Below are 72089 nucleotides of genomic sequence, written 5' to 3'. Positions count from 1 at the left end.
TTTCTGTTGTTTTGATTGTGATCTCTCCTCTTTCATTCTTGAGTTTATTTATTTGGGTCCTTTCCTTTTTCTTCTTGATCAAACTGGCTAATGGTTTATCAATTTCGTTAATTCTTTCAAAGAATCAGCTTCTGGTTTCATTGATCTATTCTACTGTTTTTTTGTTTTTTTTTTTTTTTGGCAGCATTAATTTCTGCTCTAATCTTTATTATTTCCTGTCTTCTGCTGGATTTGGATTTTATTTGCTATTCTTTTTCCAGCTCCTTAAGGTGTAAGGTTAGGTTGTGTATCTGTGATCTTTCTTCCTTCTTTAGGATGGCCTGGATTGCTAAATACTTTCCTCTTAGGACCGCCTTTGCTGTGAACCAGAGGTTTTGGGTTTTGGTGTTATCATTTTCATTGACTTCCATATACTTTTTAATTTCCTCTTTAACTGCTTGGTTAGCCAATTCATTCTTTAGTAGGATGTTCGTCAGTCTCCAAGTATTTGTTACCTTTCCAAATTTCTTGTGGTTGATTTTGAGTTTCATAGTGTTGTGGTCTGAAAATATGCACGGTATGATCTCCATGTTTTTGTACTTACTTAGGGCTGATTTGTGTCCTAGTATACTCTGGAGAACGTTGCATGTGCACTGGAGAAGAATGTATATTCTGTTGCTTTAGGATGAAATGTTCTAAATATATCTGCTAAGTCCATCTGGTCCAGTGTGTCATTCAAAGCCATTGTTTCCTTGTTGATTTTTTGATTAGATGACCTGTCCATTGCAGTGAGTGGGGTGTTGAAGTCTATGATGGTATTACTATTGATGAGTTTCTTTATGTTTGTGATTAATTGATTTATATATTTGGGTGCTCTCACATTTGGCACATAAATGCTTAGAATTGTTAAGTCTCCTTGATCTATAGACCCCTTGATTATGAAATAATGCCCTTCTGCATCTCTTGATACAGTCTTTACTTTAAAGTCTAAATTGTCTGATACAAGCATAGCTACTCTGGCTTTCTTTTGTTGACCAATGTTGATCTATCATTAGCATGATAGATGGTTCTCCATCCCCTTACTTTCAATCTGAAGGTGTCTTTAGGTCTAAATTGGGTCTCTTGTAAACAGCATATCGATGGATCTTGTTTTCTTATCCATTATGTTATCCTATGTCTTTCGATTGGAGCATTGAGTCCTTTGACATTTAGAGTACTGAAAGATATGAATTTATTGCCATTATGGTGCTTGTAGAGTTGGAGTTTCTGGTGGTGTTCTCTGGTCCTTTCTAATCTTTTGTTGCTTTTGGTATCTATCTATCTATCTGTCTATATATCTATATCTATATCTATATCTATATCTATATCTATATCATCTATCATCTACATATATATCTATTTATATCTATCTTCATCTTTTCTCCCCTCAGAAAGTCCCCTTAAAATTTCTTGTAGGGCTGGTTTAGTGGTCACAAACTCCTTTAATTTTTGTTTGTCTGGGAAACTTTTTATCTCTCCTTCTATTTTGTATGACAGCTTTGCTGGATAAACAATTCTTGGCTGCATATTTTTCTGATTCAGCACACTGAATATATCCTGCCACTCCTTTGTGGCCTGCCAAGTTTCTGTGGATAGGTCTGCTGCAAACCTGATCTGTCTTCCCTTGTATGTTAGGGGCTTTTTTTTTCCTTTGCTGCTTTCATGATTCTCTCCTTGCCTGAGTATTTTGTGAATTTGACTATGATATGCCTTGTTGATGGTCGGTTTTTGTTGAATCTAACGGGGGTCCTCTGTGCTTCCTGGATTTTGATGTCTGTGTCTTTCCCCAGGTAAGGAAAGTTTTCTCCTATGATTTGCTCACATAAGCCTTCTACTCCTATTTCTCTCTCTTCCTTCTCTGGGACCCCTATGATTCTGATGTTGTTCCTTTTTAATGAGTCACTGATTTCTTTAATTCTTAAATCGTGCTCTTTTGCCTTAATCTCCCTCTTTTTTTCTGCTTTGTTTTTCTCTGTAAGTTTGTCCTCTATATCGCTGATTCTCTGTTTTGCCTCATCCATCCTTGCCGCCGCTGCATCCATCTGTGATTGCAGCTCAGTTACAGCATTTTAAACTTCCTTCTGGCTATTTTTTACTTCTTTTATCTCTGCAGAAAGGGATTCTAATCTATTTTCAACTCCAGCTAGTATTCTTATTATCATGATTCTAAGTTCTGGTTCAGACCTCTTGCTTGTATCTGTGTTGGTTAAATCCCTGGCTATCATTTCTTCATGCTCTTTCTTTTGGGGTGAATTCCTTTGTTTTGTCATTTTGAAGGGAGAAAAGGAATTAATGAAGTAAAAAAATTGAAATAAAAAAATAACATTAAAAAATATTAAAATTAAAAATTAAACACACACACACACAAATCAAATAGATGATACTAGATTCTAGGTGTGTTTTGGTCTGTGTGTTGAATGTGTTTTGACAGATTAGAGGGAAAAAAGGGCGGAGAGAAAAGAAAAAAAAAGGAAATCGTTTAAGAATTTGAAAAAATGAATACACTGAAGTAGACTAAAATGTGATGATGGGGGTAAAATAGAGTTTGAAAAAATATACACGAAAGTAATGAATATAGTATAAAAATTAAAGAAAAATATTTTTAATAAACATTAAAAATAAATGATTTTTTTGTTTTCTGTATTTAAGAAAAAAATGAAAAGGAGAAAAAGTAAAAAAAAAGGAAAAAAGAAAAAAAGAAATCATTGGAAAATTTGAAAAAGTGAATACACTGTAGTAGACTAAAATAAAATGATGGGAGTAAGATAGAATTTGAAAAATTTACATAAAAGTAAAAAATATAGCAACAATAATTAAATAAAAATATTTTAAAAATAAATGGAAAGGAAAAATGAAGTTTTTCTCTTTCTGCATTCAAGAAAAGGAAAAGAAACAAAAAAGGAAAAAAAAGAAAAAAAGGAAATTGTTTGAAAATTTGAAAAGGTGATTACACTGAAGTAAACTAAAATAACATGTTGGAAGTAAAGTAGAAGTTGAAAAAATTTACACAAAAGTAAAACATTTGGAATAAAAATTAAAGACAGATATTTTTAATCAAAATTGAAAATACAAATGATTTTTTTCTCTTTCTGTATTCAAGAAAAAGAAAAGAATTGTAAAAGAGGAAAAGGAACAAGGAAAAAAAATGAAAAAAATTGAATAGATGAACCTGTTAACAGATTGAAGTAGGACTGAAATGGCCTCATTTTCCCCTAGAGGTCAGCCTATGTAGCTCTCTATAGTCCATAAATTAAGCCAGCGATGAGGCTTGTGTTCTTGAAGAGTGAAGTTGCCCCACTGGGTGGTGTTCAGTGTAACAGATCCGCTCTCCTCTAGATGGTGCTGCTAGCTTACTGGGGTGGATGGTTGCGTGCTTGTAGGTGCGTATGCTCATGCGTGGGAGCAGTGAAGACCCACCACCCAGGTACCCAGTCTGTTCTCCCAGATCAGCAATTGTGCACTGGTCCTCTATCTTCAGCTTTTGTCCGCTCCTTGCTTTTTCACTCTCCATGATCATGCTCCAGGCTGTACCTCTCTCCCAAGTTTTGTCTCAGATGCGGCTGTTTTCCCTGGCCCCTTACTTCCAAAGGACTGTGGCTTTGACCCGTTCTGCCCCTCTGCAGGAGGGTTTCACCGAGCAATGGCTGAATATCGGCTGCACCCAGGAATGCCCGCTGGACTCTGCTATTGCTGGTGCCCTGAGACTGTGGCCAGGCACCAGCCCACCCCAAAAAAGGATTGCGAGACAGGGTAGCCTCAGTGTTTCAGGGACCGTGGAAAATCACAACACACATCAGGCACCAGGCTTCACCTTTAACGACCTTGCCCCAGCACCAGCTAATGTGGCTGCTTTCTGGGGTCTTCTGTGACCAGGTGGCTTCAACAGTCTCTACCAAGTGTCCTTCCAGCAGTGGAACTGCTTTTCCCCGTGTGACCCGAGAAACTCCTGGACCTCGCTTTGTTCCTGGGGATTCGCCCTCCCCACCAGAGCAACACCAGGTGTCAAGCTGTGGAGTTGCAGCCTTTGTGCTCTCCTTGTTTACAGTCTTAATGGAATTTAAACCCTCTCATTTTTCCTTTCTCCCTTTTTAGTTTAGTCCCTGTGGCTGTTTTGAATTTTCTACTTTCTCTCCAGCTGCTTTTGGGGAGGGGTGCTTTTCCAATATGCCCCTCCTCTCCCCAGTCTCTATCCTCTCTCCACCTGTAAAAGGGGTTCCCTAACTTTCACAGCTTCTCACTCCCCAACTTCAGCTCTCTGCACCATCTACCTGCTGAATTCTATGGTACACGTTGTGCAGATTGTTGTGTTAATCCTCCAGTCAGTTTTCTAGGTGTGTAAGATGGTTTAGTGTTGGTCTGGCTGTATTTCATGGATGCAAGACACAAAAAAAGCTTCCATGTTGTTCTGCAATCTTGGCTCCTCTCTCATTCCCTCACTTTAAATCTTCAGGTGACTTTAGGTCCAAATAAGGCTTTGTAGGCAGCATCTAGATAAGTCTTGCTTTTTTGTTTGTTTGTTTCTTTTTTTTTTCTTTTGTCCATTCTGACACCCTACCCAATGTCTTTTGATTGGAGCATTTAGTCCATTTACATTAAGAGTAATTATTGATAGGTATATATTTAGTGTCATTTTACTAGTTGTTTTGCCATTGTTTCTTGATGTTTTCTCTGATCATTTGTTGTCTATATAACTTTTGGTCTTTCATTTCCACTAAATGGGTCCGATTTAAATACTCTTTTTTTTGACTGGTAGTGCATTTCTTTACTTATTTTTAATATTTCTTCTTTTTTAAATTTAAACCCAAGTTAGTTACCTTATAGTGGAATACAATTTCAGGAGTAGAATTTAGTGATCCAACAAGTACAAAGTATATCTAGTACTCATCCCAAGTGTCCCCCTAATGCCCAATACCCATTTAGCCCATACCCCTATTCAGTAATCCTCCAGGAACCCTGAGTTTGTTCTCTGTATTTAAGAGTCTTTTATCATTTGACTCCATGTTTGTATCTTATTTTTGCTTTCTTTTCACTATGTTCATGGGTTTTATTTCTTAAATTCCACAGATGAGAGAAATCATAGGATGTGTGTCTTTCTCTGACATATTTTGCTTAGCATAATAGAGTCTGGTTCCATCCATGTTATTGCAAATAGCAAGACTTCATTCTTTTTGATTGCCGAGTAATATTTCACTGTATGATTATACTACATCTTCTTTATCCGTTCATCAATCAATGGTCATTTGGGCTCTTTGCATAATTTAGCTGTTTTTGATAATGCTGCTGTAAACATTGGAGTGCATGTGGCACTTTGAGTCAGCATTTGTGTATCCTTTGGATAAATACCTTGTAGTGCAATTGCTGGGTCATTGTGTAGTTCTATTTTTAGTTTTTGTGATAAATCTCCATACTATTTTCCAGAGTGGCTACACCAGTTTGCATTCCCACCAGCATTGCAAAAGGGTTCCCTTTCTCTGCATCCTTGCCAATACCTGTCGTTTCCTGAGATGTTAATTTTAGCCATTCTGATAGGTGTGAGGGCGTATCTCATTGTGGTTTTGATTTGTATTTCAGTGCTGACAAGTGAGGTTGAGCAACTTTTCATGTGTGACCAATCTGGATGTCATCTTTGTTAAAGTGTCTTTTCACCTCTTTGCCCATTTCTTCACTGGATTATTTGCTTTTTGGGTGTTGAGTTTGATAAATTCTTTATAGATTTTGGATACTAACCATTTATTTGATATGTCACTTGCAAATATCTTCTCCCATTCCATTCAGCTGCCTTTTAGTTTTGCTGATTGTGTCCTCTGCTGTGCAGAAGCTTTTTATCTTGACGTCCCAATAGTTCATTTTTGTTTTTGTTTTCCATGCTTCTGGATACACAACAAGCAAGAAGTTGCTGTGGCCAGGATCAAACAGGTAGGTTTCCTGTTTTCTCTTTTAGGATTTTGATGGTTTCCTGTCTTACATTTAGATCTTTCATCCATTTTGAGGTTGTGTGTGTGTGTGTGTGGTTTTGAGGTTGTGTGTGTGTATGTATGGTTTCACAACATGGTCCAGGTTCATTCTTCTCACTGTACTTCTCTAGTACCATTTGCTGAAGAGATTCTTTTTTTCCATTGGATATTCTTTTCTGCTTTGTCAAAGAGTAGTCAGCCATATGTTTTAGGGTCCACTTCTGCATTCCCTATTCTGTTCCACTGATCTATATGTCTGTTTTTGTGCCCATACCATACTGTCTTGATGATTACAGCTTTGTAATACACAGTAAAGTCCAGAATTGTGATGTCTCCAGCTTTGTTTTTCTTTTTCAACATTACTTTGGCTATTTGGGGTCTTTTCTGGTTCCATACAAATTTTAGGATTGTTTGTTCTAGCTCTGTGAAGAATGCTGGTGTTATTTCATAGAGTTTGCATTTAATGTGTCACTTGCTTTGGGTAGTATTGACATTTTATCAATAGTTGTTCTTCCAATCCATGAGCATGGAATGTTTTTCCATTTCTTTGTGTCTTCTTCAATTTCTTTCATAGACATTTTGTTGTTTTTTCTTTTAATTTTTTAATGTTTGTTTTTGAGAGAGAGAGAGAGAGAGAGAGAGAGAGAATGAGAGAGAGAGAGAGAGAGAGAGAGAGAGAGAGCGAGCATAAGCAGGGGAGGGGCAGAGAGAGAGGGAGACACAGAATCTGAAACAGGCTCCAGGCTCCAAGCTGTCAGCACAGAGCCTGACATGGGGCTCGAACCCACAAACTGGGGAATCATCACCTGAGCCAAAGTTGCCGCTTAACCGACTGAGCCACCCAGGCACCCCTCTATTGTTTTCAGTGTACTAGTCTTTTACCTTTTTGGTTAGGTTTATCCCTAGGTATTTTATGGTTTTTAGTGCAATTGTAAATGAGATCAATTCCTTGATTTCTCTTTCTATTGGTTAATTATTGGAGTATAGAAATGCAATCAAATTCTGTATAGCGATTTTATATCCTGAGGCTTTCCTGAATTCCTTTACGAGTTCTAGCAGTTTTTTGGTGGAGTCTTTTGGATTTTCCACGGAGAGTATCATGTCTGCAAGGAGGGAAATTTGACTCCTCCTTGCCAATTTGGACACCTTGTATTGCTTTTTGTTGTCTGATTGCTGAGGCTGGGACTTCCAACAGTATGTTGAATAACAGTGGTGAGAGTGGTCATGCCTGTCATGTTCCTAACGTTAGGGGGAAAGCTCTCAGTTTTTCCCCATTGAAAATGATATTAGCTGTGGGACTTTGGTATCTGGACATTTTCATGTTGAGGCATGATCCTTCTATCCCTCCTTTCATGAGGGTTTTTTTTTTTCATCAAGAAAGGATGCTCTATTTTGTCAAATGCTTTTTCAGCATCTATTGAGAGGATCATGTGGTTCTTATCCTTTCTCTTATCAATGTGTTGTATCCCATTAGTTGATTTGCAGACATTGAATCAGTTGTGCCTCCCAGTAATAAATCCCACCTTATTGTGGGGATTCATTCTTTTTATGTATTGTTGGATCCAATTTGCTACTTTTTGTTGACAATTTTTGGATCCAGGTTCATAAGGGAAATTGGTCTGTAGTTTTCCGTCTTAATGGGTTCTTTGTCCAGTTTGGATTCAAGGCTATGCTGGACTCGTAGAATGCATTTGGAAGTGTTCCTTCCATTTCTGTGGCCATGATGTTATCTTTTTCTTTCATTTGGGATGCATTCCTCTTGTCTTGGAATTTTGGCTGAGTATTTGCCTTCTCTGTGTTATAAAAGCTCATGATGTTACCTGCCTGTGAGATGAATGGCTTTATGAAGAGGAGGTCATCTAGTGTCCAGGGACTGGCCCATCAGGGAGTGTCTGTGGTGTGTGTTGCATGCACTGTTTTGTGTTCTGGCTGCAATATCCTTCAGGCCAGTTGTACGGGCAATGTATAGTCCTTGGCCAGAATGTGGTGAGTCTTATCTAGTTCTGCTCTCATCTGCTTGTTAAATGAGACTTGAAACGACTGCCACTAGAAGTACAGCCCTGCACAACTGTCTGGACAAGAGAGGTGGTGTGGTCATGGGCTTCACCTGGTCTTCTGGGGAAGGGGCCAGCTCCATTGGGTCTGAGGCAACCTTGAATGACCTAGAAGGGCAGTCTCGCCAGAGCATAGGAAGGTGAGGTTGGTGTAAGCAGTGTAGGCAGCCTGGATGGCTTGGTTAAGTGTCTGAGTCTTGATCCTGGCTCAGATCATGACCTCGTGGTCATGGGATTCTCTCTTTCCCTCTTGTCCTACCCCTCCCTTGCCTGTGCTCTCTTTCTCTCTCTCTCTCTCTCAAAATAAATAAACTTAAAACAAATTTAGTGGCATGGAGTACCTTATTTAGGCAAGATTGCCTCCCTGAGGGGAATGGAAGAGGTCTATGAGTTAAATTTCTAACACTGACTAGGAAATTCTTTGCTGACTGGTTAAAGGTTACATTCCTGCATGAATGAAATTAGGTTTAGTGACATGGGGCCTTAACATAAGTAACTCCATGATGGGCCTGTGATTTTTCTTAACATTCCAAACACAAATTTCGACACATCCATTTTTTTATTAAAAATATAGCCCTAAATAATATTTTAGCTATCTACTGCTGGCCCGATGATCATATCATGTAAAACTGTGACCATCTCCTAATCATAGATGAAGATCAACTCTGTGGCTCTAAGATCTTTGTGGCTCTAAGTTACGTTGATGTATGTTACTAAGATCTTTGTGAGTCTAGGTTACTGCCGGCCTTTTGACGTTTTGACCCAGGGACCCCCAGCCAGGTTGCTGAGCCATCACTTAGGCACAGAAGCACCCTTTCCAAGTCAGCTCTCCCTAAAGCATTGTCTTTTCCTCTGGTACTTCTGAGTCTTACCCTTTTGCAAATCACATGCTATGATGGACATCCCCTCATGCAAACATGTCATAGTGGACCAGAGAAAGCTACGTGCCTGTGACTGCCACTTCATGGTCACATCTTTTCCTTCTGAAACCCCTTGAACTCCCTATCATTATTCTAGTCTTTGAATATCTCTTTGATTTGGAAATATTTGATACTCTTGTATTCCTGCCAAAAATATGCATGAAAATATTAAAGCAAGGATTCTTTGCAATAAGTGAGCTAGTCACAATGATTCATCTGGCCGTGTGTATATTTTTATTTTTGACAATGTTTAGGCATGATGTGAAGTACATCCTGAAAATCTGAGTATCATTCATTATCTAGGATAACCACCTTTATGGAAAGCCATTCAATGACATGCTCGTTCAAGATCACAAAAAATACTTAATTTACATACCACATAATACAGTGGTATATACATATGTTATTATCTTAAAATATGTAAAGTAGATGTTTCTATGAAGTGTGTATCATGCATTCAGTTTTCTGCACCATGAATGCTATTATTTAAATTAAACAATAGTAATAACAGTAAGAATAGGTACATATCCATCACTAGTAACTAATACTGGAACTAGTCATATAATATTATGTGTTGAAAATATAAAAACCATGATTACTAATAATCTTTTCATTCGTGATGGGTTTGTAGTTACCAGAAAAATTGGGAAGATACTATTGAGTCTCCACATACATCAGACTCTTTTCTGACTATTGATGTCGTATGAGTTGGTACATGATCACAATCAATATCCCAAAGAGATATGATAGTATTAACTAAAGTTTATATTTGTATTCAGATTGCTTCGGTTTTAACCTCTTCTGTCCCAGACTCATCCCAGCTGGCACATTACAGTCATCCTGTCTCCTTAGGCTCCACTTGGCCGTGACTGCTTTTAGATTTTCTATATTTTTCATAATCTGCAAAGTTTTGAGTGTATGTTTGTAGAATGTATTTTGTAGAATGATCCTTGGTTGGGATATGTCTAATGTTTGTTCAAATGCTTAGGCCAGAGTTACTGTGTTTTGGACCAGAAGATCCAGAGGCATAATGCCATTCATAATTATCACTTCACATAAAGGTTGTTTACTCAGAAGATTTGGGTCTTTTGTGATTCCGTACAAATTTTAGGACTGTTCTAGTTCTATGAAAAATGTTGTTGCTATTTTGATGGCAATTGCATTAATTGTGTCAGTTGCTTTGGGAAATATAGACATTTTAATGAAATTTGTACTTCTGATCCATGAGTATGGAATATCCTTCTATTTCTTTGTGTCACCTTGTATTTCTTTCATCACTGTTTTACAGTTTTCAGAGTATAAGTCGCTCACCACTTTGGTTAGATTTATTCATAGATACCTTATAATTTGGTGTACAACTGTAAATGGGACTGTTTTCTTAACTTCTCTTTCTACTGCTTCATTATTGTTGTCTAGAATTGCAACCGATTTCTGTACAATGATTTTGTATCCTGTGACATTGCTGAATTCATTTATCAGTTCTAGCAGTTATTGGGTGGACTCTTTAGGGTTTTCTATATATAGTGTCATGTAATCTGCAAAGTGTGAAAGTATCACTTCTTCCAGATTTGGATTTATTTTATTTTATTTCATTTCATTTTATTTTATTTTATTTTATTTTATTTTATTTTATTTTATTTTATTTTATTTTATTTTATTTTATTATTTTATTTTATTATTTTATTTTATTTTATTTTTTTATTTTATTTTATTTTATTTTATTTTATTTTATTTTATTTTATTTTATTTTATTTTATTTTACTTTACTTTAGTTTCTTTCTTTTTGTTTCATTTCGTTTATCTGCTGGCTGTGGCTTGGACTTCCAGTAAATTGTTTATTAACAGTGGTTAGAGTAAACATCCTTGTCTTCTTCCTGACCTTACAGGAAAAGCTCTCAGATTTTCCCCATTAAGGTTGAATATAGCTGAGGGGTTTTCATAGAAAACATTTATTACATTGATGTATGTTCCCTGTAAACCTATTTAGGGGGTTATAATCATGAATGGATGTTGTACTGTGTCAAATGCTTTTTTCTGCATGTATTTGAATGACAGTATGGTTCTTTTCTTTTAACGTTTATTAATTTTGAGAGAGACAGAGTGTGAGCAGGGGAGGGGCAGAGAGAGAGAGTGGGAGACACAGAATTTGATGGAGGCTCTTGGCTCTGAGCTTTGAGCACAGAGTCTGATGTGGGACTTGAACTTACCAATCATGGGGTCATGACCAGAGCTGATGTCGGACTGTTAAAGGATTGAGCCATCCAGGGGCCCCGATCATATGGTTCTTATCCTTTCTCCTGTTGATATATTGTATCACATTGATTGATTTGCAAATATTGAACCATCCTTGCAGCTTGGGAACAAATCCCACTTAATAGTGGGATATATTTACAGTTGTTATATCTTCTTTTTGGAATGTACCCTTTACTGTTATATAGTGTCTTCCTCTGTCTCTTGTTATGTACTTTTTTTTAAAGTGTATTTTTTCTGATACAAGTATTGCTACTCCAGCTTTTGTTTTTTCATTCATTCTTACACCCTACGTATCTAGATTGGAGCATTAATTTCATTTACCTTCAAAGAAATGATTGATGTGTATGTATTGCCATTTTATTACCTGTTTTCTTGTGGTTTCTAATGATTTTCTCCGATCCTTTGTTGTCTGTCTTTCCTGTTTTGCTTATTTTCTTTAGTGATATTTTTGATTTCTTTATCTTTTCTTAGCATATTTATGGCTAGTTTTAGTATATGGTTACTGTTAGGTGTTTATATAACCTCTTCTGCATTTAGCAGTTTGTATTAAGTTGATGGTCATTTACCTTGGAACCCATTATTATCTCCTCCCTAGGTTTTTGGTAGATGTTATTATATTTCAAATCCATTTCTCTGAGTTCCTTAACAGATTTTTTACAGAAATACTCATTTTTTTTAAATTTTTTTTTCAACGTTTATTTTGGGGACAGAGAGAGACAGAGCATGAACGGGGGAGGGGCAGAGAGAGAGGGAGACACAGAATCGGAAACAGGCTCCAGGCTCCGAGCCATCAGCCCAGAGCCTGACGCGGGGCTCGAACTCACGGACCGCGAGATCGTGACCTGGCTGAAGTCGGACGCTTAACCGACTGCGCCACCCAGGCGCCCCAGAAATACTCATTTTTTTACTTGATTTGTGTCTTCTACCTCTATACTGTCACTTTTAGTCTCTCCTTTCCACTCAAAGAGTCCCTTTTAATATATCTTGCAGGACTGGTTTAGTGGTACAAACACCTTTAGTTTTTGTTTGGGAAAGTCTGTGTCTCCTTCCATTTCGAATGGTAGCCTTTCTGTGTAGAGTATCTTGGCTGCTGATTTTTCCATTCAGCACTTTGAATATGTGATGTTACTCATTTCTGGCTTGCCAAGTTTTTGTTCAGAAATCTGGTAGCTAGCCTTATGGGTCTTCCTTTCTAAGTTAAGGTCTCTTTTGTCTTGCTGCTTTTAAGAGTTTTTCTTTATTGTCACTGTAATTTGCAAGTTTGCTTATAATATTTCTGGGTGTTGGCCTGATTTTGTTGATTTTGATGGGAGTTCTCTAGTCTCCTAGATGTGGATGTTTGTTTCCCTCCCCCCATAGGGAAGTTTTCAGCTATTATTTTCTCAAATAAGTTTTCTGCCCCTTTTCTCTTTATTCTGGGAATCCTACAATATGAATATTATTATGTTTGCTGTAGTCACTGAGTTCCCTTAGTCTCATCTCACGTTGAAGAATTCTGTTGTCTCTCTTTGGTTCAGTGTGATTAATTTCCATTACTCAGTGTTCGAGGTCACTGGTTTGTTCCTCTGCTTCTTCTATCCCTCTGTTCATTCCAGAAAGCATGTTTCTCCTTTATTGTGTCCTCAATGTGTACTGTGTTATTTCTTATCTCCCTCTTCTACTCATCTCGCAAATCCATTGAGTATCCTTATGATCCTTGCCTTAAATTCTGTATCAGGTATATTACTTATATCTCTGTGGCTTAGATCTCTGGCTGTGGCTTTGACTAGGTCTTTCATTGTGGATAAACATCTCTGTGTGTCCATTTTGTCTGTCTCTCTGGCTCTATTTCTCTGTGTTAAAAAGTCAGCTGTGCCTTCTGCTCTTGAAACTAATGCCATTATGAAGAATAGGTCCTGGAGACCTCAGCAGTGCACATCTCCATTTATAGGACCTGGACCTCCAGGAGAATATTGTATGGGTATTGCTCACTCCCTGATGTTGTGTCTGGTTTACCTTTCCTTTCAGTGCAGATGTCTGCACTGATTGTGTGCCTGTTTTGGGCTGTGCTTTCTCTCAGTCGTGTTAGTGGGACCCAGGCAGGCCAGCTGTGGGGTGGTATGCCCGCTGGGTAAGGTGGGGTCAGGGCAGGAGTATTAGCAAAATTTCACAGGACTACTAGTCCTATGTCAGATTTCCCGATGTCCTTTGGTGGCTGGGTACTGTGGACCAGCAGTGGAAGCTAGGGGTTTGAGGATATCCACAGACCTTGTCTGTGCCTGGGGACAAGTGGCTGGGTGAGACAGATGAGGGTGCCTGGATATGCACAGCTGGGTGAGGTTCAGATGTGCACAGCATGCTGTAGCATCTTGTCGAACAGGGTGCTCTTGTGGTTTTAAGAATGTTTGCACTGAGACCAGCAGGCTTGGTGTGGTGAGTCCCCCAGTGAGCCCTTGGGACTGGCACACTTCTAACAGGTTAGGTAGCAAGTGTCTGTGCAGCCTCACCCTCTGGTGGGTGCTTCTATGCTTATTCTGGGAGGCTGGGGGAGAAGAATGGTGACTGTGAGCTCCCTTATTGTTGGAGAAGTCCTCCAAATACTCAGGAATCAGCATGAATACATCTGTCTCCTATTGACTCGGCATTGTGTAAAATGCCATGTTTACGTTGCCTCTCTACACAGGCAAAGACCTGGCTATCACTCATCCTCCTGGATCACCAGCGCTGGGTCAGCTGACCTCCAATGCTCCAGGATGTAAACTCAAGGGAATTCAGCCCCTCTGGTTTTAATGCCAAATGTTATGGAGATTAGTCTTCCCTGTGTCAGCTCCCTGGTGTGAGGGCTCACTTTCTCTGCCCCTTCTGCAGACAGCCAGCCTCCACCTTTCTGGCCCTCCTAAACTTTCTGATGTAGCTTCTCTCTATTTAGGTGTGGAGTTTGTTCTGCCAGTCTTTGGATCGCTCTCTGGTTCATGGACTTGAATGTGGATGTTATGTAGTTGAAAACATGGGACAGGGTGAGCTCAGGGTCCTCATACTCTGTTATTATTAATTTTTTAAATGTCTTATCATTTTGGAGTTTTGAGACATGGACAGACAGACTCATATCACACATGCACTTCAGGATTAGAAAGGAACTTTCCCACATTTGCTTCTAGTATTTTATGTTTTGAAACTCTCTTTATTGAGGTATAATTTACATATGACAAATAGCCTCAAGTTAAAAGGTATAATTTGATGAGACATGAGGACACAGGACCATGGGTACAGCACCATGAAATCATATGGTTTCTCCCTAAACCTTCCATCATGATCCATTTGTGTCTAACGCTAATGTTGCTCTTGAAGTAAGGTCTACTTTTTTTTCACGTTTTCAGATATTGTCCAGGTGTCTGAAAGCCTGCATTGGGGTACCTCCTTTTCCAATAGTCTATATTTCCATAAGTATTGCATTCGGTCTACCTTTGGACTTTTTCTTTTCTTGTATCTCTCTGTATATTCACATACTTTTGTTGCACCACTTTAATGATGAGGCCTTCATCATTGCTTTACTTTTCACTAAATGGTATGAAGTTCCACTCATGACAGAAAGCACAGGCTTCCTGTGTTAGGTATTCAAGAGCAAGGCAGATATCCTGAGCACTTGAGCTGAGAATGTCACTCTGTCTTTTTGCCAGCCCTCTTCCCTTCCCTGAGAGACAAGAATCTCCTTTGGTTCACACAGAAATGTGGGTGAAGTCAGTAGAAAACATTCCCTCTCTCCTCTTCCTTTTATCTCTCAAACTCCTCTTTGCTACCCTCTGCCTTTCCCTTTCTCTGACTCAATCCCCCAAGGCACCTGCTCCACTCCAGCCATGATCAGGGTGTCCTCCAGCTGCTGGCCTCTGTCCTGTCCATCTCTCAGTGAGAAATCTGGAGTAGGATTATGCCGTTCACCAGGCTGATCAAGAAATCTGTGATCCTCAGAGCCCTCCTGCACAAGGTTGCTGTCTGTGGAAACCTGCCATCTTGGGTGAGGATCTGACTCCACGTGTGGCCTCCTCACCCATCTCCCACAGTCACTGCTCATCCCTGATCCTTACCCACGGTTAGAAATCAGCCATATGCTAGGGTCAGGTACCTGTCTCTCTGACCCCAAGACACCAGGAATCCGTGAATATTTCTAAAATAAATGGGCAGGTATTCTCTCAGAGCACAAGAACCCCATGCATCTAGAGATAGGAAGTTACCACCACCCCCAAAAAGCTCTCCCCTGCACAAAGGGTTATTTTGCTACTATCCTCCATCACCACAATTTCTGCTCATTTGTTACCTGTGTGTACAGGAACCACACTGTGTGCGTTCAGTGGGGAGTGAGACTAGGTCCTCCTAGAGCAGACACTGAAACAGAGACATAATGGTGAAAGGTGTATTAAGGGATAATAAGATAAACAAAGTGGAGGGAGCAGGGTGGTCAGGGAAAGCTTGCAGGTAGATCTGACACATTTTAAGATATATAATCACCATACTCTGTCATCTCACACAGTCCTCTTCAAATTTCAAAATAGTTGTCGTATAAGGCAGTGAGATTTATGAGATTTGGGGTTAATTCCCCATGGTCTTATGTTTTCCTGCATGCATTCTGTCTTCTGTAGTTTATCTGTGGCCTGAGATGAACACTTTAGTGTGTGGCTGCGTCTGCGAGTCTTTATGTAATGGAATAAGATTGTCTTCAGATCACAGATGTAGATCTCTGGTATCACATTCTCGTAATTATCGTTTCTTTGTTTGTCTGGTATGGCCTGAATTTTAATAGAAAAAGCGTGTCCTTGTCTTATTGTTTAAAATGGCAATCCCCAATCACTGGGCTGAGGTGTTAATAGTCTTAGTTTAATGAACTTCCGTGGCCCATCTTTTTTTGATGGTCATTTGTGTGGAGATATCTTAATTGAAACTGTGAGAAGGGTGAGTGGACACTTCCCAGACATTTTGCAGATGCATTCTGTATTCAATGTATTCTTTTTGTTATGTCCTTAGAAACAAATATTACCCCTGTTTCACAGATAACACACCTTAGGCTCTGTGTAGGTCCCACTGAGAATTGGTATTTGGGCTGAGAGAGCAGGAACACAGGCAAAGCCTCGGGATGTTGTGAGAGAAGTTTGAGGAGATAGATGCAAAGCTGTAGTCAGGGTGATGACAGGGGTCCGACAGGGGTGGCATCTGGCCAGCCCTGAATTGTAGGTTGACCGAGGCTGAAGGCCAATGCAAGCACTCAGCTGATCTAGATCCTGTCTTCACTTTTCGTCTCACTGAGGGATATGAACATAGGCAGACAAACATTTCTCTAAGACCAAGTTAAATAACCTATATATCCAGGGCATATTTTCACCCATAAATATCCAGAACCTTCAGAAAATGCAGGGAGACAACCACTTCTTTAGATGGTTACCTAGGTGCACTTTGACAAAAATGACATTTCGGAGATGAACCCTGCATCGTGCAATTAGAGTGATCCCACATAGCAGCTATGTGTGGACCTCATGCTCTCTGCTCAGGCTGTGGTCAGGAATGGCCTCCAACTGCATCTCACTGACCCCAGCACCCTCCCCTCTGTACCTCCTCAAATTATGCTTTTGTCCTCAACTTCCCTTCTATTCCTGTGTGATTCAAGTTTCCCCCACTCCTTCACTGGTGTTTCCATTATGGTGACTACAAGGTCTGTGTCATATAATGCATGTGCCCCATTTCACACAGGACATCTGAGGGACCTATACTTAGGGGTGCATCTTATCTTTCACAGAACTCAAAAAATTGTATCTGTAAAATATGCAACTGTACTCCCAATACATCTGCCTTTGTGTAAAAATCCTCTTTCTTTTTGACAAGAGAAATGTACAGCTGACCTCATTACAGGTAATTGACACAGACCATTGTACATATGTCCTGAGAAACTTGAGATATGTTACACTGTCCTCAGGCAGGTTTGCATTGAATTTCCAAGTCCTCACAAGCATCTCTACATCATTCCCTCCAAGTTTTTCACAAAGAAGATGAATATGCTTTACAAGTTCTCATCCAATTCAGGTCATCTTACCAAATGAAAGAGGTGGAGGAGAGGTGGCTCATAGCCCATGACTAGTATAAAAGGACTGTCCATGGGGTATGACGTGCAAGGTGGTCGTGGGAAAGGACCAGGCTCTCTTCTATACTTAATGACCCACAGAACATAAAGGTATAAGGCTTCCGAGACTGTGTCATCCCCCTCTTTCCAAATAGTAGGATTAGGATTGTTATTTTTTTTTTAGTAGAGAATATAGGGGCTGAGCTTTAAGAGAGAAATTTGGAATTCAGTTTTGAGAGTAGACAGCCTGTCCAAGAAAGTCTTGTAATTGGCTCTTAGTTTAGGTTGTGAGAGGTTGTGGACGCCTTGAGTCTGCCTGGATCTAGATGTGGGCCTTGTTCTGAGAACAGGTGAGCTAAATATCTAACCTGAGTTTGAGCAAACTGCAGTTTTTCTTTGGAGACTTTATGGGCCTTTTAAAACCAAAAGTTTTCCCAGGGGGGTGCTGTCTTCGTGTGAAGAGGCATGATCAGGGGAGAAAAGAAGCAAATCATCTAGACATTGTAACAAAGTAGAGGCTCCAGAACACTTTCCATCATACAAATAAGCCTTTAAGGTTTGTGGGAAACATGGAGCACTCTGTGAAACCCAGGGAGGTTGCAGTCCAGATGTATGGTCATTCCCTGCATGTGAAGGTAAAAAGATACTGGCTATCCTTATCAACTGGAATGCTAAAAACTACACCACATAGGTCAAGTACAGTGAAAACTTTGCTTTCAGGTGGAGTGGATGTTGGTAGAGTGTGAGGTTTGGAAGGAAGGGGATGTCGAGGGATTATAGTGCTATTTATTGCTCGGAGGTCCTGGACAAAATACTCTCCTCAGCATTGGGTTTTCTCACAGGTATGAGAGAGGTGTTATACGGACTACTGCAGAGGATCATGAGACCATGAGGCTTGTAACATTCAATTATGATGTTGATGCCTTGAAGGCCTTCTTAATTTATAGGATATTGATTAATTCTAGGGAGAAGTTTTGCAGGATCCATCTGAATCTTGACGGGAGGTACACTGTGGATTCTGCCAATATCAGTTGAAGATTTTGCCCATAGAAGATGGTAGCTGATCCAATAGGAATAAATGATCAGTACTTCCAGACTCACCTGTAGTACTGGCACAGACACGGCACAGAAAAGGTGCCAAAGGCTCATTTGTTTCCCCTTTTTGCTATTTTGGTTACTGTTGTCAAATTATAAGTCTTGGATCTCAAGTTCAGAGTATCTCCACAATATTTTAGAAAATCCTTCAAAGGATCCTCTTGGAGGATAGAGATTCCTGGTCTCCTGAGGGAGGCATTCAGTCAGTACTATCTTAAAGTTAGATCTATATTGTAAATGAGAGGGCAAATGGTCAAAATTTCCTCATGTAAGAGTTGTAAGTTAGGTGCCAACCTTCTGGACCTTAAAGGTGTCGAGAAAAGCAAGTTCTTGCAGACTTGCTCTCAGAGAGCTCTTCTTAGGAAAAGCCACCTGTTAGACCCTCATACCCTCATACCCTCCAGGATTGTCAGAGATTGTCAGGATTGTCAGAGATGAAAAATCTTCTCCTCAAGAGGAAGACACATTCAATGTATTTATTGACCAAAATGCTTCATGGTGAATTTGGTCCCATGAAGGTTCCATTTTTGTTGCAAGATTCTAAGCAAATAAACGGGCCTGAGCAAAGTTGCAGACAACCCTGAGCAATATATACAACTGTTCCAAAAGCCAACCCAGGGTGCTGGGGAACGAAAAAGACACACGCCATCCCTAACAAAGGGACTTTAACACCCGTTTACTGTTTTTCCTAATACCTTCCGGTTACTGTAACTGTATGTGGGGGCTTCTTCCTCATTTATTTCCTGGCTCAATGACTGTGGTGATCAGAGCCAACTATCTCTAGTTGGTCTACCTCAGAATGGAGGGTTTCAGGAATGTTCCCAAGCTGCTGCCAAAACTCCTTTTAATCAGTGGAAGTTCTCTGTCTTCTCTAGCCCGACATGGACTGCCTAATTCCACTTGTTGGTGGAAAAAAACTTGGCGTCTGCTCATCTGTTCAAGTTGACAGACTTTAGGACTAGGAGACCTCTCTCTCTGCCCTCTAGGCTTTTATCTGCCTCAGGCTTTTAGGCAGAATCTTGCCCCTTCTGTCTTCTGCCCCTCCTCCTGTTTCTGCACCACCTTGGGTGAGACCTACATAACTGGCTCCTATACCATTCTCAATGCCTCAGGCACCATTGGTTTCCCCTCCCACCCTCTAATGTCAGGGAGTGAAGAGCATTCCCTTGGACCACCCACTTCATATCTCCCCACCAGTGTCCCAGGTAAAAACTGGCAATAGGGAACAAATTGAGCTTCTTTTAAGTGGATGCAAGAGAAACTTAATTAGGTATGTAAAGGAGTTTAAGTTTGTTGGCTTATAAAAAGCAGAGTTATCAACTCTATCTAGGTTTTTCTATTTTATTTTATTCTATCTAGGTTTACTAAAGGTCAAATAAGCTCATGTTGTCTGCGTTGCAATTTGTTAGCCAAAAGGTAACTTAAAATGATGATTAATTCTTTCTCAAAGTTTTCATGGGTAATTGTGAAGATAGCTTTCAAAGTCTTTGGTAACCTGAAAAGTATAAGTTTTGCTAGGATGATAAATTGAAATTGAATTCATTGAATATCTAGGTCTTTTCCAAATGAGATAAAGTGCTAGCTCTGATTGCTAAACATAGGTTTGTGCTTTTTACTTCTTACTGCACAGAAACAAAGCATATTTGGGTCTTTCAGAAAACATGCTTTTGCTTAATTGATAAATTTGCCATCTGCATAATTCTGCTGTAACAGTTTACAATTGATTACTACTTAGTTTTCACTGGAGACTAAGGTTTCTACGAGTTAAAATTCTGCTTAATATAATTAAGACGGATACAAATAAGACATTTATTATGTAGAAAAGTAGGAGATATATAAGAAAGATATAAGGAATGGGAATAGATTTTTGTTGAAGATAAAAGAAAGTAATTTTGTCCCAAATGAGACTGGTTGTTTGGAGAAAAGGGGCTTAGGTCACAATCTGAAAGCAAAAGAAAGTTGTAGAAGGTTTACGAGGGTAAATCTTTGGAAATAAATTTCATATGTGTTCAGGGTGGACTAAGGTTCAAATAAATGGATTTTAAAAGTACAGTGGTATAAGATTAAAATTCTGTCCTAGTCTCTGTCAAAAAAAAAGCAAAGGTTTCTTGGATTGTTGGTATGCTTTTGAGGAAAAAAAGGGTAAGCAAAGCCCCCCCCCCCATTTTGTCTGCCCAAAAAGATGGAAGAAATGTGATTTTAACCAAAAGGGCAGGACAGCATGCTCTTTTGATTTGTTTTACTCTAGCCTTGGTTGAAATTTCCCCTCCTTTGATCCAAATCCTGGGGAGACGGTGACAGTGTCCTCGCTGCCAGACTCCAAATGCTCCACATTTGGGTTGTTTCTGTTTAGATAGGAATGGATGCCTGTGCCATTTAAGGGATAGATCACTATAATATATAAAGAGCGGGGCGCCTGGGTGGCGCAGTCGGTTAAGCGTCCGACTTCAGCCAGGTCACAATCTCGCGGTCCGGGAGTTAAAGCCCCGCGTCAGGCTCTGGGCTGATGGCTCGGAGCCTGGAACCTGTTTCCGATTCTGTGTCTCCCTCTCTCTCTGCCCCTCCCCCATTCATGCTCTGTCTCTCTCTGTCCCAAAAATAAATAAACGTTGAAAAAAAAAATTAAAAAAAATATATATAGAGAGCTTGTACTAGAATATATAGGAGCCATTTGCTACACTTAGCCCAGTGTCTGCCAATTTATAACAACCTAGATACTCTAAATGCTGGAACACATTGCTCTAGGCATTGCTGAAAAAGGCAAGGAAATAAACCTGTACTTTGGCCCTTTTAGCCCTCTTGGCAGCCGATTTTGTCCTAAAAAAATGGTTTTTGCAAGCCTTTTCAAATATATTTGTAAAGTTGATTACTGTTGGGCCAAAATAAAATTAGTGCACCCTTCAACATCCAGAGAAGTCTTGCTTGGTCATAGTCGACACCCCCAAAGTCCTGCACATGGAAAACGGAGGGATAGGAGAAATCAGGGAAGACAAGGTCAATTCTGGGAGGTAGGGTCAAGCCTGGATAAGAGTGACTGTTCCCAGCATCTCATGGGACTGAGAAAGCTTTTGGCTGCCAATCGAATAGCCAGACAAAATGTAGGGCTTGGAGATGAGGCTTCTTCTCCTGTCCCACTATCAGGGTCAGGACATGAAGCTTCTCCTGGCCAGCTATGAAAAATTAAGATAAGGGATGCCTCTTACTCCTTTTCCTATAGATGGGCATTTCCCCAACCAAGGCCAATACTCCTGTGGGATGCATTCTGAAAAATTGGGATGATTTTGATCCATAAATTCTAAAAGAAAAAGATAAAAGACAACTCATTAATTATCATGGGGTTGGAGGCCCTATAGGGAACTTCCAGTTTCCTACTGGGCCCAGGTAATTACATCCCAAGATCCTACCTGGGACTATGACCATCCATTAAGAAATGGTATTGCCACCACTTCCAAGCTTGTGCTTTAGAGACATTGATGAAGTCGAAGGTTAAGCCCTTAAATTATGTTAAATTAGGCACTATTTTACAAACACAAAATGGGAGCCTGGTGGCCTTCCTAGAGAGGTTGAGGGAGGCTCTCTTTAAATATATGGCTATCTCCCCTGACACCCCTGAGGCTGAGATGATTTTAAACGACAAATTTGTCACTCAATTGCCCCCAGATATTCAGAGAAAGCTGCAAAACTTGGCTATTGACCTGGAAGGGATACTGGAGGTGGTCTTATGAGCTGCCAATTGGGGACATTACAACTGAGATAAAAACAAATCAAAACAAAACAACAGGAAAGGAGACTTAAGGAAAAGCTGGGGCCTTAGTCATGGCCTTACACACTATGTCAGACAGAGGAAAATGGTCAGCAGAGGCAGGGCCTGAGGTGTGGCCTGAGCACAAGGTGGTTGCCTCCTGTCTAGATGGAGAAGGTGGGGGAAGGGAAGAAGAGGACTCAGAAGCCACGTTTTGTGTTTTTAATCTATGCTTGTGTCATTTAGTTTGTAAATTGTATTTGGAGAGATGTAATTTTTGATTCTTGATAGTGTTTGGAAGCTTCAAAATACCTATTGAAATAGGCATCTCATTCAGTTTTGTCAGTTTTAGGACCATAGTTGTTCAATTTAGCTTTGAGAAAATTAAATTTGAGATAACTGAAAGTTCCCCATCTTGGCCATTGGAGTTCTAAATTACTTCTGGTTAAGTCAATCTATTCATTTATAAATGTGCATATGGAGAGGGACCATAGTTTTTAAACATAAAACCATCCAGAGTCCCAGTAGGCAGATGCCCTCAAAGCATTTTGATGTGTGGGATCCCATTTCTTAGAAAATTTTCAGGGATTCCCTATTTCCAGAAGGAATCAGACCCAAGGCTGGCACAGTTCCAGAGAGAACAGTCGAGCCCCAAACAGATCACAGACTGAAAGATAACACATTTCTAACTGGCAGAGTTCCAATGGGAACAGTCCAGTTGCAAAGGGGAATAGGAACAACGGCCTCACAATTCTGACTGGCACAGTTCCAAATGCAAAGGTCTGATTGTGAAAAGGACTCAGACTGAGGGCTAGCCCAGTTCAATTAGGTGCAATCTGATTCAAAACTGGAATTAGACCAAAAGCTAGCAGAGTGCCTTTAGACTGAAGACCAAACGAGTACCCTCTGAGATGATTAAAAAAAAAGATCATATATAGACCCCAATTAAATCCTGGAGAACTGAGACATGAGATATGGAGCTTGAAATCCAGGATAAAGCTTGTCCTTAAAACCCCAGGGTAGGCATGAAAGCAACTCAAAAAGTTCCATGGGTACTGCACCTGTTTGCTAGCCAGCTCTGGAGCAGTTGGGGTCTTCTCTGGAGCCCACTTCTGATCACCAAGAATTGTCAACCTTAAAAATAGAAACCACCGGTTATTTTACCAGAAGAAGATGTTTTTATTGAATGAAAGAATTGTAATCTGGGACATACAAGCTGTGGCAAAACCATAAGCAAGTACAGGAAACAAAGGAGAGGAATGCTTTTTTAAGGAGAAAGGGGGTAAGTAGAGAACGATGATGAAAAGTCCATTGGAGTAAAATGGGGGTTTGAAATGTGGCTTCTCATTTTCTGAGCTGTGCAGAGATGGTGGTGGTGAGGAAAGAGTTTCTCCCCTGTGGCTGGAGAAGTAGATTAGTATCCACATGCAAGGTCAAGTCTTTGTAAGGTCAAGGCCTTCTCTTCCTGTTGTGTCTACAATTAATTTTCTATGGTAGGGTGGGAGAGCTGCCCCTACCAAAATATCCTGTATCCATTTTGTCAGGTTTCCCATTACTAATTTTCACAAGTTCATACATGTTTTTGATGAAATGTGAAAAAATGTTTTGAAGGTTTGGGTTTGAGAGAGCGAACGGCTAAGAAAGAATTCTTGAGATGCCTTTGGTGCAAATTTTTTTTTTTTTTTTTTTTAATAGCACAGGGACAGAACCTGTGGGCAGAAAGAGCTGCACTGGGATTTTTTTTTATTTTATTTTAAGGAGAGTGAGCACAAGTTGTGGAAAGTGGGCAGAGGCAGAGTGAGAGGGGAGAGAGAGGGAGAGAGAGAACCTCAAGGAGACTCCATGCTCAGCCTCAAGCCTGATTGAGCTCTTCCTAATCTGGAAGAGCAAACATTAGAGAACAAATAATGTTTCAAACAAAAGTCATAAAAATAGTATTTTTTCAGTTCATTTAGTGTCATGTTGCTAATCTTTTATTCAGTTTGAATGTAGCTTTTTAGTTCTAGAAATTCTTGCCCATTTCACTTTTATGATTTTGAAGATATCAAAAACCATATTTGTTTTTTAAAAAAGTTCTTTTTATGAATCTCCTTGAAGATTAAACTCCTTTTGCAAATTACAAATGACTGTAATGCACTTGACAAGAACATTCAATTATTTCTGTGTCAGAACACTTCAAAAATCAGAATACCAAGTGATGACCTTATTATCAAAGCATATGAAAACTTCTGGAATTTAATATATATATTTGAACACTTACAGCATTTACCCAAGCAGTAAACCTAAGGTTTATCATTATTTGTTTGAGAGTTCTTTCCAAGTAATTTAACATACCAAATAAAAAAGCCTAATTAATCAAAAGGACTTCATTTACAATTCACATCTTGGGGAAGTTTGTTAAAACCCTCAGAGAATTTTACATTTATTTATTTTTGACAGAGACAGAGCACAAGTGGGGGAAAGAAGGAGACAGAGAATCCAAAGCAGGCTCCAGGCTCTGAGCTGTCAGCACAGAGCCTGATGTGGGGCCCAAACTCACAAATCGTGAGATCATGAACTGAGGTGAAGGTGGATGCTTAACTGAATGAGCCACTCAAGCAACCCAACCCTCAGAAAGTTTTAAAGTACATGTCTAAATAGGATTATGGTTTAATATAAAACTTAAAACTTAATTATTTATTTAATGAAGGTGGCAATAGATTTTGAAGGCAAATATGTAGGGTTATTTATATAGTTGTGAGTAAAACTTAGCTCCTTTCATATTGAGAAATTTTAACCATTTTTAAGTAACCAAAGACCTGGTAACGACAAAACATAGAAACTTTGGTTATCTAGGGAGACAAAAGAGAAGAAAAAACAACTTTGTTTACATTTTTTTCATCAAGAGCCAACCAAAAATCCAAGCAACCTTTGTCTTTTTTAACAGAGAGAAAAGCAGAATTTCAATCTTACACCAGTGTACTTGTTAAAATCCATTTATTTCAATCTTGTCCCAACAGCACATAAAATATCTTTCCAAAGATTTCCCTTCATAAAACTTTTACAACCTTTTTTTTTTTTTTAATTCAGAGTGTTTTCCTTATTTCCATCAAACCTAATTACATTTAGCAGAAGAATTTTAACTCTTTGGAAACTTAGTCTCCAGTGAAAACTAAGTAGTGACCATTTGTGAACTGTTACATCATAATTTTTCTAGATCTGAAATTTTAAAACAGAGGTTTTTCCATAGTAGAAACTTTCATTAAAGCACAAAACATATTTACCAACAAACCCAACTATCCTCAGGTTCTGTGCAATAAGAAGCTGAAAGCACAAAACTACGTTCAGTAAACATTGCTTTCGTATTTTATCTCATTTGGAAAATGCTTAGATACCAATTGAGTTCAACCCAATTTATCATTTAACTTAGCAAAACTTCAGTGTTTCAGGTTACCAAACCTCTTGATAGCTATCTTAACAATTACTCATTAGGGGCGCCTGGGTGGCTCAGTCGGCTGAGCGTCCGACTTCGGCTCAGGTCATGATCTCGCGGTCCGTGAGTTCGAGCCCCACCTCGGGCTCTGTGCTGACTGCTCAGAGCCTGGAGCCTGTTTCAGATTCTGTGTCTCCCTCTTTCTCTGACCCTCACCCATTCATGCTCTGTCTCTCTCTGTATCAAAATAAATAAACGTTAAAAAAAATTAAAAAAAAAGAAAACAAAACAATTACTCATGAAAACTTTGAGACAGATGAAATTAACCATCATTTCAAGTCATCCCTTTGCTAAGAAATGGCCACAGAGATAACAGGAGCTTATGTGACCTTGAGCAAATGTTGGTAATGTTTCACATTTCATGCTGACAACTCCAAAGACATGTCTATCTTAACTAAACCAACAAACTGAAATTAGTTTAAATGTTGAGTATGTTCCACCTGTGTCCACTTAAAAGTCAACCAATTTGTTCCCCATTGTCAATTTGTACCTGGGACATTGGTGGGGAATCTGAAGTGAGCATTTAAAGTCCAAGGGGTGCTCTTTTCTCTTCGACAGTGAAGGGAGCAGGAGGAGCCAATGGTGCCAGAGGCACCCAGGATGGTAGAGGAACGAGTCAGGCAGGCAGTACCCAAGGTGGTGCAGAAACAGGAGGAGGGGGAGGGGAAGGCAGGGATGGGAGACCATCTTCCTGCTGCCAGGAAAGCTGGATGGAGGCAAGACAAAGCCCAGAGGGCAGAGAAAGGGCTTTTCTGGTCCTAACACCTGTCATCAGACAGATGACCAGATGAAGATGTTTTTTCCACACCAAAAAGGGGAAATGGGCAGTCCATATCTGCCCAGAGAAGACGGGGAATTTCTCTGAAACAAAGGAGTTTTGGCAGCTGCTTGAGAATATTCCTTAAACTCCCTGTCCCAAGGTAGACTCACCAGAGACAATTGGCTCCAATTATCATAGCCATTAACCTGGGAAATGAATGAAGGAGTCGCTCCCACTTACAGCTAGAGGAACCTGAGTCTGTAAGGAGGAATGAAGAATGTCAGCATTCCCTTTGATAGGGATGGCCTGTGTTTCTCCAGCAAGCTGGGTTTATTCAGAGGAGTCCTGTTTAGACAATCATCCAATATATCAGGAGGGAATTTATCAGCCTTGTTAGTGGCAAATCACATTCTGCAAGAGGCCCTTAGATCAGGGTCCTGATATAGGGCCATTCAGGCTTGGACATAGGGTACCTCAGTCCATGTGCCCTGTTTCCTGCAGAAGAGATCTAATGGAAAGGTTATACTGAAGCTTAATGTCCCATTAATTGGCCATTTTTCCTCATATCCTAAGGAATAATGAGGTCTTGCAGTGTTACAGAAGACCGTCCTTTTGTAAACCTTGCAATCCTAATTGGTTCCAGTCGGTTGAAAGGTAGGCCAAAAGAGAGTCCTTGGGAACCAATGAAGCAGCTAGAGAAGGTCCATTACTAAAAATTCACGCCATTCCCTGCCCTCGCTCCCACCCCCACAATTCCTGGGTGGAATCCCACACAGGTTATGTCTTTGACACTAGGTACCTATGTATGACATACCATAGTTTTCATTTGGGTTCACTCTTGGACTGTACATTCTGTTGGATTGGGCAATTTTTGATGACATGTGTCCACCATTATACTATCATACCCACTAGTTTCACTGCCCTAAACATTCTCTGTGCTGCACCTATTCATCCCTCCGCCTCCCTCTGTCCTAAGCCTTGACAGTCACTGACCTTTTTACTATCTCCATCATCATTCCTTCTCTAGAAGATCATATAGTTGGACTCATAGTGCATTTAGCCTTTTCAGACTGGCTTCTTCCACCTAATAACATCTGTTTAGGTTTTCTTCCATGATTTTTCATAACTTGATACATTATTTCTTTATAGCCCTGAATAATATTCCATTGTCCGGATGTACCATGGTTTTCTTTCTTTTTTTTCTTAATTTTTTTATGATTATTTATTTTTCAGAGAGAGAGAGAGAGACAGAGAGAGACAGAGCATGAGTGGAGGAGGGTCAGAGAGAGAGGGAGACACAGAATCCGAAGCAGGCTCCAGTCTCTGAACTGTCAGCACAGAGCCCGATGCGGGGCTAAAACCCACAGACTACAAGATCATGACCTGAGCTGAAGTCAGACACCTCACCGACTGAGCCACCCAGGCACCCCATGGATGTACCACGGTTTTCTTATCCATTCGCCTATTGACAGACACCTTGGTTACTTCCCACTGTTGGAAATTATTATTAAAACCGCTCTTATCACCCATGTTCAGGGTTTTGTGTGGGTAAAAGTTTTCAACTTTTTGGGTAAGTAACTGAGGACCACAATTACTGGATCATAGGATAAGTGTTTTGTAAGAACCACCCAACTCTCTCAAAAGTGGCTATACCATCATTTTACAATCCCTCCAGGAATGTATGAGTTTCTGTGGCTCCACATCCACAACAACCTTTGGTGTAATCAGTCTCCTAGATTCTGGCCATTCTAACAGGTGTACTGGTATCTCACTGCTGTTTGAATTTGCATCTACCTTGTGACATATGATGTAGTGCACATTATCATATGCTTATTTATTATGTGTGTGTCATCCTGTTGAAGCATCTGTAAAAGTCATAGCCCATTTTTCTATCAGGTTGTTTTTTTCTTTCTGTTGAGCTTGAAGAGTACTTGGCATATTTTAGATAACAGTCGTTTACAGGTGTGTGCTTTACAAATATTTTCTATCAGTCTGTGGATTCTCTTTTTGTTGTTTGATGAGGATGACTTCTTACTTGGTTTTGCTCTTTAATTTTTTATTTGAAGTATTGGAATCCAAAACTTAATACTAGGGTTGAGAAAAAAAGCAAACTGTTTGAGAATTTGCCCTGAAAACATCTTGTGTATTTTACCTTACTTTGTGTAATAACTTTGAAGCTATAGTTCCAACTGTGTGCTCATTCCTGCCATAAAGTCATAATGAGTCAAGTGTTGATGCAGGAGAGTTTGGATGCAAATTTTCTGACAACAATTATGTGTCAACTATACTTTAATGTTTTGAAATCCATTCCTAATTGTACAATACTATCATGAAAATGTTTCTTTTTAAAAATTTTCTTTGGAGAGACAGTGCACATGAGCAGGGGGGAGGAGCAGAGAGGGAGAGAGAGAGAATCCCAAGCACGTTCCATGCTCAGTGTGGAGCCCAACGCAGGTCTCCATCCCATGACCCTGGGATCATGACGTGAGCCAAAATGAAGTCAGACGCTCAACCAACTAAGCCACTCAAGCAACCCCAAAATGGTTCTTGTTTTATGAAAAATATTTGAAGGCTTCAGAAATGTTCTCAGGATACGGAATCTGCTTGTTTTCTTTTTTCTTAAAGGGCTTGTCACATCATTCCTCCTGTTCATTTTCTCTCCTTTTGATGTTTCTGATATAACTCTATGACATCCTCCTTTGTCATTTTATGAATGATTTCAATACTTTCCAGCATCAGTCCTCTTAGCATCCTGAAATCTCACACCTCATAGACCATTGGCAGCAGAGGCCAGCATCAAGAATGTTGCAAGAAGGGTGAGGAATAGACACTTGAATGAATTAGAAAGGAATAAACAAGAACATTACCCAAGGACAAAACTTTCTACGGAAAGAATTTAGTGTGTTTTCAGTTGTACAAGGTTTAGTTGGATCCTGGGGGAAGCATGACTTAGTCATTGCATTTGTGTGGAGGTTACATGTGGGTTTAGGAAATGTGTGTGGTGCTGTGCTGATGCATGACAAAGCCATCACAGTGATCAGTGGTACATGCAGCAGGTTCCATAGGATATATCATTGTGTAGTGGCCAGTGCTGGTTCCCTCAGCATCATCCTACCCATGGATCCTAATGAGGATCCGGATGATCCCTTCCCCATGGTTCAGTCTGAAGCAACTTACTGTTTAAGGGCTAAGGTGAAATTTTCTAATGCCCACACCACCAGGGCCACGATAGTTGCTGCTTTCATCCCTTCTGAGATGGACAAGGCCTCTCAGGACTTTTCTACTCACTTCTCAGGAGGAAGCCTGTTTGAGGGAGCAAGGGAAGATCTCATCAGCCCTTCTTTGCTGCATCACAGGTGGGATAACACCTGACCCTTCTAAGTCCCTGCCTTCTTGTTCTCTACTATAAGGGGCTTTAAGAATGGTTAGTGGTCATTCTGGGAGGACATACCAAGTGGGAGACCCGGGGAGCCAACTAGGTGGCAGGAGGTGTCCTAAGCATCTTGATGTGGTAGGTGGTTCCATAGATGAATGCACATGTAAAAATTTCGTTGAGCTGTGTCACAATATGTGTGCAAGTTAAATTGTGTATTTTATAAACTCAAATAGCATTTTGAAAACAATTTTGATAAGAATGAAGAGTACTTAAAAGCAAGTGCATCTAGCAGTGATGGTTGTAGAACCTTAAGAATATACTAAAATCCACCATGATAAATTTCATGGTGAGGAAATACCTTTTTCTCTCGTTTTCTAAAAAGAACTGAAGTACAAAATATCTACATAAAAGTGCTCAATGAATTATCCCATGGTATGTCAATATGTCAATTAAAATATCCAACCTGGAGTGATTCTGTGATCATTACAAGTTGTTGTTCAGCTTCTCTGGAGCCTCAGATTATTCATCCTCCACTCAGCTTGTTGTCTTACTGTGACAGAGAAGGGGGAATGGATGTTGGGTGATAGTTATCATCTTGGCTCTAAATGGCCTGGAAGGTCTAGACCAAGCCCACCTCTCAGTGACCCCTGACATCCAACCCCCGACACTCAGTAGTGTGTGCATGACCCTTCTGAGAGTTCCTCTGGTGCGAGCTGCCCCCTTCCAGGCACCCCACCCCACCTGGTAAAGTACCATTTATCCTTCAGATATCAGGGCAAGTAGGACTTTTTAGGGGAAGGTATCATTTTTCTCCTAAAATTGGTAATTTCCTTCTAAATGTATCTTCGTGGCCTTATCTGGTCCTTCCCTTAATAGCACTTATTTTCATTTGTGGCTATTTTCTTACTACACGGTTATTAGGCTAAATTTTTTTCCTCTGCTGTATCTGAATCCCATGAGGCTGGGCCGTGTGTTCTGGTTCACCACGATGTACTTTGCTTAGAAGAGAATAGGCTTTCTGTTAGTGTTCATGGAATGAATGAATGAATGAATGAATGAGTGAGTGAATGAATCAGAAGCTTGGATACAGACAAGGATATAGGGGAACATGTTCCTTCAGTTGTTCCTTAGCACATGGGAAAACTAGGTCTTGGATCTCAAGTTCAGAGTATCTCCACATTATTTTAGAAAATCCTTCAAAGTATAAGAAATGTTGACTTTGTTCATACCTCTGTGTGTTACCTGCCTACACGTTGGAGCGAGGCATATTTTTTTAAGTTTATTGGTTTATTTTGAGAGTGCAGGGAGAGGGAGGGGCGCAGAGAGAGGAAGAGAGAGAGAATCCCTAGCAGACTCCACACTCAGCATAGAGTCTTATGTGGGGCTTGATCCTATGAACGTTAAGATCATGACCTGAGCCGAAATCAAGAGTCGGACATTTAATGGACTGAGCCACCCAGGCGCCCCAAGAGCGAGGCATTTTCATTAACCTAGAAACTCGTAAGCTGAAGTAGCAATACAATAGGACATGTAGGAGGCAGTCTTCAACTTCAGATCAGAAAAATCTTATTGACTTTGTTATGATTACAGTCCATGTGCCAAAAAAACCATGCAGCCTGAACATTAGGATGAAACAGGTGATAATTCAACTCTGAGTCCCAACACTAGCTGGTGACATGGGACAAATTACTTCACATTTGAGTCTGTGTTACCTTAGAGAAACTGGGGAAGTAACTGTATTTTCTAATCCTTTATGAAGTCATGATGTGTGGAAATGAATCTGCACTACGCTTGCATACTATAACAGCTTAATCTGTGGTAACCTTCTTATCATTTTGAGAATGTAACTTACTGAGAGCAGGGACCCTATCTGTTTGTTCTCTACGGTGTCCCCAAGACCATGAATCATGTCTGACACATAGCAGGTACTTAACATTTGTTGAATGAATATTCGGCAGTCTTGGAGAGAAGGCAGAAGGAGGAATGGGACATGTTTTTAAAATAAAGTGATTTTTCTAGGAAAAAGTTTACATTATCCTACAGCACCCCATTTCCATGTATATTTAACAATAGAGAGTCTTTTCTTCTTTTTCCTAAAACATGCTCATATAATGAGGAATAGGATGCAGAACTTCCCTGAAGGTTTCAGACAAAGCCCCAGAGCTCAGGGAGGACTAAACATGTGTCCTCTTCCCTGACCAGAGACAGTGAGGTAAGAAACTTTGGGGAGCATGTGACTATCATATTTCTTTTTTTTATTGCTTTTTTTTTTTGAGAGGGCAGAGATAGAGTGTGAGAGGAGAAGAGGCAGAAAGACAGGTAGACACAGAATTTAAAGCAGGCTCCAGGCTCTGAGCTGTCAACACAGAACGTAATACAGGGCTCGAACTCACAAACTGCTAGATCATGACCAGATCTGAAGTCGGATGCTTTACCCAGTCAGCCCCAAGATGCCCCGTGACTGTCATATTTATTACATGGAGTGCCCATTCTTCATATTTGGGGCCCAAGACAGAGGCAGGTCACAGGTATCTGGGCTCCCTGAGACAGTTATCCTACATACCAAAGTAAGATGTGACACTCCAAAATATGACACTTGATGGCCTGGGTCACCCAGGCCTGCCATCTGCTCAGAAACTGAGAAGGAGTCATTGATCCTCCAGGTGCTGAATTGGGCCAGTGAGGTGGAGAATGCCCTGATGGAATATCTGGCAGTAGCTGAATCAGCTGTGGTGAGCAGCTGAACCCGATTAAAAGAGAGGTAGAGACAAGGACACAGAGGGCATCATGTCTGTGTGTGGGCACCTGGAAGACAGGTGCAGGAAAAAGATTTTCCAGGCCATATCTCCCCAGCCTCCCACCTAGGGTGGAGGGAGGGCAAAGTGCATGTGCATGTGCATTTACGCTGTGTTGTCACCAGAGGACATTGTGGCCCTAACTGTGTGTGACAGAAAATGATGCTTGTGAATGCTGCTTCTGCTGCTGCTGCTGCCAATCTCCTATTGAATGAGCCCTTACTATGTGCAAGCTCATTTCCCCCTCACAACACCCTAATTAATTAAGGATTCTGGTACCCTTTTCTTAGTAGCAAAGAAACATAAAGAGTTTAAATAACTTGCCCAATCACAAAGCCCTTAAGTGGTGGAGGTAGAATGGGAATCTGAGAGGTCTGGCTTCAGAGCATGCATTCATTGATGCACCATGTGTGTGCTGAGTACTCACTATGTACAAGGCCCTGTGTCCTGCAGGTTTATGGTTGTAGGGTTATGGTTAGAGTTGGTATGAAGTTTAAGTGGAGGGGTATGTTTAGGGTCATGGTTAGTGTTAGGGGTAGGACCCAGGAGGTTCCAGGCAGTGAACCCCTAGCAGTGCAGTTGTCTCCACTGAGGGCTGAGTGGAGGCTGCATGGGAGCCTTCAGTTCAGACTTAGTCTTTTCATGCCAGGACCAGACTCCCATGTGTGCAACTCTTCAGTTGGGCCTCAGAAACTTCCTTGTGCAGTTCTATCTCGGCAGTGGAAATGATATGATGATGTTCCAAATCAAGTCTGAACAATACTGTAGGCATCGGGCCCTATGTGCGTGGTGTTCTCAGAGTTAGGAAGTGGATCCCCATTGGGAGAGAGCATAGATAGGGTGAGGGTTTGGTCCAGGGATATAAGAAGGGCCGAAGTGACACCAGTCCCGTTGTCTCCATGGAGGGCTGAATGAGGGCCCATGAATAGGTGTGGGTCAGGTGTAGGGTTAGCGTTAGAGTTGGAGTGAGGGTGAGGTTGATGTATACGGTTCTGGTCACTATTAGGGTTAGGATTACTTCCCAGGTGGCTCCAGATGCTGAACCACAGAAGTGCAGTGGTCTCCCCGGAGGGCTCATTGGAGGCATATGGGAGGGTGTCAGTCATACTTAGTCTTTGTGTGCCAGGGAGAGCCTCCTTTGTGGGCCATTCTTTGGGTGAGTCTCAGAAACCCCCTTCTGCAACTGCATCTGGGTTTTGGATATTACATGGGTGGTATTCCACGTTCCATGCTGAGTAATCTTGCTCATCTTCTGGAACCCATGTGTGTGGTATCCTCAGACTTAAGAAATGGGTCTTCATCGGGGGAGAGCCTTAGTTAGACTAAGGGTTCTTTCCAGGGCCGAAAGCAGGGCCAAAGCTATACCAGTCCCGTTATTTCCATGGTGGGCTGAATGAGAGCCCATGTGCGGGTGAGGGTTGGATGTAGAGTTAGCGTTAGATTTGGGGTGAGGTTTAGGTTGAGGACTATGATGAGGGTCACAGATAGGGTTAGGGGTAGGTCCAAGGAGTCCCCGGATGCTGAACCCCTAACAATGCAGTGGTCTCCATGGAGGGCTGAGTGGAGGCTGCATGGGAGCCTTCAGTTCAGACTTAGTCTTTTTGTGCCAGGGCCAAACTCCCTTGTGTGCAACTCTTTAGTTGGGCCTTAGCAACCTCCTTGTGTACCTCCATCCCGGCAGTGGAAATGACATCATGATGTTCCAATTCCATCCTGAACAGTACTGCAGGTGTTTGTGCCCTATGTGCGTGGTGTTCGCAGAGTTAGGAACTGGATCCCCATTGGAGAGAGACATAGCTAGGGTGGGGGTTCGATCCAGGGATATAAGCAAGGCCGAAGAGACATCAGTCCCATTATCTCCATGTAGGGCTGAATGAGGACCCATGCACGGGTGCTGGCCAGGTGTAGGGTGAACGTTATAGGTGGTTTGAGGTTGAGGTTGATGTGTATGGTTTTGGTCACTATTAGGGTTGAGGTTATCTCCCAGGTGGCTCTAGGCTTTGAAGCACCAGGAGTGCATGGTCTCCCCCGTGCCCTCAGTGGAGGGCACATAGGAGGGTGTCTCTCATGCTTTGTCTTTGAGTGCCAGGGCGAGCCTCCTTTGTGGGCCACTCTTTGCTTTGCCATCAGCAAACCCCTTCTGCAACTACATTTGGACATTTGATGTTACATGGTGATATTCCACGTTCCATGCCCAGTAGTTCATCTCCTCTTCTGGGCCCCATGGTGTGTATGGTATCTTCAGAATTAAGAAATGGGTCATCACTGGGAGAGAGACTTAGTTAGAGTTAGGGTTCTTTCCAGGGCCAAAAACAGGGCAGAATCTCACCAGTCACGTTACTTTCATGGAGGGATAAATGAGGGCCTGTGAGTGGGTGAGGGTCAGGTGTAGGGTTGGCATCAGAGTTGGGGTAAGGTTTACGTTGAGGAGTACAGTGAGGGTCAAGATTAGGGGTAGGGGTAGGTCTAAGAAGTCCCCAGATTCTGAACCCCAAGCAGTGCAGTGGTTTCCCCAGAGGGTTGAGTTGAGGACATATGTTAGTGTGCCGATCAGGCTTATTCTGGGACCTAGGGCCTGCCTTGGCTGTGGGACACTCTTTGGTTGGGCCTCAGCAACCCCCTTGAGCAGCTCCCTCTGGGCTTTGGAAATTACCTGGTGATGTTCCATGTCCCTTGGTGAGTACCACTGCACTGCCTCTGGACCCCATATGCGTGGTAATATCAGACTTAGGAATTTGGTCTTCATTGGGAGAGACTCTTAGCAGGGTTAGGGTTCAGGCCTGTGACGTAGAGAGGGCTGAAGTGACACGAGTCCCGTGATCGCCCTGGAGGACTGATATGAGGTATTATGTACGAATGCAATTCAGGAGTAGGGTCATGGTTAGACAGGGTGTGAGGTTTTGGTTGAGGGGAATGGTGAGGGTCATGGTTAGTATTAGGGTTAGGACCCAGGAGGTTCCAGGCGGTGAACCCCTAGTAGTGCAGTAGTCTTTATGGAGGGCTGAGTGGAAACTGCATGGGAGCCTTCAGTTCAGACTTATTCTTTGAGGGCCAGGACCAGCCTCCCATGTATACCACTCTTCAGTGGGACCTCAGCAACCTCCTTGTGCAGCTTCATCCTGGCAGTGGAAATGACATGATGATCCCCCAAATCCATACTGAATAATAGTGCAGGGGTTTGGGCCCTATGTGTGTGGTATTCTAAGAATGAGGAACTGGATCTCCATGGACTCCTTTGTGGGCCACTCTTTGGTTGAACCTCAACAACTGGTTCTGCAACTACATCTGGGCTTTGGATATTATATGGTGATACTCCATGTTTCATTCCAAGTAATCCTGATCCTCCTCTGGACCCCATGTGTGTGGTATCCTCAGACATAAGAAATGGGTTACCATCGAGACAGAGCCTTAGAGTAAGGGTTATGTCCAGGGCTGTAAGCAGGGCCTAAACTACACCAGTCTTGTTAAGTCCACAGAGAGCTCAATTAGAGCCCATGCACAGGTGAGGGTCAGGTGTAGAGTTAGTGTTAGAGGTGGGGTGAGGTTTAGGTTAAGGACTATGATGAAGGTCACAGTTAGTATTATGGATAGTTCCAAGGAGGCCCCAGATGCTTAACCTCTAGCAGTGCAGTGGTCTCCACAGAGGGCTGAGTGGAGGCTGAATGGGATCCTTCAGTTCAGACTTAGTCTTTGCATGGCAGGGCCAAACTCCTGTGTGTGCAACTCTTTAGTTGGGTCTCAGAAACCTCCTTGTGCAACTCCATCCCGGCAGTGGAAATGACATGATGATGTGCAAATTCCATACCGAATAATACTGCAGGGAATTTGGGCCCTGTGTACATGGTGTTCTCAGATTTACGAACTGGATCCCCATTGGGAGAGAGCCATAGCTAGGGTGAGGGTTTGGACAAGGGACATAAGCAGGGCTGAAGCAACACCAGTCCCTTTATGTCCATGGAGGGTTGAATGAGGGTCCATGCAAGGGTTCCTGTTAGGTGTATGGTTAGCATTAGAGTTGGGGTGAGGTTGAGGTTTATGTGTATGTTTCTGGTGACTTTAAGGGTTGGGGTTACATCCAAGGTGGCTCCTGGTGCCGAACCCTCAGCAGTGCAGTGGTCTCTCCAGAGGGCTCAGTGGAGGGCACATGGGAGGGTGTCCGTCATGCTTATTCTTTGAGTGCCATGGCGAGCCTCCATTGTGGGCCACTTTTTGAGCCTCAGCAACTGCTTCTGCAACTACATCTGAGATTTGCATATTACATGGTGATAATCCACATTCGATATCCATTAATCCTGCTCCTCTTCTGGACACGCCATGTGTGTGGTGTCCTCATACTGAAGAATTGGGTGACCATTGGGAGAGAGCTTTATCTAGAGTTAGGGTTCAATCAAGATGCGTGAGCTGGACTGAAGCGACAGTTGTCCCGTGATCTCCCTGGAGTGGTGAAATGAGGGCCCATGCGAGGATGTGTGTCAATTATATGGTTATGTTTAGAGTAGGGGTGATTTTAATGTTGAGGGGTACATTGAAGTTCACGGTTAGGGTTAAGTCCCAGGAGGATCCATGTGGAAACACCCCAGCATGGATGTGGTTTCCCAAAAGGGCTGAGTGAAAGCCCCATGGATCATGCTGGTCAGAATTTGTCTGTGAAGGTGAGGGCAAGCCTCTGGTGTGGGCCACTCTTCAGTTTGACCTCAGCATCCCCCTTGTGCACCTCCATGAGGAAATTGGGAATGATATGATTATGCTCCACGTTCCATGCTGAGTAATCCTGCACTGCTCTGGGCCCCAGGTGTGTGGTCTTCTCAGAGTTAGGAGTTGGATCTGCATCGGGAGTGTACCATAGTTAGGGATGGGTTTCGAACCAGGGACATATGTATAGCCAAACGACACTAGTCCCATTGTCTCCATTTATTTCTAAATGAGAGACCATGCACAGGGTGTGCGTCATGTGTAGGGTTAGCATTAGGCTTACAGTGAGTTGAGGATGATGTGTATGGTTCTGGTAAGTATTAGGGTTGGGTTTACGTCCCAGGTGGCCTCATGCACTGAGCCATCAGCCGTACAGTGGTCTTCCCATAGGGCTCAGTAGAGGGCACATGGCAGAGTATGGGTCGTGCTTAGTGTTTGCGTGCCAGGGCGAGCTTCCTTTGTGGACCACTCTTTGGTTTAGCCTCAGCAACCCCTTCTGCAATGACATCTGGGCTTTGGATATTACATGGTGATATAATCCTGCTGAGTAATCCTGCTCCTCTTCTGGACCCCATGTGTGTGGTATCCTCAAACTTAAAAATTGGGTCATCATTGGAGAGAGTCTTAGGTAGAGATATGGCTTGGTATAGCGACATAAGCAGGGCCGAAGCTACATCAGTTCCATTATCTCCATGCAGGCCTGAATTAAGGCCCATGAGCAGATGCGTGTCAGGTTTAGGTTTAGCATTAGAGTTGGGGTGAAGTTTAGGTTGAGGATTATGGCATCGGTCATGCTTAGGGTTAGGGTTAGGTTCCAGGAGGGCCTAGGTGCTGAAACCCAAGCAGTGCAGCAGTCTCCCTAGAGGGCTCAGTGGAGGGTGCATGGGAGGGTGCCATTCAGGCTTAATCTCTAGGGGCTAGTGCCAGCCTTGGATATAGGCCACACTTTGGTTGGGCCTCAGCAACCCCCTTGTGCAGCTCCCTCTGGGCTTTGGAAATTACCTGGTCATTTTCCACGTTCCATGCTGAGGAATCCAGCTCCTCTTCTGAACCCTACGTGTGTGGTCTCTCAGATTTCGGAATTGGATCACCATCGGCAGTGAGCCATAACTAGGTTGAGGGTTCATGCCAGGAACATTGATAGGGCCAAGGTGACTTTAGTCCCATGTTTGCCCTTCAGGGCGGAAATGGGGGCCCATGCATGAATGCTAGTCAGCTGTAGGGTTATTTTTAGAATTGGGGTGAGGTTACGTTGAAGAGTACGGTGAGGGTCACGGTTAAGGTTAGGGATAGGGCCAAGGAGGCCCCAGATTCTGAAATGCAAGCAGTGCAGTGGTCTGTACGGACAGCTGTGTGGAGGCTGCATGGTAGCCTTCAGTTCAGACTTATGCTATGTGTGCCAGGGCCAGCCTCCCATGTGTACCACTCTACAGTTGGGCCTCAGCAACCTCCTTTTGCAGCTCCATCCTGGCAGTAGAAATGACATGATAATGTTTCAATACCATCCTGAATAATACTGCAGGGGTTTCGGGCCTATGTGCATGGTTTTCTCAGAGTTAGGAACCGTAACCACATTGGGAGAGAGCCTTAGTTAGAGTTAGGGTTCAGTCCAGGGCCGTAAGCATGGCTGAAACTACACCAGTCCCGTTGTCTCCATGTGGGGCTGAATGAGGGCCCATGCGTGGGTGCGGTTCAGATGTAGGGTTAGCATTAGTGTTGGGGTGAGGTTGAGGTTGAGGAGGACAACGAGGATCCTGGTTATGTTTAGGGTTAGGTTCCAGGAATCCCCAGATGCTGAACCCATAGTTGTGCAGTGGTCTCCCTGAAGAGCAGAGTGGAGGGTGCATGGGAGGGTGTCGTACAACTTAGTCTTTGGTTGCCAGGGCCAGCCTCAGGTGTGGGCCACTCTTCAGTTGGGCCTCAGCAACCCCCTGTGCACCTCCCTCTGAACTTTGGAAATTACCTGGTGACGTTCCACTTTCCATGGAAAGTAATGCTGCACCGCTTCTGGGCCCACATGTGTGTGGTCATATCAGACTTAGGAATTTGGTCCTCATCGGGAGAGAGTCTTAGCTAGTGTTAGGGTTTGGCCCAGGGACATAGATAGGGCTGAAGGGATAGGAGTCCCATGATCGCCCTGGAAGGCTGAAGTGAGGGCCCATGCACTAATGCGTGTAAGGTTTAGGATTATGGTTAGAGTTGGTGTGAACTTTAGGTTGAGGGGTATGGTGAGGGTCACCATTACTGTTAGGGTTAGGTCCCAGGAGGTTCCAGGCGGTGAACTCATAGCAGTGCAGTGGTCTCCACAGAGGGCTGAGTGGAAGCTGCATGGGAGCCTACAGTTCAGACTTAGTCTTTGCGTGCCAGGGCAGCATCCTATGTGTGACACTCTTCAGTTGGGCCTCAGCAACCTTCTTGTGCAGCTCCATCTCAGCAGTGCAAATGAAATGATGATATTCCAATTCCATTCTGAAGAATACTGCAGGGGTTTGGGCCCTATGTGCATGGTGTTCTCAGAGTTAGGAACTGGATCCCCATTGGGGGAGAGCCATAGCTAGGGTCACGATTTGGTCCAGAGACATAAGCAGGGCTGAAGCGACACCAGTCCCATTATCTACATGGAGGGCTGAATGAGTGCCCATGCAGGGGTGCAGGTCAGGTTTAGGGTTACCTTTAGAGTTGGGGTGAGGTTGAAGATGATGTGTATGGCTCCGGTAAATATAATGGTTAGGTTTTGTCCTAGGTGGCTCCAGGCGCTGAAGCACCAGCAGTGCTGTGGTCTTCCCGGAGGGCTCAGTGGTGAGCACGTGGGAGGGTGTGGGTCATGCTTAGTCTTTGAGAGCCAGGGCGAGCCTCCTTTGTGGGCCACACTTTGGTTGAGCCTCAGGAACCGCTTCTGAAACAACATCCAGGCTTTGGATATTACATGGTGATATTCCATATTCCATGCCGAGTAATCCGTCTCTTCTTCTGTACCCCCTGTGTGAGGTATCCTTAGACTTAAGAATCAGGTCACCATCTGGAGAGAGCTTTAGTTAGAGTTGGGTTTCAGACCAGGGCCATAGGCAGGGCCAAAGCTACCCCATTCCACTTACTTCCATGCGGTGAAGAATAATGGCCAGTGTGCAGTTAAGGGTCAGTTTTAGGGTTAGCGTTAGTGTCAGAATGAGTTTGAGGTTCAGGGTATGGTGAGGGTCACGGTTAGTGTTAGGGTTAGAGCCCAAGAAATTCCAGGTGGTGAACCCCTAGCATCACAGTGGTCTCCACGGAAGGCTGAATGGTGGCTGCACGGGAGCCTTCAGTTCAGACTTATTCTTTGTGTTTCAAGGCCAGCCTCACATGTGTGCCATGCTTCATTTGGGTCTCAGCAACCTCCTGGGGCAGCTCCATCCCAGCAGTGGAAACGAAATGATGATGTTCCAATTCCATACCAAATAATATTGCAGGGGTTTTGACCTATAGGCATGGTGTTTCAGAATTAGGACCATATACCAATTGGGAGAGAACCACAGATAGGGTGAGGTTCCATCCAGGGACATAAGCAGGGCTGAAGAGACACCGGTCCCGTTATCTCCATGGGGCCTGTATGAGGGCCAATGCGCGGGTGAGGGTCAGGTGTAGGATTAGCATTAGAGTTGGGGTGAGGTATAGGTTGAGGAGTACGGGTAGGGTTACGGTTCAGGTTAGGAGTAGGTTCCAGGAGTCCCAAGGTGCTGAAGCCAAGGCAGTGCAGTTGTTTCTCTGGGGGACTCAGAGGAGGGCACATGGGAGGGTGCCGGTCATGCTTAGACTTTGGGTGCCAAGGCCAGCCTCTTGTTGACGTTAGACTTGGGGTGAGGTTCCGATTGAGGAGTATGGTTTGGGTCATGATTAGGGTGAGGGATAGCTCCAAGGAGTCCCCAGGTGATGAACTCCATGCAGTGCAGTGGTCTCCCGGGAGGGCTCAGTGGAGAGCGCATGGGAGGGTGCTGGTCAGGCTTAGTCTTTGGTTACCAGTGCCAGCCTAGCATGTGGGCCACTCTTCGTTTGGGCCTCAGCAGGCACTTTGGCGCCTCCCTCTGGTATTTGGACATGACATGGTGGTCGTCCACATTCCATGTGGAGTAATCCTGCACTGCTTCTGGGCCCCATGTGCCTGATATTCTCTGCATTAGGAATTGGATCCCCATTGGGATAGAGAAATAGCTAGAGTTACAGTTTGATCCAGGGACATAAGCAAGGCTGACAAAACAACATTCCATTTATCTCCACTGAGTCTGAGTGAGAGCCATGCGTGGTAGCAGATCAGAGGTAGGGTTAGTGTTAGAGTTGGGGTTAGGTTTAGGTTGAGGAATACGGCAAGGGTCATGGTGAGGGTTAGGGGTAGGTTCCAGGAGTCTCTTAAGTGCAGAACCTTAGTAGTGCAGAGGTCTCCTAGAGGGTTGAGTGGAGGGCGCAAGGGATGGTGCCATTCATTCTTAGTCTTAGGGTGTCAAGGCCATCCTCGGGTGTAGGACACTCCTTAGTTGGGCCTCAGCAGCGCCCTTGTGCAGCTGCCTCTGGGCTTTGGAAATGACATGGTGATGTTCCAGGTTCCGCGCCGAGTGATCCTGCACTGCTTCTCTACACCATGTGTGTGCTGTTGTCCATTATTGGAATTGGGTCCCCATGAAGAGGGAGACATAGCTAGGGTTAGGATTCTGTGCTGGGACATCACCAGGGCAGAAGGACTCCAGTCTTGTGAATTTTATGGAGGGCTGAAGTGAGAACCCTTGCGAGGGTACGGGTCTGGTATGTGCCCCACACTCTTATTGTGGGAGGCTATTCATGCATGGGCACTGCCACACCTAGGGACAGAAGGGTATTCACACACGTGCACAAACCCTCTCATGTGGAATGGTGTTCGCGCATGCGCCCAGCCTTTTCCACGGGGAGAAGGTTCTCATATGCACCACACCCACTTGACATGGCAGGGTGTTCACGCATATGAACGAGCCCCTCTCTATGAGGGAGGGGTGCTTTCGTGCATGTGCCATGTAACTCTGTGGCCAGGGAGGCTGTTGACATATGCTCCCCGCTCCCCTCGCCAGAATGGTGTTCACGCATATGCAAAGATCCCCCTCCTGTCCGAAGGGGGTTGAGGCATGCCCACAACACCCGCTCTGTGAGGTAGACCATTTGTGAAGGCACACAACCCTCCCTCAGCAAGGGAGAGCGTTCATGCTTGGCCCAACTCACCTCGGTGGAAGGGTGTTCACACGTGCACAGAACCGTCCTCAGCGATGGAGGTTGTTCAAACATGCGCCCCACCTCACTTGACGCCAGATGTGTTTCAGGATTCTGCCTTGCCCCTGGTTGGTGTATGAGATGGTCACGCATGCACAGTGCCATCCTTCAGGGAGAGAGTAGTGATGTCACCATTAAATGTGATGATTCACGAATGGTTCTTTCACTTTCACAGTTGAAGAAACATGGGTGTCTTAAGGTAAGGGTTAGGGTTGGCACTGACATAAGGGGAGGGTAAGTCTTAGGTCATACTTCCTCCACTCTGGGTATGGAAGGTTTTCAAGCATTAGCGCTCCCCCCCCCCCCGCCTTTGGACAGGAGGGAATTGAAACATGCACCCTCCCACATCAAGGGAGGGGGTCACCATTGCGCCATTGTCTCTGGAATGGAGGGGTATCACTCATGTGCACTCCCCCACATCAGCACGGGAGAGGATCGTGCATGTGTCCCTTCTGCATCCCTTCATCGGCGATGTAGCGTTGATGTTCCTTTTAGGTCACACGTGTTTTGTACTGCCTCAGCCATTCAGTGGATTAAGTGTCCCACTTTGGTTCAGGTCATGGTCTCACGGTTTGTGGGTTCGAACCCTGGCTTCACCTCTGTGCTGATGGCTCTGACCATGGAGCCTGCTTCAAATACTGTGTCTCACTCTCTGTCTGCCCCTTCCCCACGTGTGTTCTTTATCTCTCTATCCCTCTCTTTCTCTCTCTCTCTCTCTCAAAAAAAAAAAAATGAAGCTAAAAACAATTGAAAGCAGCTCCATCTGTCAACTTGTCTTCTTGCCCTATTCCCGCCTCTTCACAGGAAGGTCCATTTCACCTATTGGAAGAGACAGTAAAACCCTCGTATGGCCATTCATATGAGTCACTATTTAGGGCACAAGTGATTATGCTACCTTTGCACGGTCAGGATACCATGGCCATTTCACGAATGTCCCTGGGCAGGCAGGGCCTCTAAAACTACAAATGCTAGAGGTGATTTTACTGGTAAACAGATGGGGTTTGTGTTTGCTGAGCTCCTTTTACTTCTTTTCATCTTCCTTGATTGCCTATCTGTGTTGCGTCAACAATTGGTTTGATATTGACTTCACACTTAGGTTATTTTTATCTTATGGTTAACTATCCATGGTTATAGAGCTTAGGCAAGTACAAATATTTCTTGTTGCACATACTAGCATTATTGTTTCTATTGTGAAATACACCCAGTGTTAACTTAGGAGTTGGTTGTCTATTTTTGATACTCAGATCTTAAGATCATATACCAGTGCCTGAGCTCTACTACGAATGCTCATGGCCATAACTCTAACAGCCGCCTACAGTGTGTGAATCATATATTTTGACCTTCAAGGACAGCCTTGATATCCCTACATTGGCAATACAGGGGTCTGATGCTTGCAGCCCTTCTGTGCCCCTTCATTGGCCATGTAGATATGTCACGCCTGTGTCCCTTCCTGGGCCATGTAGGGGCGAGCCACCTGTGCCCCTTCATGGTCTATGTAGGGGTGTGGCGCCAGCAACCCTTCATGGCCACTATAGTGTTTGTACTGTCATGGTTTCCAGGACGCACCTGGGGTCTCCGGACATATCCCCATGGATAACGGGGAGCTTCTGTAGTCGTGTTCCTCTGCATTACACCTCCCCACAAGGCTCTCCTCTCCAGATAAATACTACAGGATCAGGAACCACTTTTCTTTGCAGTTTCTTCTTGTGGAAACATCTTGTCTTTGCTTAGCATGGCTGCTTTGGCCTCTCCACCATCTTCTGGAGGTTCCTTTACCTTTGAACTGTTCTTCACTCACTTCTTTTGAGTGAGCTGTCTGCCTCTGTCGCAGTCCTGCACCAGTGGTAATTTGTACCATGTGTGGCCATAGGAAACCAGTTGAAAATGGAACTCTGGGACTGGACTGCTCTTCCAGTAGAAGACATACAAGTAGCTTCATTGATGGCAGAAGTGGATACTGGACATTGGTGGTAAGAGGTGACTTCACATTTGCTCATACATTTACCACTAGTGCTGGTGTGGAGTGATGGAGGAGAGCACGCTGGAGGATCACGGGTGGAGTTGTCACTGTGGCCATGGGGGGCAGTTACAGAGCCTGTCTGCGGTCAGTTTTGGGTGTCTGGGGTATACGCAGGAAATAGGAGAGGTTGAAAGCAAGGGAAAAACACCAGAAAACGTGTGACTTCATGAGGTGAGTATCTTGTGTTTGCTGCCAAGAGAGGCAACTCCCCTGTCTGAGGAAAATAGTCCTATCCCACCCCAGGATCCCTAGAGAAAAGGTTTCAATGGCTTCACCTAATACAATACTGTCATGACCGAGAACAGTGATCTTCAGGCTCCACGTCTATCATCTGTGTTTACTTCCTGGAAAATAGCGGGATTCCAGTGTACTCCAAACAGAGGTATGGGATCAGGTCCACGCATGATCAGGTGTCCATGCAGGGGAGTTTCAGGATATTACCATTTCACACTGGTAGTAGATGGGGGACGAGTATGGGAGTGGGTTAAAAGAGTATTACACCAAAGAGGGTGACATAAGATAGGCCAGACATGGATACATGGTTCTTCCTGCAGGAAATGTAATTTAATGTGTTGCCTGGAAAACTGGGAATGTTCATAATAATGACTCAGTGGCTGCCTGCAGTCAACTAGGTTGAAATGCCAGAGCTTCCCTGACTTTCTCAGGGAAGGAAGAGTCCAAAGTCCAAGGGAGATGGGAATGGGGGCCTGTTGTGCGCACACCTGCTCTTTTCCCATAAACTTGATGGCTTATGAGAACAAAATTATGTTCTCTCAGAGTTCTGGAGGCCAGGAACCCGAAATCCCTTTACTGAGACTAAGGTGTCAGCAGGGCTGTACTCCCGGTGGAGACTCCAGAGCTCCAGGGGACCGTGTACCCCTTCCACCTAGTAGCTCCCAGTGGCCACCAAACTCCCTTAGCTTGTGACCACATTACCCCAGTCTGTCTCCATGGACACAGTGCCTCCTCTTTGGTCAAGTCTCCCTTTGCCTCTCTAAAGATGCTTGTCATTCCATCTAGGGCTCACTCAGGCAACCCAGGCCTCAAGATCCTTAACTAGATCCCATCGATGGGAGTTAGATTCCAGCTATTAGGACTTGTTTTCTTTGAGTGCCATTGCACAGCCTAGTACGACGTGTCCTTCCATAGGGAGACAGCCAAACCATGCTATCCCCCTGTGGTGGGTGCTCACCTGTGAGCAGTGCCAGGGCACACACTGCTGACAGACACTGCAGCAGGACCAAATCTCTGGAGAATTATGCCCAGAGTGGAAAAGCGAATCCTAAAAAGATCACGTGCTTTTCGATTCAATTTGTATAATATTCTCAATGCGACAAAGTCATAAAAATGGTTAGCAGATCAGGGATTGCCAGGCATCACAAAGGTGATGGGTGCAGGAATGAGATGGGGATGTCTGCTGTAAGAGGACAACTTGGGAGTCCCTATGGAGGGCTTGATGCTCTGTTTCTCATGTGCATTAGTATTGAAATGCAGGCCATGATCCCATTCTACAGGCAGAGAGAACGTAGGGCATCTTTATCGTGTTTCCCAATCACACACATTCCCAACAGCCTGACAGCCACCCACCTTGCTACATCTATCCCCACGGCTCTGTCTCGTGTCCCGTTGACACAGTTGGGTCATAGTTCTAAAGGAGGATTCCATTTCTTGCTAACACGCTTCCCATACCGCTTCCCTCTCTCCTGCACACTGCGGGTTTTCTCAGGACCTGGCCATCCTGTGCACCTGCAGCTGTTTCTCCCAGCCTACAAGGAGCAATCACTTCCCATCCAGCACCACCTCTTTGGTCTTCCTACATATAGCATTGCACGTGCCGGTGCCTGCTGACCTTCCCTTGTCTCTGTCAGCTGAGTCTGAGTGGTGAACTCGTCCCTAGTTCTCATCTCTGTAATGAATGACATACATCACTGAAGGTCACAGTGAAGTCTCAACCCCCAGTATGTGGACGACGTGGCACCATTTAACAGACTCACTTGATTACTCCCTTTCTTTAAAAATTACTTCCTTCCTCCTTCCACCATCTGGGCCGCTGCTGACCAGTGTCTGTGTTGGTTGGTCTTCATCTTCTTCCCACACGCCCTGCATCTGCTTTCAGTCCACCCTTACTCTGGTGTGATGGCAGCCAGCCTCAGGCTTCTATCTACCAACAGCTGGGGCCTCCAAGTCTTTATGCCTTGACCCCAGCTCTGTATGTCTCCAGACTACTGACTCCAACATATACCACGAAGGTGTTACCTCCTCAGACTCTGGTAACTCCCTGAAGGCCTCTCCTATTCCCCTCCCCTTGTTTACTAGGCTGCGGCCACACCTGCCCCCTCCCTGCTCCCTGAGCATGTCAGGCACATATTCCTGCTTCAGGTCTTTGCACTCACTTTTCCTCTCTCTGTCCGGAATGTTCTCCCACAGACCAACATGATATACTCCATCATTTCCATCATATCTTTGCTCTGCCATCACCTGCTCAGTGGTGTCTCTGCTAGCTCTGTATCTAAAACCGAAAACTGCTCCTTCTCCGACCTGAACACTTGATATCCCTTCCCAGAATTCTTTTTCTTTCCAGCCCTTGGCATCATCTGTTTTTCTTTCTTGCTTGCTGGATGTCGCCTACTGCAATCCCTGCCAGAATGTCGGCTCCATGGGGTTCAAAGACCAAACTAGCTTGTTTAGGGCTCTTTCCTTAGGGCCCTAGAACAGTGTCTAACTCCTTCAAAGGCTCAAACATCATTTACTGAGCAAGTAAATATTGGGATTTCATATTACTTTGCTGGGTCCACCATCACAAAGTACCATAGCCTGGGTGGCTTAAGCAACAGACATTGATTTATTTATTTTCTCACACTTTATTTTTTTAACGTTTATTTTTGAAACAGAGAGAGACAGCTCATGAATGGGGGAGGGTCAGAGAGAGAGAGGGAGGCACAGAATCTGAAACAGGCTCCAGGCTCTGAGCTGTCATCACATAGCCTGACGTGGGGCTTGAACTCATGAACTGCGAGATCATGACCTGGGCCAAAGTCGGACGCTTAACCGATTTAGCGACTCAGGTGCCTCCAACTTTCTCACACTTTAGATCAAGGTGTGGCCAGGGTGGGTGTCCTGTGTCCATGACTGGTGGACGACCTCCTTCCCACTGTCTTCACGTGGTCTTCCTTCTGTGTGTGTAGTTGCCCACTCTCTTCCTATACGACACCAGTTATGATTAGAGTCCCTCTCTGCAATTGAGCTCATTGGAACTCCACTTTACCTTTCAAGATCTGGTATCCAAGTATAGTCCCATGGGTAGTTAGGACTTCAATGTATGGACTTAGGAGGCAAATGCATTCCATAACAGATTTCTGTCTGTTGTACCTAGTCAGTACCTACATGTTTTTTTTTTTCTCCATGCCCTTTTCCCCATTATTTGCTCACACAGTGCTAATCCCAGTTTGCCCTTAGCCCAAGTTATAATTCTGTTTATTTATTTGTATAGGCTTGCATCTTCCCTCTACCTCTATACTCCAAGTTCCTGGCTGGCACTGGAATTACATCCTTAGCATGGACATCATAACCTCCAGGTGAGGTAAGTATGATTATTCTCGTTTTGAAAATCCACAATCTGAAGCTCAAGAGAGAGTAGGTCATGTTTCTGAGATCATAGTACTAGTAAGTGCTGTCCTTTGGATAACTTTGTTCTCATGGGCTCCAAAGCCCACTTTCTTTCATCTACCAAACTGTCCCCAAGATGAACGGGGAAAAGCCATACTTCAGCCTGGTATATTATAAGCAACGGTACGTGTAAAGCTGCTGTCACATTCCAGGAAATGGGATTAAGTTTAGTACCTGAGTAATTATACCCACGGGTTGAATTTCAATGTCACATCCTTTTATTTTTTACTGCTGCAATTTCTGTTATCCTTAATGATTATATAAATGTATTCGTCCCTTTGAAAAATTTAGCCAGCAAGAATACTGAGAGAGGTTGTTTCCTTTGTAACAGGTCTGAATTATACAATGAATTCATAATGTCAAGATAATAGCTGTTATTTTTCCCTACAATATAGAAGAAAAGGTCATTGCCTCTGTTGTAAGAGTTTACCATGTGTTCTTGGTAACATGACTGAGCTGTATTGGTGAAAAACCGTCGTAGACTTTGAAAGTCAGTTATTTATACTTAAGAGAGTATCGTTCTTTCTTTGGGTGCAGCTGGTTGTTGGAAATAGAACTTAGGAGTTTTCTGCATAGATTGTCTATTTCAGAATGAGCTTTGTTTTAAAAAGTATATTTGCATTCATGCGAGTTGTACAATTATTCTTTTGGGTTGCTAAGTAATACTCCATTGTGTATGTATGTATACACACATATATATATACCACATCTTTTTATCCATTCATCCATCAATGGACATTTGGGATTTTTCCATACTTTAGCTGTTGTTGATAGTGCTGCTATAACCTTTGGGGTTCACTTGTCTCTTCGAAATAGCATATCTGTATCTCTTGGATCAATACCTAGTAGTGCAACTGCTGGGTTATGGTAGTCCTCTTTTTCATTTTGTGAGGAACCTAACTACTGTTTTCCAGAGTGGCTTGACCATTTTGCATTCCCGCCAGCAGTGCAAGAGTTCCTCTTTCATCACTTCCCCGCCAACATCTATTGTTGCCTGAGTTGTTAATGTTAGCCATTCTCACAGGGGTGAGGTATTATCTCATTGTGGTTTTGATTTGTATTTCCCTGATGATGAGTGATGTTGAGCATTTTTTCATGTCTCATTTGGCCATCTGGATGTCATCCTTGGAGAAGTGTTTGCTCATGTCTTTGCCCATTTCTTCACTGGATTACTTGTTTTTTGGGTGTTGAGTTCGATATGTTCTTTATAGATTTTGAGTACTAATCCTTTATCTCATATGTCGTTTGCAAATATTTTCTCCCTTTCTGTTGGTTGCCTTTTAGTTATGCTGATTGTTTCCTCCTCTGTTCAGAAGCGTTCTATTTAATGAGGTCCTAATAGTTCATTTTTGCTTTTGTTTCCCTTGCCGCCGGAGACTTGTTGACTAAGTTGTGGAAGCAAACATCAAAGAGGTTTCTGCCAGCTTTCTCTTCGAGGGTTTTGATGGCTTCCTATGTTACATTTAGGTCTTTCATCCATTTTGAGTGTCTTTCACCCATTTTGTGTCGTGAATTACATGGAGGGCTGAAGTGAGGGCATATGCGGGTCTGCTGTAGAGTTACTGTGACAGATAGGGTTAGGTGTAGGTTGAGGGTTATGGTGAGAGTTAAGGTTAGGGTTAGGGTTATGTCTGAGGAGACTCCAGGCCCTGACCCCACAGGAGAGCAATTGTCTGCCCGAAGGCCTGAGTGGAGTACACAGGGAGGGTGCGAGTTAGGATTAGGAGTGGGTTCCAAGACCAGACAAAGTATGGTCAATCCTTCAGGGATCCTCTCGTATCCCTGCAGGTGCACTTTGGAATACCCCTCAGGTATCCTCTTGTGCAGCTGCAGGTGCACTTTGGAAATGACATGGTGATATTCCACATTCCATGCCGAGTATTTCTGTACTGATACTCGAACCCATGTACGTGCTGTTGTCAGACATTGGAATTGGGTCCCGATTGGGAGAGAGCATTAACATTGCTAAGGATTCGATCCAGGCACTTCGCCAAGGCTGAAGCAACTCGAGTCTCATGACCTTCGTTTATACAATAGGGTTCGGTTGAGGAATAAGTTTAGAGTTAGGGTTAGGTTAGAGTTAGAGTTAGGGTTAGCCCAGGAGGCTCAAGGGGCTAAAACCACAGTGGTGCAGTTGTCTCCCCAAAGTCCTGAGTTGAAGGCAAAATGGAGGGTGCTGGTCAACATTAGTCTTTGGTTTCCAAGACCAGTCAACTGTATGGGCCACTAGTCAGGTAGGCATCAGGAAACCTCTCGGGCAGCTGCAGTCAGGCCTTGGAAACGACATGCTAATGTACCAGGATCTAGTCCAATGATCCTTCATCTCTCTGAGTCCAGGCGTGTGGTGTTGTCAGATTCTGGTATTGGATCCCCATGGGGAGAGAGTATTAGCTAGGTTTGAAGTTCAGTCCAGGCTCGTCCCAGGGGGAAAGCAAATCCAGACTCGTTATATCCCTCAAGAGTTGAAGTGAGGGCCCAGGCGATGGGGAAGTTCGAGTGTAGGATAATCTCTGAGAAAGGGTTAGGCTTCCATTGACCATTGTGGTTAGATTTACGATTAGGGTAAGGCCACAGGAGGCTCCAAGTGCTGAAGCCAGAGCACTGCAGTTGTATCCCCGCAGGGCTGAGTGGAGGGCACAAAGGAGGGTGCCGGTCAGAATCAGAATTTCTTTCAAAGGCCACAAAATTCTATGGGCCACAGGTCGGGTAGGCCTCAGGAATTCTCTGGGGCAGATGCAGCCGGGCCTGGGAAACGACATGGTGAACTTCCAGGTTCCATGCGGAGTGACCCTGCAACGCTTCTGGACCCCAGGTGTGTGGTGTTGTCAGACGTTGGTATTCGGGCCCCATGGGGAGAGAGCCTTAGCTAGGGTTAAGGTTCGGTCCGGGGACTTTGCCATGGCCAAAGGGACTCCAGTTTCATGATCTCCCTCCAGGGCTGACCTGAGGTCCCATGAGACAGTGCGGCTCAAGTGTAGGAGTACTGTTCAAGGCTGGCTTAGGTTTCACTGGAGGGTTCCGGTTAGGGATAGGGTTAGATTTAGGGTTAGGTCCAGGAGGCTCCAGGAGCTGAACCCACAGCAGTACAGCGGTCTCCTCGAAGGGCTAAGTTGAGGGCCCAAGGGAGGGTGCAGGTCAGGATCAGTGTTTGGCTTCCAAGGCCACACAACTCTATGGGCCCCTGGTGGGGGAGGCCTCAGGAAGCCTCTCGGACAGTTGTAGCTGGGCCGTGAAATGACATGGTAGCTCCCAGGTTCCATGCTGAGTGACCCCGCAACGATTCTGCACCGTAGGCGCGTGGTGTTGTCAGACTTTGGTTTGGGCACCATAGGGAGAGAGCCTTCGCTAGGGTTAGGGTCGGTAACAGACATTGCCAGGGTTGAATCAACTTCAGTCTCATGATCTCCCTCGAGGGCTGAAGTGAGGGCCCATGCGACGGTGCAGATCAAGTGTAGGGTTAGGGTTTGATGCCGGTGTAGGTTTCGGTGGAGGGTTCCGGTTAGGGGGTAGGGTTAGGGTTAGGGTTAGGTCCCAGGAGGCTCCAGGCGTTGAACCCACAGCGGTGAAGTTGTCTCCTTGAAGAGCTGAGTTTAGGGCACAGGGAGGGAGCAAACCAGCATCAGTCTCTGGCTTCCAAGGCCACACAACTGTGGTATTCAGTCTCCATGTGGAGATAGCCTTAGTTCCATTTAGGCTTTGGGCCAGGGAAATCTCTAGGGCTAAGTGACACCAGTCCTGTGATATCCCTGTGTCAATGATATGTGGGCACATGCATGGTGCGAGTCAGGTTTATGGTGAGTGTTAAAGATGAGGTGAGGTTTAGGTGCACGTATATACTGTGGGTCACCGTTAAGATTAGGGCTTGGTCACAGGAGGCTCGTGGCACTATACCCCCAGTAGGTCAGTTATCCCCCCGCAGGGCTGAGTAGAGGGGTCTAAGGAGGGTCCCAGTCAGGCTGAGTTTTGGGTGCCAGGGCCACTCCTTGCTTAGAGCTTAGGAAGTCCCCTGTGGAGCTCCTTCTGGTCTTTGGAAATGACATTGTGTTATTCCAGGTTCCATGCTGAGTAATCCTCCTCCGCTCTGAAGCCCATGTCCATCATGTGCTCAGACTTAGGAATTGGGTCCCCATTAGGAGAAAGCTTTAGCCAAGGTTAACTTTCGGTCCAGGGACGTTGCCAGGGCCGAAGCAACATCATTGCCATGATCACCCTGGAAGGCTGAATGAGGGTCCATGCGCGGGTGTGGGTCATGTGCAGGGTTAGTTTTGAGTTGGGATGAGGCTTAGTTTGAGCGGTACGTGCGTGTCACAGTTAAGGTTACGGTTAGGTCCCAGGAAGCTCCAAGCACTGAAACGTTGCAGGGTAGTGGTCTTCCCAGAGGATTGAGTATAGGCCTCATTGGAGCGGTCTGTTCAGGCTTAATCTTTGTGATCCAGGGCCAGCTGTGTGTGCCATCTTCAGTTGGGCCTCATCATTGCCCTTGTGCAGCATCATGCGGGCATTGGAAATGTCATGATGATGTTCCATCCTGCACCACTTTGGGCCCATTGTTTGTGGTGTTCTCAGAGATAGGAATTGGGTCCCCATTCAGAGATATCCTTAACTGGGTTTAATGTTTTGTCCAGGGACTTCACCAGTGCCGAGGTGACACCATTCTTGTGTGTCATGTGTGTTGGGTTAGGGTTTGGGATTGGGTTTGGTGTTAGGGGTTAGGGTTACGGTTAGGGTTGGTGTTAGGTGTTAGTGTTAGGGGCTAGAATTAGGTTTATGCATTAAGGTTGGGTTTAGGGTTATGGTTAGTGTTTTGGATTATGGTTAAGTGTTAGGGTTTGGAGTTAGAGTTAGGTTTAGGCATTAGCTTTGGACTTGGGTTAGGCTTAGGTTTAGGGTTATGGTTTGGGTTTGAGAGTTAGGGTTATGGTTAGATGGTAGAGTTAGGGATAGGTGTTAGCGTTAGTGTTAGGGTTTGCGTTAGGTTTAGGGATAAGGTGAGGTCTAGGTCTAGGACTTTGGTTTGGGTTATGGGTTAGGGGATTGGATTAGGGGTTAGCGTTAGGGTTAGTGTTAGAATATTATGGTTAGGGTTAGTGTTAGTTTTTTGGTTTACAATTTTTGGGTTAGCAGGTAGAGTTAGAGCATTAGGGTTAGGGTTTTAGGATTAGAGTTTTAGGATTAGGGTAAGAGGGTTAGGGTTAGTATGGGATATGTTTACTTGTACGTTTCGGTAGGGTTAGGGTTGGGTTTAGAACTAGTGATAGGGGCAGGGTTTAGTATTAGGGCTATGGTTAGGGTTAGCTGTTAGGTTTAGGACTTGTTGGCATTTGGGTTAGTGTTAGGGTTAGGGCTTCAACAAGAAGTAGGTCATATTTGCACTCCCACTTGGAGCGGGAGGTTGTTCATGCTAGGACACCGCCCTCCATCTGTGAGGGATTTCTTTCATTTTATCGCCCCTGTCTCCCTGCACTGGAGGTTGTTTTTGCCTCACCCCATTCCAGCTTGGTTGTGGAGTGTTTCACGCCATCACCCTGCCCTCTCTCAGTGTGGTAGGATTTTACTTACTGCCTTATCCATTTTCTTCCTTGGGTTGCATACTTTTAACTTGATATCATTTATTTCTCCTCTGATTTGAATTATTTTCTTCATTCTGCTGTTTTCAGGTTTTGTTTGTTGTCCTCTGTCTGGCTTTTATAGTTATAAGTTCATGGAGTTTACTTCAGGGTTTTCTTTTCTCGAGGCAGACCTGTATTGCTATAAACTTCCCTGATAGAACCAGTTTTCCTGCTTTACAGAAATTTGGATTGCTGTGTTTTCATTTTCATTTGTTTCCATGTCATTTTGGATTTTGTCTTTGATTTCTTGGTTTAGGTATTGATTGTTTAGTAGCATGTTATTTAACTTCCATTTTTTTGCCCCTTTTCAAGATTTTTTTTTTTCTTGTTGTAGTCTTCTACTTTCATAGCATTGTGGTCTGGAAAGACACATGGTTTGACGTCGATCGGTTTGATTTTGTTTTGGCTTGTTTTATGATGTAATATTTTATCGAGTGTGGGAATATTCCATGTGCACATGAAAAGAATGTGTATTGTGCTGTTTTAGGCTGCAATGTCTAAAATATAAGGTTTAAGTCTGGTCTACTCTATCATTCAAAGTCCCTACTTTCTTGTTGATTTTCTGATGGAATGATCTCTCTATTAATGTCATTTGGGTGTTATAGTGCCCCACTATGATTGTATGACTATCACTTCTTTAGGTTTGGACTGTTTTGTGTATTTGGATGCTCTCAGGTTGAACACTTATATGTTTACAATTGTTCTATCTTTTTGCTGGATGGTACTTTTTATTAGTATAGTGTCTTCTTTGTTTCTTCTTACAGTTTTCTTTTTAAATCTATTTTTTCTGATGTAGGTATGGCTACTGCGGTTTTCTTTTGATACTTTTGTTTTTCAACTAGTCTTTTGTAGGTGGAAATAGATGGGTCCTATATTGTATTCATTCTATCACCCAGTGCTTTTTATTATGAAGAGAGAGAGCACAGGCATGGGAGGGCAGGGTGGGGGGAATGGGGGAAGAGAGAGACAAAGGGAGAAAGAGGGAGAGAGAGAATGAGAATGAGAATGAATCCTCACCAAGTTCCACGCTCAGTGCAGAGCTCAATTGGGGCTCAATCCCATGATCCTGGGATCATAACTAAGCCGAAATCAAGGTTTGAAATTTCAAGCGATTGAGCAATCCAGTTGCCCCTATCTGGCACCCAGTGCCTTTGATTTGAGCATTTATTCTGATACCATTCAAAGTAATTGATAGACATGTACTTGTCCTATTATCACTTGATGTTGGTTGTTTCTGAATTTTTCTGATCCTTTCTTCTCTTTCTCTTTTTTTTGGTTTGCTGGGTTTCCTCACAATTTCACAGTTCAAATTGCTTATCTTTATACTCTGCATATGTATTAGTGTTGTTTGTTCTGTGGTTATTATGAGGTTTGTACCTAACCACTTCTGCATATAGAAGTCTATATTAAATTGATAGTTGCTTAAGTTTGAACCGGTTCTTTACTCCTCTCCTCCCCGTGTTGTAGCTATGTACTGTTCCTATTTCAAAACCTTTCATATCCTGAATACCTTGACTGATGTTTTACAGATTTACACATTTGTATTGCTTTTGCATTTCGCACTTTAATATGGTCACTTTAGGTGTTTCTTTCCCACTTAAAGAATCCCCTTTAACATTTCTTGCAGGGGTGGTTTGTTGGTTGTGAGCTCGCTGGGTATTTATTTGGGAACCTCTTGATCTCTCCTCCCATTTGAATGATAGTTTGCTGGATAGACTCTCTTTGGCTGCAGATGTTTCCCATTCAGCACCTTTACCATACCATGCTGGTCACTTACAGTTTCAAAATTTCTTCTGAAAAACATCCAGTGATAACCTTATGGGGTTTCCCTTGTAGGTAAATGTCATCATTTGTTTTTCTGCTGTGAAAATTTTTCTTGATCACGACATTTTGGGTTTTAATTACTATATGACTTGGTGTGGGTCTGCTTCTTTTGAATATATTGGGGGTTCTTTGTGCCTCCTGCTTCTGGATCTGTCTCCTTCTCCTCATTAGGGAAGTTTTCATCTATTGTGTCTTCAAATAAATTTTCTGATCCTAATTTCTCAGAGTTCTGAAAATGAGAAATAGGATAGAAAAGACCTATTGAAGGTTCTCTGATGATCCACTGGATTTGCGTGCGTGGAGGATAGATTTGGGACTCAAATGAACAACCTACCTTTAACTTCAAAGAAATAGAAAAAAAAAACAACAATCTATGTCCAATGTTCTCAAAAGGGGGAAAGTAATCCATACGAGAGTGCAAACCAATGAAACTGAGACCATGAAATCAATAGAAAATATGAAGAAGACCAACAGGGCTTTTCAGAAGAGTGAAACCAAATTGTCAAGACTATACATAGACTATGGTAAGACAGAGAGAGGACCCAATTCAAAAGAATTATAAATAAAAGAGAAGACATTACATCTGATGCCACAGAAACATAAAGGAGACAAAGAGGCGACTATGGCCAAATTAGATGCCAGCAAACTGCCTGCCTAGAAGAAATGGATAGGTTCTTAGAAACACACAACCTACTAAGACTGTACCAGGAAGAAATAGAAGGTTTGCACAGACCCATTAAAGGAAGACTGTATCAATACAAGAAGATAACCAATGTAAGTAAATTGAATCAGTAATCGAAGTTCTCCCATGGAAGAAAAGCCCACGACCAGGTGGATTCACTGGTAAATTTGACCAACGTTTGTAGAAGAACTAACAGCAGCCGTCTCACTGATTCAAAAGGAATGAACACCACCAAACTCATTTCATGACACTGGAATTACCCTGGTGGGAAGCCAGAGAAGGGTACTACCTGAACAGAAATCTATAAGCCAGTATCCCCGTGATGAATGTAGATGAATAACTCCCAATAATGTACAGGCAAACCAAATTCAGCAGCACATTAAAAGGATCATTGACTGTGATGAAAGGTCTTTTCCCTGCAAAGGAAGGATGTTTCAGAAATGCCAATCAATCAATGTGACCCCTCACATAATTGAATGAAAGAAAATCAACCAGAAACAAGATTCTTAACTATAAATAGCAAACGGAGGGTTACTATAAGGGAGGTGGGCAGGGGGATGTGTTAAATGGGTGATGGGCTAAGGAGGGCACTAGTAGTGAGGATCACTGGGTGTTGTATGTAAGTGAATGATGACTAAATTCTATACCCGAAAGTAATATTACACTGTATGCTAACCAACTGGAATTTAAATAAAAACTTGAAGAAATAAATACTAAAGAAAGACATAAATTAGTTTAAATACATTTAAACTAAACTAAATAAATACATTTTAAAAAATAAAAAGAAAACTCATGTGATGATGTCAATAGACACACAAAAAAAGTTCTGAGAAATTTTGGTATCCATTTGTGCTAAGAAACTCTTTAAAATTCAGTGTAGAAGGAACATATCTCAACATAAGAAAGGCCATGTGTGTGAAGCCCACAGCTAACATCATATTCAATAGTGAAATTGTGAAAGATTTTCCACTAAGATCAGGCACAAGACAAGGATGCCCTAGATATGTGAAGGGGATTGGGTGATGCAGGCTTCTGGTTATGCAATGTATGAATCACAGATAGAAGATATAGCATAGGGAACATAGAGAATGGTACTGGAGTAGTGATGCATGGTGACAGATGATAGCTACACCTGTGTTAGGGTAGCAGAAAGTATACATTTGTCCAATCACTGCGTTGTTCATCTGAAACTAATGTAACATAGAGTGTCAGCTATTCCCAAGTAACATGTTTTTTTTTTAAATAAGGTAAAGGACTGAAATAAAAAGTTTAATGTAAAAGAACCTGTTAATATCTAATCAAGAAATGCAGTAAAGTCCCAAAATAGAAAGTCACCATATCAAATTCTGTAGCCTTCCTATACACTAACCCAATTATCTAAGAAGAAGTAAAGAAAACAATCCCATTTACAATAGCATCAAAAACAATAAAATGTATAGGAATAAATTTAATCAAGGAAGTGAAAAAGCTCTCTACAGAAAACTGTAAAACCTGTGTGCAGGAATGGAGGAAATTCACTTTGGGTGAAAGAAAGAGGAGAACACACAAGTCAGTGAAAAGCCATCTCATGTCCAACTTTCAGAGGAATTAATACAGATACAATGTCCATATTACCCAAAGCCATCTAGAGATTCAGTGCAATCTCGATCAAGACTCCGATGCAATTTTTATGCAATTAGAAAATCATATCCTAAAATGTATTTGGAACCACACAAAGACCCCAAGTAGCCAACGCAAGAAAGAACGAAACAGGAGGCATCACATTTCTTGATTTCAAGCTTCATTCTAACACAAAGAAATCAGTTATGTCACTGGCATAAGCACACACACAAGACAATGGAACAGAAATTGAGAGCCCAATCTAAACCCATGCACGCACAGTCACCTTGTATTTGACAAGGGAGTCAATAATACACAGTGGAGAAGAGTAGTCTCTTGAATAACTGGTGCTGGGAAAATTGGATATTCACATGTATAAGAACAAAGCTTGGTACCATATGTTACACCACTCCCTACAGAGTGAAAGGAAGAAACAGAGAGATGTGGTAAGAGAGAAAGAGAGACAAAGAGGAAGTACAAGGTGGAAAGTAGAGACCTGGTCCAGGTATGTGGACAGGGTTAGAGGGGCCAGGGGAGAGGGGATGTAGGAAGTGGCTCTGAGTGCTGGGGCAGAAAGGGCTTGTATCATGGGCATCAGAGTTCCATGACCCCAAGACTCCAACATCCCTGGGTCCAAGTTCTTCAGAGGCCATTGGAATTGAAAAGATGGGTATCCCTAATTTCTTCTGGAATTGTGAGGCTCAGCCTCATGTTCTGTCATGGAGAGGGATGTCTTGAGGGAGAGTGTGCTGCTCTTTGGCAGGTAAACCCCAGAGCCTGCCCTGTGGGGAGGTGTCCCAGGGCCATCTCCCTCAATGCCCCAGGCCCTGTTGGAATCTGTCTGATCCTTTCTTCTCTTTCTCTTTTCTATGGTTTTCTGGGTTTATTTAGTAGTGCAGTGGAAATTGCTTATCCTTATACTCTGCACATGTGTTAGTGGTGTTTGATTTGTGGTTATTATTAGGTTCGTACGTAACCACTTCTGCATATAGAAGTCTATATTAAGTTGATAGTTGTTTAAGTTTGAGCTAGTTCTTTACTCCTCTCCTCCCCGTGTTGTAGATATGTAGTGTCATATTTCAAAACCTTTCATATCGTGACTACCTTGGCTGATGTTTTACAGATATATTCATTTTTATTGCTTTTGCATTTCGTACTTTAATACTGTCACTTTAGGTGTTTCTTTCCCACTTAAAGAGTCCCCTTTAACATTTCTTGCAGGGGTGGTTTGTTGGTTGCGAACTCCCTGAGTATTTATTTGGGAACCTCTTGATCTCTCCTTCCATCTGAATGATAGTGTTGTGGACAGACTCTCTTTGGCTGCAGATGTTTTCCATTCAGCAACTTTACCATACCGTGCTGCTCACTTACGGCTTCAAACTTTCTTCTGAAAAACATCCAGTGATAACCTTATGGGGTTTCCCTTGTAACTGTCAACTTTTGTTTTCCTGCTGTGAAAATTTTTTCCCATCCCCCCCCCCCCCCCAGCTGGCCTTCCTCAAGTTCTGAACCCAGCCATCAGGCATTGTGTTGCCCCCAGGTCTGGCAGTCTGGACCTGGCAGAGGTGGACTAGTAATATTGATAAAAAAAAAAAAATTTGACAATAAGGTCCATATCCTCCCTCTGGGACTAGAGGTGTGCATCCAAATCATAGGTTGCTATCCTCCAGTCCACAACGAATCTGAGGATTCCAGAAGGTAGGTGGACCATTTAAAACACCCTAGTCTTCTCTTACATCAAATTCAAAGACATTTTCTTGTCCCAGCTTTCTTTTAATTCTGAAGAGATGGCAATTAGTAATTGAAGGCATAATGGTCCTATAGGAAATTGACCTATATGACTGATGGACATTATTTCATCCATCCGTGTCCCTAAAGCACATTTCATTGGAAATATTAGCCAAGGATACACACTGTAAATTCACAACAGATGTGTAGCTCCCTGTAAGTTGCATTCTGACCTTGTCACATATGTGTCATCAAAGATATTATTAGTGACTTTTCAGATAAGCTTTCAACATCAAGAAGGTGCTGTTAGAGAATCTGGTATAAATGGAAATTCACAGATTCTAAATGAGGAATGATTTTTCATTTTTAATGTTTCCTTTTTTTAGAGAGAACCTGAGCTGGGGAGGGGGGAGAGAGTAGGAGACACTGAATCTGAGGCAGGCTCGAAGCTCTGAGCTCTCAGGACAGAGCCTGATGCGGAGCTCAAACTCATGGATGCAAAATCATGACTTGAGTCAAAGTCGGACACATAACTGACTAAGCCACCCAAGCGCCCCAGGAATGATAGTTTATTCGCAAAGAAGGAGAAATTAAAGATAGTGTAAAAGATGTCTATTTTTAATTGAAATATTGTTCACACATTTGTTGTGTTAGTTTTAGGCATGCATTGTAGCCCTTCCATATGTCTATACATTATGTTGTACTTAACCACAAGTGTAGTTATCATGTGAAAGCATGCAACAGTATTATCACAGGATTGACACCATTACATTGGCTGTCCCTTGTATCCCTAGGATTCATTCATTCCATAGCTGGAAGCCGGTATCTCTCTCTCTCTCAAAGGTGTCCATTCTTTATCTAACCTATGTATTTTGGTGGTAAATAAAATTACCTCTTGTTCAGCATGTGTAAATTGGCGGTCTGTTTTTCTGTGAACATTGCTTAAAACATTAAAAATGATGTCATTACGTTAATAAATTCGGTTTCATTCTTCATTCACAAGAAAGGAGAAGAAAAGATTTGTGTTCCAGGCCCTGTCACTACAACCCTTCCCAATGTGGAGAACAGGCTTAGTTGCTCAGAGCACCTTTGGTCTCTCAGCTGAGCAACCAGGGCCTTTAACACTGTAGGAATTCCCATGGTGGCCAGCAGAGAGAGCTCGAGCACCACAGACCTGGAGGGGCGGGTTCCTCTGTGGGCAGTGATAGCCAGCAGAGGGTGCACCATCGGCTTTTCTGACCCAGGGCACCTCAGAGCAGGAAGGGCTTCTATTGCTCTCAGAGGACTCAGGCCTCTGCTGGCGCCTCAGTACAGACGGCAGAGCTGCATTTGCTGCAGGTTCTGCCACCAGCCCCAGGGGAGATCTTGGGAGCTTTGCAGCAACTTGGCATCTCCTGAGTCGCCAGAGAGAGGCTGTCTTCTTGTACTGAGTGCCGAGGAGGGGGCGCCAGGTGGCTTCACTGGGCAAGCTGGTTGCTGAGCTGCACACGCACTTGCATTTTCTGGGCTGTTCCTGTGTTTCATTCCACCCCTTCCAGGACAGTTTTTGAACAAGACGTATTTTACTAAAGGACTCGTGGATTGCGGGGTCTCACGACATCACCTCATAGATGCAGTCGATGGTTTGCTCCAGATTCAGGTTTGTTTCCAGGAAGAAACCCTAACAGAAATTCAGAAGCATGGGAGCTGCATTCAATTAGGACGTGGATCCATGAAATGCTCGTCTCAGGACCTTCTAGAAGAATGAGCTGGGACCCACGTTCCGAGTCCTGCTGGAACCAGAGACCGAGGTAAGAGCAAAAACTGTCCCCACATCATACATGCATTTTAAAAAATTTCATGGTTATTTTTCCAACCTAGTGAAGTGATTGAAAACTACAGAAAACTTGGTTTGTACCCGTCATTAACCTTATGTTATCTTCTAATTTAAATTACAGTGAGTAAAGATACAGTGTAATATTAGTTTCAGGTGTACAATATAGAGCAACACTTCCACACGTCACCCGGTGATCATCCTAGGTGCACTTCTTAATCCCCATCAGCTGTTTCACCCATTCCCCCACCTCGCTGTGGAACTCCTCAGTTTGTTTCCTAGTTTAGAGTCTGTTTGTCCCTGTCTCCTTCCCCCACCCCCGCCTTTGTTTTGTTTTATTGCCATGTGTTCGTGAAATCATCGGGTATATGTCTTTCTCTGACAGGCTTATTTCACCCAGCATAACATTCTCTCCCTCTATCCACCTCGTGGCAAATGACAAGATTTCATGCTTTTACGGCTAAATAATATTACATTCCATATACTACATCTCAATTTATTCATCACTGATGGATGCTTGGGCAGTTTCCGTAATATGGCTGTTGTAGAAAATGCTTCTGTAAACATCAGGGTGCATGTATCCCTTTGAAGAATTATTTTTGTATTCTTTGTGTAAATACCTCGTAGTGAAATTGCTGGATCGTAAGGTAGTTCTATTTCCAGGTGTTTTTGTTGTTGTTGTTGTTGTTGTTGTTGTTGTTGTTGTTTTTACAAATCTCCATGATGTTTTCCAGAGTAGCTGCACCAGTTTGCATTCCTCCCCACAGTGTAAGAGGTTTCCTCTTTTCCCATATCCTTGGCAACAACTGCTGTTTCATCATTCATTGATTTTAGTCATTCTCACAGATGTGATGTATTATCTCATTGTACTTTTGAATTTAATTTCCCCGAAGATCAGTATTGTTGAGCATCTTTTCATGTGTCTCTTGGCCACGTGTATGTCTTCCTTGGGAAAATGTCTATTAGTGTCTTCTACCCATTTTTAATCAGATTTCTCATTTTTTGTGTGCTGTATAACCTTATATATTTTGGACACTAACCCTTTATCAGATGTCGTTTGCAAATATCATTCTGTAGGTGTTTTAGTTTTGTTGATTATTTCCTTGGTGATGGAAGCTTTTTATTTTTACGATGTCCCATTATTTTTGCTTGTGTTTCCCTTACCTCAGGAGATATATCTACAAAGACGTTTGTGCAGCCAATGTCAAATAAGATTCTGCCTGTGTTAATTATCCTCTGGGATTTTTATGGTTTCAGGTTTCACACATAGGTCTTTATCCATGTTGGATTTATTTTTGTGTATGTTTTAAGAAAGTGGTCCATTGTTGTTTTGTTTTGTTTTGTTTTGCAGGTTGCTGTCCAGTTTTTCCAAAACCATATGTTGAGGAGACTTTAAGTTTATGTATTTATTTTGAGAGAGAGAGCATGAAAAACAGGGGCAGAGAGAAATGGAGAGAGAGAATCCCATGCATGCTCTGCACTGCCCTGGATCATGACGTGAGCTGAATTCGCAATCACACGCTTTCGTGACTGAGCCACCCATGTGTCCCAAGACTATCTTTTTTTTCCATTGGATATTCTTTCCTGCTTTGTTGAGAATTAATTGACCATATAGGTGTCCGTTCATTTCTGGGTTTCCATTCTATTCATCTATGCCTCTGTGTTTTGTTGTTGTTGTTGTTGTTGTTGTTGTTTTGCCAGTACCATACTGTTCTGATCAGTACTGCTTTGTAATAAAACCTAACGTCTGGAATTGTGATGTCTCCAGCTTTGCTTTTCTTCTTCAAGTTTTTTTTGGCAGTTTGGGGACTTTTGTCATTCCATACATTTTGAGATTATTTGTTCCAGGTCTGTGACAAATGTTTTTGTTAGTGTGATAGGGATTTCATTACATGTGTAGATTGTTTTGAGGAGTGTGCACATTGTAACAATATTTTGTTCTTGCCATCCATGAACATGAAATGTATGTCCATTTCTTTGTGTTCTCTTCCATTTCTTTCATCAGTGTTTCATAGCCTTTAGAGTACAGGTCTTTCACCTCTTTGGTTAGGTATATTCCTAGTATCTTGTGGTATTTGTGAACCTGTCAATGGGATTGATCCCTTACTTTCTCTCTGTGTTAATTCATGATTCGTGTACAAAAATGCAATACATCTATGTAGCTTGATTTCTGTATATTGTGACTTGTCGAATTCATATATCAATTCTAGCAATTTTTAAGGTAGTCTTTCATGTTTTTTATAGAGCACATCATGTCAGTTCCAAATAGCAAAAGTGCTACTTCTTCCTTGCCGATTTGGATGCCTCTTATTTCTTTTTGTTGTCTGAGTGCTGTGGCTAGGATTTCCCGTACTATGTGAATAACAGTGGTGATAGGGGTCATCCTTGTCTTGTCCCTGACCTTGGAGGAAAAACCTTCAATTTTTCCCCATTGAGGATGAGATAAGCTGTGGGTTTTTCCTAGATGACTTTTATTATGTGCAGGTAGGTTGAGTCTCAATGTACTTTGCTGAGGGTTTTTATCATGAATGGATGTGACATTTTGTCAAGTGGTTTTCTTGCATCTGTTGAAAGCATCATATTGTTCTTATCCTTTCTTCTATTACTGTGGTGCATCATGTTGATTGATCTGTGAATGTGGAACCACCCTTGAAGCCCAGGGATATATCTCACTTGATTATGGTAAGTGATTCTATTAATGTATTGTTGACTTTAATTTGAAGGTATGTTAATGAGAATTTCTGCATACATACTCATCAGGCTATTGGTCTGCAGTTTTACTTAAAATTTTTTTAACATTTTTTAAAATGTTTATTTCTTTCCTTAGATGGAGTACATAAAAGTGAGGGAGGGGCAGAGAGACAGGGAGAGAGAGAATCCTGGCCACGCCCCACACTGTCATGGCAGGGCCCAACGTGGGACTCGAACCCACGTACCGCAAGATAATGTCCTAATCCAAAATTAAGAGTTGGAAAGTAAACCGACCGACCCACACAGGCGCCGCTGCAGTTTTCGGTTTTAGTGGAGGCTTCATCTGGTTTTGGTGTCAGGGTAATGGTGGCCTCATACGATGGATTTGTAAGTTTTCTTTCTTTTTTATTTTTTGTAATAATTCGAGGAGAATACATATTACCTCTTCCTTGAATGGATGGTAGAATTCATCACTGAAGCCATCTAACCCTGAACTCTTGTGTTGGGGGGAGATTTTTTTAATTACTGATGTGGTATCTTTCTGTTTTCAGATTTCAGATATTGTCCGTTTCAGTTTTGGTAGGTTGTGTGTTTCTAGGAATTTGTTCATTTTTCTCAGAGTGTCCAATTTGTTGCATATAGTTGTTCATAATATTATCTTCTAATTGTATTTTTTTTTTATTTTTTTTTCAACGTTTTTATTTTTATTTTTTGGACAGAGAGAGACAGAGCATGAACGGGGGAGGGGCAGAGAGAGAGGGAGATACAGAATCGGAAACAGGCTCCAGGCTCTGAGCCATCAGCCCAGAGCCCGACGCGGGGCTCGAACTCACTGACCGCGAGATGGTGACCTGGCTGAAGTCGGACGCTTAACTGACTGTGCCACCCAGGCGCCCCTCTTCTAATTGTATTTTTGTGGTGTTGACTGTTACTTCTCCTTTCTTATTTGTGATTTTATTTATTTGAGTCCTTTCTGTCTTTTTTGTGAAAAGTCTGACTAGGAGGTTTTCAAGTTGATTACTGCTTTCAAAGAACCAGCGCCTGGTTTCATTGATTTGGTCTAGTGTCTTTTTGCTTTGTATATTCCTTATTTCTTCCTTAAACTCAATTATTTCCTTCCTTCTGCTGTTCTTTTTTTTATTCCTTTAGTTGTAAGTTAGGATTGTTTGAGATTTTTCTTGCTCTTTCAGGTAGGCCTGTATTGCTATATACTTCCATCATAGACTGCTTTTGCCGCATTCCAAAGGGTTTTACCAGTGTATTTTCATTTTCATTTGTTTCAGTGTATTTTCTCATTGATTTCCTGTTTGACCCATTCATTTCGTAGCATGTTATTTAACCTCCCTTTGTTTCCTTTCCTTCTTTGTGTGTGTGTGTGTGTGTGTGTGTGTGTGTGTGTGTGTGTGTATGAGTGTGGTTAACTTCCTAGCTTTGTGGTCAGAAAAGATGCTTGGTCTGATCTCTGTCTTTGGGCACCTGTTGAGGCCTGATTTGTGACCTAGAATGTGATTACTTCTGGAGAATGCCCCATGTACGCTTGAAAAGAATGTGTACTCTGTCATTTTAGCATGGAGTGTTCTGAATATATCTGTTAAATTCATCTGGTCCAGTGTGTCATTCAAAGCCATTGTTTCCTTGTTGATTTTCTATTTATAGATTGTGTCCATCGATGTGAGTGATGTGTTAAAGTCCTCTAGTATCGTTATATTATTATAAATGAGTTCCTTTATTGTTGTTGCTAAATGTTTTATATACTTGGTGATGGCATGTTGGGGGCATCAAAATTTACAATCATTGGATATTCTTGTTTGGCTGTCCCCTTTAGTATGAGATCGTGTCTGTCTTCATCTCGTTATAGCTTTATTTATTTATCTTAATTTAATTTAATATAAGTCTTAGCTGACATACAGTGCATTCTCAGATTCAGGAGTAGAATTCAGTGATTCATCCCTTACATACAACACCCAGTGGTCATCACAACAAGTGCTCTCCTTAATACTCGTCCTCCATCTAGCCCAGCACTGACCCATCTCCCTCCATCAACCTTCATTTTTTTTCTCTAACATTAAGAGACTCGTGTGGCTTGTTACCACGGCTTCTCTTTTCCTGCCCCCTTCCCTAGTTTTCATGTGTTTTGTTTCTTAAATTCCACATGAGTGAAATCATATATTTGTCTTTCTCTGATTGACATATTTCACTTAGCAAATACATTCGAGCTCCATCCACATCGTTGCAAATGGCAAGATTTCATTCTTCTTGAAGCTGAGTTATATTTCATTGTATATCATATGTATGTATATATGAACATACACATATGTACATATGCATATACATACGTATACATACACACACACACCACAACTTCTTTACACCTTCATCAGTTGATGGATACTTGGGCTTTCTCCATAGTTGGGCTACTGTTGATAATTCTGCTATAAATATTGGGTGCATGCAATGTCACTATTAGGTATTTACCCAAAGGGTACCAAAATAGAGTGTCGGTTTTAAAGTTTATTTTGCCTGATATAAGTATTGCTACTGGCTTTCTTTTGACATTATTGGCATGACAAATATTTCTTCATTCCCTCACTTCAAATCTGCAGGAGACTTGGGGCGCCTGGGTAGCTCAGTCGGTTAAGGGGCCGACTTCGGCTCAGATCATGATCTCGCAGTCCATGAGGTCGAGCCCCGCGTCAGGCTCTGTGCTGACAGCTCAGAGCCTGGAGCCTGTTTCAGATTCTGTGTCTCCCTCTCTCTGACCCTCCCCCATTTATGCTCTGTCTCTCTCTGTCTCAAAAATAAACAAACATAAAAAAAATTTAAAAACCCCACAAATCTGCAGGAGACTTAAGTCCAAATAAGGCTTTGTAGGCAGCATCTAGATAGACATTGTTTTTGGTTTGTTTGTTTTGTCCATTCTGACGCCCTATCCAATGTCTTTGGATTGGAGCATTTAGTCCATTTATATTCAGAGTGATTATTGATAGGTATATATTTAGTCCCATTCTACTAGTTGTTTTGTCATTGTTTCTTGATGTTTTCTCTGATCCTTTCTTGTCTGTAACACTTGTAGTCTTTCATTTCCACTCAAGAGCCTGATGTAAATATTCTTTTCTTTTGACTGGTGGTACATTTTTTACTTATTTTTAATATTTCTTTTTTTTTTTTAATTTAAGCCCAAGTTAGTTGCCTTATAGTGGTTTCAGCAGTAGAATTTAGTGATCCATCAAGTACAAAATATACCCAATACTCATCCCAAGGGCCACTCTAATGCCCATCACCCATTTAGCCCATACCCTTGTTCAGTAACCCTCCAGGAACCCTGAGCTTCTTCTCTCTATTTAACAGTGTCTTATCATTTGACTCCCTCTCTATTTGTATCTTATTTTTGCTGTGTTTCCACTATGTTCATCAGTTTTATTAAATTCGACAGATGAGAGAAATCATAGGATGTGTGTCTTTCTCTGACATATTTTGCTTAGCATAATAAAGTCTGGTTCCATCCACGTTGTTGCAAATAGGGAGATTTCATTCTTTTTGATCGCCGAGTAATAGTCCATTGTATGAATATACCATATCTTCTTTATCCATTCATCTGTCAGTGGTCATTTGGTCTCTTGGCATAATTTAGCTATTGTTGATAATGCTGCTTTAAACATTGGAGTACATGTGCCACTTCGAGTCAACGTTAGTGTATTCTTTGGATACATACCTAGTAGTGCAATTGCTGGGGCCTAGTGTAGTTCTATTTTTTGTTTTGGTGATGAATCTCCATACTATTTTCCAGAGTGGCTACACCACTTTGCATTCCCACCAGCATTGCAAAAGGGTTCCCTTTCCCTGCATCCTTGCCAACATCTGTCGTTTCCGGAGATGTTAATTTTAGCCATTCTGACAGGTGTGAGGGGATATCTCATTTTGGTTTTGATTTGTATTTCAGTGATGACGAGTGAGATTGAGCATCTTTTCATGTGTGACCAATCTGGATGTCATCTTTCTTAAAGTGGCTCTTCATGTCTTTTGTCCATTTCTTCACTGGATTATTTGGTTTTTGGGTGTTGAGTGTGATAAGTTCTTTATAGATTTTGGATACTAACCCTTTATCTGATATGTTACCTGCAAATATCTTCTCCCATTCCATTCAGTTGCCTTTTAGTTTGGCTGATTGTGTCTCCTGCTGTGCAGAAGCTTTTTGTCTTCGGGACCCAATAGTTCATTTTGGTTTTTATTGCCCTTGCTTCTGGAGACATGACAAGCAAGAAGTTGCTGCGGCCAGGATCAAGGAGGTACATTGCCTGTTATCTCCTCTAGGATTTTGATGGTTCCTGACTTACATTTAGATCTTTCATCCATTTTGAGGGGTGTGTGTGTGTGTGTATGTGTGTGTGTGTGTGTGTGTGTGTGTGTGTCTTTTAAGAAGTGTCCAGTTTCATTCTTCACACTGCCCAGTTTTCCTACTACCATTTACTGAAGAGACTCTTTTATTCCATTGGATCTTCTTCCTGTGTTATCAAAGATTACTCACCATAAGTTTGAGGGTATATTTCTGGGTTCCATATACTGGTCATTGACGTCTGTCTCCGTTTCTGTGCCCGTACCATACTGTCTTGATGAATGCGGCTTTCTAATACACCACAAATCCAAAATAGTTATGTCTCCAGGTTTGTTTTCTTTTTCAACATGACTTTGGCTTTTGGTGTCTTTTCTGGATCCTCACACATTTTAGGGTTGTTAGTTCTTGCTCTGTGAAGAAAGCTCATGTTATTTTGATAGGGATTGCATTGAATGTGTCGATTGCTATGTTAGTATTGATATCTTAACAATGTTTGTTCTTCTAATATATGAGCACGGAAAGTTTTCCATTTCTTTGGGATTCTTCAAATTTCTTATAGAAAATTTATGATTTGTGCCTTGTGTCCCCAGTGGAAGGGAGTCTGAGAAAGGGTTAGGGTTTGATCCAGGACGTTGCCAGGGCCAAAGCAACTCCAGTCTCGTGATCTCCCTCGAGGGCAGAAGTAAGGGACCAGGCGACCCCAAGGGTCAAGTGTTTGATAAGGGTTCAAGATCAGCTTAGGATTCGGTTGAGGGTTCTGCTTAGGGGTAGGGTTTGGGTTAGTACTCAGGAGGCTCCAGGTGCTGACCCACAGCAGGGCAGTGGTCTCCCAAGTGGGCTACATTGAGGGCACAAGGGAGGAGCCGGTCAGGATTAATCTTTGGCTTGCAAGGTCACACAATTCCATGGGCCCTGGTCGAGTAGACCTCAGGAATCCTTTCGGGCAGTTGCAGCCGGGCCTGGGAAACGTCATGGTGAGCTTCCAGATTCCATGCCGAGTGACCCTGCACTGCTTCTGGACCCCATGTGCATGGTGTTCTCAGACTTTGGTATTGGGTACCAATGGGGAGAGTGCCTTACCTAGGGATACGGTTCGGTCCAGGGACGTCGCCAGGGCCCAAGGACCTCCAGTCTCCTGTTCTCCCTGGAGGGCTGAAGTGAGGGACCATGCGACGGGGCGGTCCAAGTATAAGGTCAGGGTTAGAGGTCGGCTTAAGTATCCGTGGAGGGTACCGGTTCAGGGTAGGGTTAGGGTTAGGTTTATGTCCAAGGAAGCTACAGGCGCCAAACCCACAGCAGGGCAGTAGTGTCCCCAGATGGCTCAGTTGAGGGCACAGCAGAGGGTGCCAGTCAGGATTAGTCTTTGGCTGCCAAAGCCACGCAAATCTATGGGTCCCTGTTCGGGGAGGCCTCAGGAATCCTCTCTGGCAACTGAAACCGGGCCTGGGAAACAACATGGTGAGCTTACAGGTTCCATGCTGAGTGACCCTGCGCCGCCTTGAACCCCAGGCGCCTGGTGTTGTCAGAATTTGGTTGGGTAGGGATGGGGAGAGAGCCTTAGCTAGGGTTAGGGTTCGGTCCAGGGACATTGCCAGGGCCGAAGCGACTCTAGTCTCGTGATCTCCCTCGAGGGATGAAGTGATGCCCCATGCGACGGGGCATCTCAATGTGGGGTTAGGGTTCAAGGCCGGCTTAGGTTGCGTGGGAGGGTTCCAGTTAGGGTTAGGTTTCGGGTTACGGATAGGTCCCAAGAGGCTCCAGGCGCCGAACCCACAGCAGCGCAGTGGTCTCTCCGAAAGGCTGATTTGAGGGCACTAGGAAGGGTGCCAGTCAGCATCAGTCTCTGGCTTCCAAAGCCACACAACTCTAAGGGCCCCTGGTCAGGGAGGACTCAGGAATCCACCCGGGCAGCTGCAGCCAAGCTTGGGAAAAGACATGGTGAGCTTCCTGGTTCCATGCCGAGTGACCCTGCACCGCTGAACAACCCCAGGAGTGTGGTGTTGTCAGACTTTGGGATTGGGTCCCCATGGGAGAGAGCCGTAGCTATGGTTAGGGTTCGGTCCAGTGACGTCGCCAAGGCCGGAGCGACTCCGGTCTTGTGATCTCCCTCGAGGGCTGAAGTGAGGGCCCATGCAATGGGGCGGCTCAAGTGTAGGGTTAGGGTTTGAGGCCAGCTTAGGGTTTGGTGGAAGGGTCCGTTTAAGGGTAGATTTAGGGTTAGGGTTAGGTGCCAGGAGGCTCCAGGCGCCGAACCCACAGCAAGGCAGTGGTCTCCCCGAAGGGCTGAGTTGAGGGCACAAGGGACGGTGCCGGTCAGGATCAGTCTTTGGCTGCTAAGGCCACACAAGTCAATGGGCCCTGGTCAGGGAGGCCTCTGGAATCCTCTCGGGCTGCTGCACCCGGCCTATGAAACGACATGGTAAACTTCCAGGTTCCATGCCGAGTGAGCCTGCACTGCTTATGGACCCCAGGCGCGTGGTGTCGTCAGACTTTGGGATTGGGACCCATGGGGAGAGAGCCTTAGCTAGGGTTAGGGTTCTGTCCAGGTACGTCGCCAGGGACGAAGCTACTCCAGTCTCGTGATCTCCCTGGAGGTCTGAGGCGAGGGCCCATGCGACGGTTCGATTCAAGTGTAAGGTTAGGTTTCGAGGTCGGCTTACGTTTCGGTGGAGGGCTGCGGTTAGGGGTAGGGTTAGGCTTAGGGTTAGCATTAGGTCCTAGGAGGCTCCAGGCGCCGAACCCACAGCGGTGCAGAGGTGTGCCCGAAGGGCTGATTTGAGGGTACATGGGAGGGTGCCGTTCAGGATCAGTCTCTGGGTCCAAGGCCACACAACTCAATGGGCCCCTGGTAGGTGTGGCTTTAGGAATCCTCTCGGGCACCTGCTGCTGTGCCTGGAGAACGACATTGTGACCTTCCAGGTTCCATGCCAAGTGACCATGCACTGCTTCTGGGACTCAGGCGCGTGGTGTTGTCAGACTTTGTTATTAGGTCCCAATGGTGAGAGGGCTTTCCAAGGACATCGCCAGAGCTGAAGCAGCTCTAGTCTCATGATCTTCCTCGAGCACTGAGGTGAGGGCCCATGCGACGTTGCGGCTGAAGTCCAGGGTTTGGTTTCGTGGTCGGCTTAGGTTTCGGTGGAGTGTTCCCGTTACGGGTAGGGATAGGGTTAGGGTTTGTTCCTAGGAGGATGTGGTAGTGACCCCTCAGCAGTGCAGTGTATTCCCTGGAGGGTTGAGTTTAGGGCACATGGGAGGGTGCCGCTCAGGATCAATCTTTGGCTTCCAAGACCACAACCTCTCTGGTCCCCTGTTGTGGGAGGCCTCAGGAATCCTCTCGGGCAGCTGTAGCCGGGTTGGGAAAGGACATGTTGAGGTTCCAGGTTCCATGCCGAGTTAGCCTGCACCTCTTCTGGACCCTTGGCGCGTGGTGTTGTCAGACTGGGGTATTGGGTCCCCGTGGTTAGCTAGGGTTAGTGTTCGGTCCAGCGACGTCGCCAGGACCACTGCGACCCGAGACTCATGATCTCCCTCGAGGTCTGAAGTGAGGACGTATGCGACAGTGGAGCTCAAGTATAGGGTTATGGTTCGAGGTCGGCTTAGACTTCGGTGGAGGATTCCGTTTAGGGGATGGGTTAGGATTAGGGTT

At 43.3% G+C, this 72089-nt stretch overlaps 1 long non-coding RNA gene across 1 annotated transcript; it reads left to right on the top strand.

Moving 5' to 3' along the window:
- The first annotated feature begins 38801 nt into the window (after positions 1 to 38801).
- LOC123380299 lies at positions 38802 to 62343 on the top strand. Its single transcript, XR_006585828.1, has 3 exons — positions 38802 to 44448; positions 47989 to 48078; positions 61145 to 62343. It is a non-coding gene; the product is annotated as an uncharacterized LOC123380299 (long non-coding RNA).
- The last annotated feature ends 9746 nt before the right edge of the window (positions 62344 to 72089 follow it).

This window comes from Felis catus, chromosome D1, assembly GCF_018350175.1.
Source record: "Felis catus isolate Fca126 chromosome D1, F.catus_Fca126_mat1.0, whole genome shotgun sequence".
In the NCBI taxonomy this organism is placed as follows: Eukaryota; Metazoa; Chordata; class Mammalia; order Carnivora; family Felidae; genus Felis; species Felis catus.
This window is presented reverse-complemented; position numbering and strand designations above follow the sequence as displayed.